This window comes from Thermobia domestica, chromosome 10, assembly GCF_964235325.1.
Source record: "Thermobia domestica chromosome 10, izTheDome1.hap1.1, whole genome shotgun sequence".
In the NCBI taxonomy this organism is placed as follows: domain Eukaryota; kingdom Metazoa; phylum Arthropoda; class Insecta; order Zygentoma; family Lepismatidae; genus Thermobia; species Thermobia domestica.
The window spans coordinates 111,038,073-111,110,161 of record NC_137463.1 but is presented as its reverse complement, the minus strand read 5'-3'; the positions used below and the strand labels follow the sequence as shown (position 1 = coordinate 111,110,161).

The 72,089-nt window shown below is 32.2% G+C and overlaps 1 protein-coding gene across 1 annotated transcript; it reads right to left on the bottom strand.

Annotated features, from left to right (window-relative positions):
* Window positions 1-15,485: 15,485 nt before the first annotated feature.
* Window positions 15,486-62,979, bottom strand: LOC145662656 (ankyrin repeat and SOCS box protein 16-like). Its single transcript, XM_081728450.1, has 5 exons — window positions 62,720-62,979; window positions 27,858-28,457; window positions 23,618-23,861; window positions 21,759-21,997; window positions 15,486-17,896 (listed from the first exon to the last, which is right to left on the bottom strand). Exons 2-5 carry the CDS (start codon window positions 28,440-28,442, stop codon window positions 17,582-17,584), a joined length of 1,383 nt encoding a protein of 460 aa, XP_081584576.1. The 5' UTR covers window positions 28,443-28,457; window positions 62,720-62,979; the 3' UTR covers window positions 15,486-17,581.
* Window positions 62,980-72,089: the final 9,110 nt, after the last annotated feature.

The window sequence follows — 72,089 nt, the reverse complement described above, 5'->3', positions numbered from 1 at the left end:
CACCAATTTTGATAAGAATGATTTTCCCACTTTATCGGTTCGATTTGAACCCAATATTTTGTGATGAATGTTCAGGTCGCCCCCTATATAATCTATATTTAATTTATTATTTAATAAATAATCCCAAAAATTATCACTTACGTGAGTCTTAGGAGGAATATATATATTTAGGAATTTTATATTATTTACTGTAACACCTAGAATTTGTGTTAGGGAAATTAGTAATATTTGGTAAGGAGAATGTGGTATATGAGTAATTATTTTTTATGCAAATAGCAATGCCTCCATAATTGTCTGATCTGTATTGGTTGATAACCGTGTAATGTTTAATTTGGAGATGGAGTTTGGGATTGCACCAAGTTTCCTGAAGTAAAAGTATGTCGGGTTGAAAAGTTTGAATTAAGTGATGTAAATGATGAATTTTGCCCCTTGCACTTTGACAATTCCACTGGATTATTGTAAATCTGCTAAATTTACTATATTCCATTTTAAGTCAATTGAAGAGATGAGTATATTGATGTTAATAGGTTTTCTAGATGTGTATCAAATTTATTTGCTAGGGGACCACCAAAGAAATTTGATAGACATTTTCTAATTGCTTCTTTATATTTCTTATTAATATTAGTATTGACTACATTATCAAAATTTCCTGTTTTTATTGTATTTCTAAAAGAAGTTGAAGTAATAGCCCTACTAGTTTCGAAATTCATTTTTTGATTGTCTTTAATATTAGGAATTTTTGGAAATGTATCCTGATTTGTGTTTGTCAAATACCTATTGTTTTTCCTCTTAATTGATCGATTTTCATCATTTATACTGAATGTTTTTGTGTCATTTTGATTCAAAACCTCTACTTGTGAACAACTGTTTTTAGTTTGTTGAATTCTAGAATCCTTACCATTGTGAAATTGATTCCGAGAAGAAAAGGAATTTAGTTTTGGTGAGTCAGTAACATTTCGTCTTTTCTTTTCTGGGGGTGACTCTATAATATTTATATTATTGCTTGAACCTGGAGTAGCAAAATTATCATATAACCTACTAGCATAAGTAAAATTTGTGCCTGGTGTCATAGATATAGGATAATCTTTTGTTTCCGTATTATTGGAAAGTTCTCCCTGGAAATATGTTTGTATTGCATTAGGCTTATCTTGGATTTTATTAACTAGCTTATTGGCTTCATTAAAAGAAATTTTATTAACTGCCATTAATTCTACGATCTTCCTCTGTCGTAGTTTTTGAGGACAATCCTTATTATCTGCCTTATGTTGTTGGCCACAATTAATACATTTACTAGGATTTGTACATGTTTCATGCTGATGAGCAGCACCACAATTTTTGTATAACGTTTTATTTAATCTGCAATTTCTTTTTATGTGCCCGTATTTGAAACAACCGTTTAGGCATTGCCTAATTGAAGGTATATATGTTTCGACTTTTCTACGTATGAAGTACAGTTTAATATCTACAGGTAATTGCTGTGAGTCAAATGTAATTATAACCGTTTTAGTAGGTTGTTGGTCACCATTTGAATCTTTTCTGTATATTCGTCTAGCCGAAGTTACTGTAACGTCACATTGAATATCAGTTAATAACTGATCCATTGTGATGTCAGTATCTATATCTCTTACTACCCCCGTAGTATATATCAAATTGTTTGGTATAAAAGTTTCCCACTTATATTGTAGTAGTATATTATGATCTAAGAAATTATTCGCTTCCATACCAGATCGAACTTTAATTTTAATTAAATTTCTACCTATACCCTCTATGGTTTCTATACCTGGGATCTCTGCTAAAAATAGCCTACGGCTAATGGACATTATATGGTTTTTTCCCAATTCTTCCGTTTGAGATTGTATGAATACGTAGTATGGAGCTAAATGTGAAGTCTTACATCTGTTCTTTTCTATTTGTGTAAAATTTGTATTTTTATTTTTGTAATGCATTTTATTTTTATTTGTAAAAGTAGATTTGTCTGAGGATATACTCTCCTCATGAGGTAATACCGGTGAATTTGTACTTATGGTTGTATTGACTACAACTACATTTCCAATTTCTAACATATTGGCCTCATTGGAATCCGCCATATTAGTTGACGAAGTTTGCGGATAGGATTCGTCTATTGAAGGCAAATCATTTTCCTCATCCATCTTTCCACTACTATGATAAAACTTATCTATCTACATGCAAACATATATATCAATTTCATGCAAATGACTTAAAAACTATGGCTTAAACCTAAGAGGCAATTATATTATTGTAAATGTAAAGCAAAACACAGATAGTTCGATTGGAGTATCACCTAACGAACTCAACACCTAAACCTATTTGTTTTAGTTTAATTCTAAAAATCATGCACTTGAGGTGCTTTTATTATCAGTTATAATATTGGTCCACCGTATGTCAAACTATGCACCACTGAATGGATTCACTGCACTTTAAATAACTGTTTCATCTTTATTTTTCTAATGAAGAACGTTGTTCTTTGTGACAGTATCAGATGTTATGTTCATCCTACCTAATCCTATTTGTTTTATTTTAGTACTAAAAAAACATGCACTTGAAGTGCTTTTATTATCAGTTATAATATTAATCCACTGTATGTAAAACTATGCGCCACTGATTGCATTCACTACACTTGAAACAAATGGATCATCATTTTCAAGCGATACACGATGTTCAACACAAATCACACACACATCCGCCATTTGCACTCTCCATTACGATTTCTCAATTTCACTGTTTGTTACCACCAAATTTAACTTTTTATTTTTTCACTTTCTTCTTCTTCTTCTCTTCTTCTTCTTCTTCTTCTTCTTCTTCTTCTTCTTCTTCTTCTTCTTCTTCTTATTATTATTATTATTATTATTATTATTATTATTATTATTATTATTATTATTATTATTATTATTATTATTATAATGTTACAAAACGCTCGAAGCGTAATATCCAAGCAAGACAGACAGAAACAAACCAAATGCATGAGTCAGGTCTACCTAACAAAAATCGTTCCAATTTAATGAAAGGAAAAATGAACACTGATAAGCTGAAGGTCAATAAGAAACCCTCTCGTGTGGCTGCTTTATTCGTTACACGGCTTGACCCAACTGTTTCTTGTAATGATGTTAGTGAGTTTGTGAAAGAAAGTGTAAATATTGAAGTTGGGAAGTGCGTAAAATTAAAAACCAAACATAATAGTTACTCTTCATTTTATGTAAGTGTACAAGAAAATGAGTTTGATACTGTATGTAATACAAATGTGTGGCCTGATGGTGTATTGTTTACTAGGTTTATGGGTCGTCTAAAAAGTGAAATAGTTGTAGAAGAAACTGAAAATGAATTGAGCGAAAAGGAAGAAAAGTCAGGTAAATAAAATTGTCTTTCTTTGTAGCTTAAACCAAATATGAGTACCTTGCACTTATTTTATCAAAATGTAAATGGTATTAATACAAAAGAACGGTCTTTCACGGACGAAGTAAATTGTGAAGATTACGATATCTATTGTATTACAGAAACATGGCTAAAGGAAACAAATGTACATTTCGTACAATTATCAAATAAGTACAATATCATTAGGAAAGATAGGAACCTGACACTAGAAAACAAATCTAAGGGAGGTGGGTGTATGATTTTAATAAACAATAAATACTCGTATACAATGATACAAGTTCCTGACGATAGGTTGGAAGTAATAATATTAAAAATTTTAATCCCTGACAATAAACCACTTTTACTATGTTTGCACTATTTTCCACCTACACTACCGTTAAAGAATTTTATAGACTACTGTGATTGGTTGTGTTCCTACTTATTGACAATAAAAAGTAATTTTATAATATTAGGTGATTTTAATGCTGGAGGAATTGACTGGAAAACAGGGACTGTAACTACTAGCAATTTTTATGCTAAGAAAAAAGCAGAAAAGGTAATAGAATTAAGCAACCTTCTCCAATTAAACCAGCTAAGTAAGTCCTATGATGCCGTAAATAAAGATAGAGTACTTGACTTGTTGCTGACGAATATAGAAAATAGTAAAATTAATTTTAATGTTGAACCATTAACTAAAATCGATCGTTTCCACCCACCATTTGTATATTCATGGAATACTATAAGAAACAATAGCCCAAAAAAGAATACAAAACAGACCAGTAATTATGACTTCAAAAAAGCTGATTTCTTGCAGGTTTATTACGGAATAAAGAAAATAAATGAAATTAATGATCCTACCAAGAATGTAGATAAAATGTCTGAAAATTTGTATGACAAAATATATGAAGTTTTCGATTCCCATGTACCAAAGAAACTGTATAATAATAATATGACATATAAGGACCCGTGGATGAATAGAGACCTTAAATCATTAATAAATAAGAAAACAAAATATTTTATAAAGGCCAAACAATCAAATAATAAAATATGGTATCAGAGGTACTCCGATTTAAGAAAGTTGGTCAAAAAGAAATATCTAGAGGCTAGAAAATTTTACTTTTTAACGTTGGAGAACAGTATTTGTAATGACAGTTTGTACTTCTGGAGAACATTCAAACAATCACATAACAAACAAATGCCAAAACAGATAAAATATAATAATACATCAGTGTCAGAAATTTTAGATATAGCAGAATGTTTTAAAGTTGTATTTCATAATTCTTTTAATTCTGATTCCAACCAGAATAAAAAATGTAAGGTTCTGAAACTGACAGAAAATGATAATTATGTACCCATTTGTACTCCATCTTTCACGCAAAAAGAAATAATTGAAACAATCAGTAAAATTAAGGGAAGTACTACACCTGGGCCTGATAACATTCCATATTATATCATTAAAGCCTGTAGTAATGAAATAGCGTCAAATTTAGCTATTATATGTAACACATCGTTAAAGACTGGAGTATTTCCTTCAAAATGGAAGCAAATATATGTTGTGCCAATATACAAGTCTGGTGATAGATATGATGTTAAAAATTATAGGCCTATTAGTTTGGTAAGTGCATTCTCTAAGATTTTTGAATTAATCGTACACCAACATTTATATTTTAATGTAAAGAATGTTTTAAGTGATACGCAACATGGTTTTTATAAAGGTAGATCGATTGCAACGAATCTCATTCATTTTACAGATTTTACGTACTTTGCACTAAAAAGTAATTTACAGGTTGATGTTATATATATTGATATGTCAAAGGCCTTTGACTCTATTGATCATAAATTACTTCTGAATAAATTATCAAACATTGGCCTATCACCGTCTTATATTAAATGGTTTGAAAGTTACTTATCAAATAGAACTTTTAAGGTAAAAATTGGCAAGGTAACATCTACTCAAGGTCATATAGGGAAGGGAATACCTCAAGGGTCTCCCCTGGGTCCGCTTCTTTTTTCTCTTTTCATCAATGACCTACCAGGAAAAGTAAGGTATTCAAAAATACTATTATACGCAGACGACATAAAGCTCTTGAGAATAGTTAATAATGAGTATGATAATTATCTCCTGCAGAAAGACTTAGATGCAGTAAACCATTGGTGCGAGAATAATTTATTAACTATTAACTCTGGAAAAACTAGATATATGACATTTACTAATAAAACTCAATACTTTGTCAGTAAATATAATATTCATGGAGTAAGAATAAACAAAGTAGAGCAAATTAAAGATCTTGGTATTACTTATGACAGACAATTGAAATTTAGTAATCACATAAATGATTTAGTACAATCAACGAGAAAAACCATAGGTTTTATCTTTAATCAATGGCCTGATTTTTTAAATGGTAGTTCTTATGTGTACTTATATAAGACACTTGTTAGATCCAAACTTGAATTTGGTTCAGTCGTTTGGAACAGCTTGTCTAATATACTTATTAACAAACTTGAAGCAGTACAGAAATGTTTTATACGACTACTATGTTATAAAATGAAAAAGGACTACTATTCACACGAGTATGAATATTGGTTAACTTTTTGGGGACTTCAATCTCTAGCAGAAAGAAGAAATTTTATGGATAAATACTTTATTCAAATGGTATTGGATAATAAATATAGTAGCGATTACTGCTTGGAAAATATAGGAATAAGAGTGCCGTGTTATAGTGTAAGAAGTCAGTCAACATTGGTAGCACTAAATTCAAAACGCGAAATATTGAGAAGAATGACAGTGTCTTATAACAGTTTAAAATGAACATTTATTGGGAGAAACAATAGAGCAATTATTTTATTTAATTATATTTTTTCCAAAGATTAATTTGTTTTAACTTCACGACAAGGGCCTTCATTTTATTATTATTATATATCTTTAGATTCTTTATTTATAACATTTTATTCAAATAACCAATATTTTATGTGGAAATGTGACAATAGGTAACCAGGATCTTTTACATAGAAGATACGAAATTTTAAGCAAAGTTGACTCATTATTTTAACGATAGTTAAATGAAACTTTAATTTCCATAGTTCTGTTAATAGTATTTTATGATATTGACTGTATCTATTTTAATCTTATTTTATAATCAGCTTTAATCTTGTAATGTGAATATATTAAACTTCTGACAAGGGTCTTAACCTACTAATATTCATTCTATATCACAAATTTTCTGGTCTGTTTTAAATGATTGTATAATAGTCCTAACATAGTGCTGTATTTTTGCCAATGAGCTGTTCACAGCACTGAAAATAAAGTTATTATTATTATTATTATTATTATTATTATTATTATTATTTGTCCATTCCTCATCTTAGCAGGTAATAAAATAAATATACGGACCCTTCAAGTATATCACTGTTTCTTTGTGTTTTTTCTTTATTCTAGGTTTACATGAAGTTTCTTACAGTACTATATGTGTCCAATATTACAGTCTTCTGTATCTTCTTTACGATTCTTTTTCTTCTATTTCAAGTGTTTTTTTCAACGTCTTCTGGATTAGTCCGGTATCCAATATTACTATTAGTATTATTTTTACATTTTTGATTTTCTTTTCTCTGATATTTTGAGCTAGTTGTTTGTATTTTTCAATCTATTCTTTATGTGCTTTCTGTAGGTTTATTGCAAGGATCTTATAAAATAGAGGGTTTGCCCATATGTATCTTAATTCTATTAAATCAATGAAGCCAAAAAACAACCGAGAATCGGCACGTCTGATTGGCTACTCTCGTTTATGCAATCGTCTGATTCGCTACTTTTGTTTCCCCCTGATTGTTGGCTCAAAACATTGCGATCCTATTGGGCGGAGTGGGCAGAGTAAGGGTGACGAAACTGTGACGTATGGCTTCAAGATTTTGTTGTAAGAGCAGACCCTCTATTTTATAAGATCCTTGGTTTATTGTGTTTGATATCGTAATGCCTATTAGGTACACCTCTTCTTTTTCGGTGCTTATTACTGTCATGTCCAGTCTGACATGATGGATTCCTTTGACGGTTAGTATTGTTCTGTTCCAGTAAAGTTTGTGTTTGTCTGTTTCTAGTATGGCTTCTTATTTATTTTTGTAATAGGATACTACTTCTGATATCATTTTCTGTTGCTCTGCTATTTCTTGAAGTTTGATTTTTGCCACTTTGTCGTGTTCTTCCTTCAATTCAATTTGTGCTATCATTGAGTGCCCACTTGTCATATTGGTATTGTTTCTGGATATATTTGACGTCTTCGGCACCTGTCATCTTGTGTTGTAACGTTCTCAGAATGTGCTTTTTATAGTCGTTTATACTCCTCTCATGATACCTTCTACCTCTAGATATAAGTCTTCTATTTTCATCTACTGACATGTCGTATCTATGTTTTTGGTTGACTTGTTTCAGGAATCGCCTATGTAGTTATTTTCCTTCATTGCTTGCTTATATATTCTATTATTATTATTATTATTATTATTATTATTATTATTATTATTATTATTATTATTATTATTATTATTATTATTATTATTATTATTATTATTATTATTGCAGTAAGAATACAACATATAATGCTAATAATAATTTGTGTTTTCGTGATTACTGTCTTAATTTGATAATACCGTAACTTCAAAACCATTCCTTTACACAGTATCAGAAAGATATTTGCGGTTTCTTGCAATAGTCTGATATTATCATCTTGCAAGTCAATATCATTTTTATAAATGAGTTACTGGTCAAGGCGTTCAGTGTTATTTCTCTATTGAAACTTTACTTTTTTAAAAGCGTATATTTTAAAACGAAGCAACAGCCGAAAGGTAATTAATTAAGATAAGTCATCCGTGCTGGAAACAGTTTTGATTTTTAAAGAATCAGGCAGCTTCCTCCTTATTCACAGCTTGCTACTTATTTTAAAGAGACATGGTTTTAGCTGCTTAGTTTCTTAGGGGATTCTGGATTTTTTTTTTTCTGTTGGGTTACATCTGTTGGAAAATAAAAGTGATGACAAAAATAATTATAATGTAAATTTGACATTTCGATTATTTTGTTATTGAGTTGCGTAGCGATAAGAACATGTATTTTAAGTCGAATGCATTTAAATGAGGTGTAAGGTTATTCTGGTAGTGATTCTGTTGTAACAGTTATAACGGTCTCAAAATCGTCACATATATTTTAACCAGATTTCGAGTTTTGTATTTATTTTATTTTAAGCCCATTTGAAACTTATTCAAGTTTTATTATTTCTGTTCTTTGTTCTAAGTAATTTATCTTTTGTGTCTGTTTATCCTTTATCCGCACCATGATTTTATTTTTGTAATTTCAAATACTAACCTAATCGGCTTGTCTATAATTTGTCTGCACCATGTGGACAATACTTGTATTTTCAAATACAAAGGAGTCAATCCATTCTAAGTGATCAAGCATGTGCCGCTCGACCATCTCCAAAAAACCTAATTTTTTCATGAATATTTATACTATATCAGGATACTTCAAAACCACAATTAATTATTTTTTAAACATCTCGTAGCGACGCAGCTTCTGACGCCATTTTGCGTTTTCTCGATTTCGGACGTTTACGTTGTTTTGAATATCTCAGCATGTATTTGTCCTAGCAAATTGAAACTTGCTGGGCGTGTCCAACTTGTGCAGAGCTAAAACTTTATCTTCTTAACATTTTTGCCTAAAACCACTTGATAGGGGTGAAATCAGAGCCTACAGTAGCAACATTTTTAGACATTGAAGAGGTCTGAATGGGAAGCAATGAAATGTTTGGGAAGAGGAAGCAACTGACATAGAGGTCTGAATTTTTGTGTGCATGTAGTCCGGGGTCATAAGTTTATACTAAAAAATTTGCAGACCTGTAGGTAACTGCTCCCAAAGGCCTGAAAAAATATCGTAAAGTTGGGGAATAATGCAATTTGGCATATTTCACTGTCCAATATCCCCAATGGGCCTGGATAAAAAAAAAAATATGAAATCTTAGGAATAGTTACTCCTTTAGCATACCATGACACACAGCAAAGCGCGTTTTGTGTTTTTGAGCAGAAAGGGATCAAAGTATTAAGAAATGACGTCATACTCTAGGAGGTGTTTTGTTCACAAATTCAACTGGAAATTCGTTGTTGTGAAAGAAAATAAAGTAGGATGAATGACTAGTCCAGTTAAGGCTCTCAAGTTCCTTTCTTTCCTCTAGTTGTGACTCAATGTCTTATCACCCACAGCAGCACTGGTGAAGAATGCCACCATCGGCAGAAGGAGAGAGAAGTCAAAATGCACACTTGTCAAAAGTCCGGAAGTACCCATTGTTGTTTGTTATATCAATGATATTCAAACATGATTATGCTTGTTTTAACAGTCAACTCATGCAGGAGACTGTTGTCCTTTCGTTTGATCTACATTAGTTTAAAGTGATCGTGACATGTTTTGTGTATTAATCTTTTATTCTGTGAAGCCCTGTAATCGCGGCATAATGGGAAAAACCACAGACCTTTCTCCGAGTAAAGTGGAAATTGACAAAACATTTCTGGTGGAGGGAAGATATACCCAACGACAAATTGCTAGTAGAGTTGGGGTAGGGTAAAAATCTGTGAATAAAATCTCCGTTGCGATGAGAAATAAGAAACAAATGTATCAGAAACTTGTGTTGGGAAGTGTGGGCGAAAACCAAAGCTATCGCTTAGAGGTATCCGAAAACTAAAAAAAATGGCTCTGTGAAACAAAAACGCAATTTCTAGATACTTAAGCATAAAAATGGCTGAGTATGGTGTAGACATTACGCCTGAAAATGTTCGAAGGATTCTTTGTGCTGAGGGAGTAAAATCACTCAGGCCAAGAAAGAAAGCAAAAATTACTCCAATCATGGCAAAGAAGCACTTCGAATGGGCACGAGGCCTAGAACATTGGACTGCTGATGATTGGAGAATAGATGTTTCAGTGATGAATCATGTATCTTCGTGTATAATTAATGTTCACAATATGTGCGACGTCGACCTGGGGAGGAATTCAAGTTGGAATGCCTCCAACAAACTGTGAAGCATCCTACTTCAATCATGGTCTGGGGTGTGATGTCTGTCTTTGGACTTGGGAAATTATATATAAAAGAAGGAACAATGAAGCATCACCAATACCTACAAGTTCTTCAAGAAGAACTGCTTCCCCAGACTGCAATCTGGTTTGATGACACATGCTTCATCTTTATGCGTGATGGAACCCTATGCCACCGTGGCAAAACTGTGACATAATTCTTCGAGAACAACGAAATTAGTGTTCTTCCGTGGCCGGGCAATAGTCCTGATATGAACCCGATTGAAAACTCTTGGAGCTTCATGAAGGAAAAGCTAAAGAAGAAGCATATTACAACCAAACATCAATTGATCGAGGGACATCAACAATTTGTAGTATCATGATGCTGAATTGAAGCCAAAATGTGTTAAATTCGTATATAGCATGCCACAAAGGATAAAAGACTTAATAAAGAATAACGGATTTCATACGAAATATTAATCTTTGTGTGAGAGATCATTTTTTTGTAAGTATTCCATTTCATTTTTTGTTTCCAATTTAGATACACGCACTGTATAGTATTTATATTTGCATATCACGTACGCGTTTGTCTTATTGATATTGAAAAGCATGTGCCATGCCACAAGAAATTAGAACAGAGTTACAGAACAGTAATTTGGACCAAGTTCAAACCCGTTTTCTGACGTAATATTGTAAGGACAGTAAAATATTCAGAAACCGAATGTTGAGTCTAATAATTTGAACACGTCTGTAAATAAATTTGTTTTGTACCTGAAATTTATTGCATGTGTTATATGCAGAGAACCATTCGACGTTCTATTCCTTCCTTGTATAGCAGTGTAACTGATTCTACTCTAACTTCCACATGCAATATTTCATAAACTCTGTACATATTTGATGTTGATTGTGTTGTTTGTGTTTGCATCTTTTCTTGCCACGTATAATTTTAATGCCGTGTAACTGAATCTAATTAAGCAAATGCATAAATAAGAATATATATTAAAATAAGGATAAATTCTAATTACGGGGGCCAGAATTTTTTCCTAAGAATTCATACATTTTGATAAACAGCCTAACTTTGGTTAGGCTAGTTTAAGTTTGGTTAGGTTAGGTTAGGTTACATTACGTTCTATTTACCTTCATGGTTTGTATTGGCAACTTGTAATTAGAATTAACCCTCAAATAATATAGTCTTCATGAAGTAAATATAATTGATGTTTAGAGAATATTTATTTGCTCGACACGAATCAATAGGATTTGTGTCTAATTGTACAGAAGAAAGATACATGTTATAAGAATGTATTTTCGGTATCAGTTATTATAATATATCATAGTACATTAAATTGAACACTATGATGCCTAGAAGACGACGTGAATACTGTTATCTGCATTCATACCTACCATTATAATAAAACATTACATGCAGGATCGTCATATACAGGTTTTTGTTCAGTAGTCTGGGTACTCAAATCTCTTTACAGCTGTAGTCGTTCTTCTGTAAGATCACTGCGACGAACAAGTTCCTGTAATCTTGTCCAGCTTTATTTTTTCTTCTATCAATTCTAGCAGCGACACTTGAGGTCACGACACAGTGCTAATTAAGTAGCAGCATGAGTTAAGTAACGTTTGAAGAAAATAAATACCGATTGAAAACCATTTCTGATTATGTTAATTAACCTGGTTAGAAATTTGACGTTTGAGTACTGCAGTGTTTGGATCTTTATAGTTTGCATAGGAAAGATTGCTAGGTACAATCAATCAACTTAGTTCGTGACCAAGTAACTAAGAAACGGGCTCCTAGTGCGCGTAGTATCAATTTCACTTTGTGAATGGCATACTTGGACCAGACACAAACCCAAGAAGTGGTTTGAATTCAATCTGATACCGTAGGTTCAGTCTCATATAGTCCCGATGCTAAGAAGACACATTAAACTTAAATCAACCAGACGAACTCTTTTCACAATCGGGGGGCGCGGTGGCTCAGTGGTAGAGCGTTCACCTCTGGTGCTTGGGGTCCCGGGTTCGATCCCAGCCCCCGCCAAGTGAACTTTGTGGTGGACAAACACCGTGCTCGTGGGTTTTCTCGGGGTTCTCCTGTTTCCTCCCACTTTCTTCATTCCACCATTTCACTCATTTCTCATCATCACCGTCTCCTTTAGCCTAACCGGCATAACCGTGGGACGTAAAACTCAAAGATTTCATTTCATTTTTCTTTTCACAATCATCTCTTCTACAAGCAGTGCGTACAAGGACAATATGTGTGTGTCACTGTCAAGAAAAGAAAAACTACAATAGGCACAATATCTTAGTGAATAAAGTAATTTGCTATAGGGATAGTACTAAATAAAATACAACAAAATAAAAATTGTAAATTATTATCGTTGGCAAGAAACGACATAAATTTTAGTTCCACAAAAGTACGTTTTTCTGATTTTCTCGAAATCGACGCATGCGAATTTATCCTCAAGCATATCTCAAACAGCTCGATGTGTTCTTTCGACTGATATATATCTTATCTTTGGACAATATTTTAGTTAAACAAGTATTACATTTGAAGAGTTAATTATACTTTTAGTCTATGTTGCATTCACTGTATTTTGTATTGTTGTCGTGATCATGTCATAATGAAGAGCTTAATGAAGGCATATTTAGATATCAGTTTCAGCTCAAAAGCAGCATAGTTCTCCTACAGCATATTTTTAATGGTACAAGGTAATTAGTTTTATCTTTTATCTCGAAAAATACGCATGAGTTTTCACACTAATTCCTATAATTTTATTCAGTTCAATAAGTTGCGTAGAGTGATACTTCTATAGTTCTCATCTTTCATTTTTTTTTTTTCATAAAGCGCTTACAGCAATGTAGGTAGGATTTAACTAAAACATAGGGTTCCTTACAACTATAGTAGGTGAATCACGCTCCAGTATCTATCTAATGTAGAACACCTGGTAATATTAATGTCCACATGGTGTGATGAACCAAAACCCGATTGCAGACAGTATCTGCGATAGTAACCCTAGTATTTAACTCGTATACATAGCGTAAAAGTATCCATAGTGAGCGTAACACAGCATTTCGGTTTTAGAAGAAGTCACTATACGCTTTCAAACATTTGCCTTATTGTATGATGAATCTACAGATGTTGTTCATGGAAAATTTGGAAGGTTGGCGCTCGAACCATTGAGGACGGTAACTTTCACTTCATTCTCCTGAGTCAAGTGCTTTCTGTAATGGACATACTATGTCTAAATTTACAATTGCGTATATTTTTCCATTGTTTCAATTACATACAATGTTAAGCGTCCAACAGAATAGTAAATCATCTCTTTTTGACTTGTATGCGATGGAAAGAAACTCTTCACAGATAAGATTCCGTTTTATTATTATAATTATTTCTTCATTTCTACTTTAATTTCCTAATCTGATGAAGCTATTAGCGAAAGAACTTACTATGTACTTTCTTCAGGTTCTGTAATAATGATTTTAATTGCAGTAGACTGCCGACTATTCGGCCTAAAGTGGCAGAAAGGCAGGCCAAATAAGGAAAAAAACGGATAAGGTCATAGTTCTATAACTTCCACTTCCTGACATACTGTAACGGACTTATTAAAAACAGTTAATTTAAAGGAGCAAAAGAAAGGACATTCTTTTCATATCATACTTATAAATAGACATTATGCGATTTAGATGAGCTACTGTAGTGGCATTTTGTATTGTCACCTATAATATATTGGTTAAGTGTTGCTGTCATCTGTAAGAGTCGACGTAATTTATTGCAACTACTGCCCATCAAAATTTTGTGTCCGAACGATTTGCTTATGGAAGTGATTATATAGTGTTTCAAAATTAGATTATGGAATAATAATGTGGATTTGTAAAATGAAGTTATTGGAGAATCAACCACTGACCGTATGTAGAATTAATTATCGGTATTATTATATTTGTAGATTTACTTCCGTTTGACATTCATTCTAAAATAGTTCCATTCGGCATGTGGTCGGTTACTGATTGCCCAATGAACTTCGTAATTTATTTAGTGTTATGTATATATCCGTATAGAAATTATTTTGAAATTTTTAGATTTAAATTTAAACTTTGAAAATTTGAATATTTTGGTCTTAATTTTGCCACTTTTATGCAATCATTAAAATGTCTAACTGCGGGGCATACAAAATTTCATTTCCCTTTCTGATTATTAGAACATATGAAATTTTAAGAAATATATTGCTATTCACTTTTAATTCTTCTTTTCATAAATTGTTCTATTTTTGAAAGGTATGTGTAAGTCCAAATCCAGTATTTTCCTTGCAATAAACGGCTGATTAATGCCTTATCTAATCTCTAGTGCTGGTAGCACCTAATGAGTCTCTTTACGTTACAACACCCATACCATTAAAAATACACTATTTATACCAAAACCCGCTGTTATTTTCCTTGGCAAAATCGAACTTTTATGAAGGCGTTAAATGACCAATTAATTTTTTAAAAAATATATTCCTAATTTTTTTAAAGAGATTTTCTTAACTAGGACTGATAGCCTCCTACCCAGATAACCGAGAGTCTACTGTATATATGAACAGCTCGGGGGAAGACAATGATATGTCACATTTTTTAACTTTCGAGTAGACTGGAAAAGAAATTTCAACATTCCCATGCGATGATATGCAATGACGTATACCAAACAAGTTTCCTTTGCCTTCTGGAGGTATATTTTCGAAATTAAACTACCTACATACTGTTCTCTGGTCAGATCTCAACCTATTTCACCTTTTAACTCAATTTCGCCGGAAGTGGCGCTTACCATTGTTCTCCCGCGAGAATCTCATATATGGTTAAGGAATTTGTGACTTTCGTAATGGGTTAACACCGCACGCAGTGGGCTTTTCCTTTGTTCGTATCCTTATTATTTTACTATTTATTTTGTCATTATTTACTTGCATTTCTCATCGCTTCCTTTAACTTCTATGGCGTACGTTTCGGATATAATTTTTAAGATATCATTATGAGTATTCATTATTCCAATAATAATTATCAGTTCAATGGTACAATAACAATAAATAATTAAAGAATTGTATTCGAGAAAAGATATTTATTTGAAATTAAATGCACAAAGTCTACACATTGAATTACTCCGTAAACTTGCACATTTTAGCTTACAAAGAAACAGATGCAAAATTTCACTGTTTATTTCTTTCTGTTGTTATCATCACAACGCCATAATGTTTATTCTCTACAAGAAGAAAATCCATTTCAGCAAAGACTTTTTTTATTAATACATATATATAACATGTTTTCTTAACATTTTTCAAACTACAAAAGTATCAAATTATAAAAAATCCACAAATAAATAAATACATTAATGTATGGACTTATAACGTATATGCTACTTTGAAAAATAGTAAAAATATAACACAGTCAATAAAAATCAATTATATTTAAAGAAAACTCGGATTCTTTCTCCAACACAAACAAATTTTTCCACAATAAATGTAACACAAATGCATAAACTCTTATCTCATGATGCATTCTTAAAAATAAAACTTTTACAATCGTCATTTGTGTGTGGTTTACAACATCAAGTTTAACAATCGCCTTATTGTAAATTCACATCTCTACTACGAAAATATTCACTTGTAAGACATTTTTGTTTCTTATTCTCGAAGACTCAACAATGCTACTTATACAATAACAACTAACAAACAAAAACTCTTGAGCTAAAATTCTTCGAGTACTGAAATATTGAATAGTAATTAAGAATTAAAACTGACTTGTATAATTTGTTATTCAAATCTATTCTACTGAAATGAAATATTACGTGGATCTCAACTGAATTGTTGAGTTCGAAAACCAGTCATCTCCTTTGAAACTAATTTGAGAGGAGAGACAAAGAAAACTAGATTAGTCAATATGCATCTGACATATAGGGTTGTTTCCATTTTTGGATCGTAAAATATGGCAGTTTCTACGGTCCAAAAATGAAAACAGCTCTATTAGTTTCAATGGAGATGACTGGTTTTCGAACTCAATGGTTCAGTTATAGAAATATTAAATGTTGTGCTCTTTAAAATGCTGAGATGGGTATTAAATATTAAATTAACTACAAAAATTTTTACATAGTGCATATTGATCGAAGTGATAATATAATAGTAATTTTGACAGGACACTGACTCTTCCATAAAATTCATTATCAATATTTGATCTTATTCTGTTTCTTGTTTCACCTTGTATCATTCACAGTACAGTAATTAAATAAACAATCTCAAATATCAGAAATGTACAAAGAAAAGAAAATGTGTGATTTATTGATGAAACAAAGTTGTTACTATATTCAAAGCAAAATCGTTACGACGTTGAAACTCTTCTGTGAGTTAAGAAAAAAGAAGTCGCAAACGAACTATTTTCGTAATTCATCTGCTATGAAAATATTCTGTACTTACCACACTTAATATTGTAAATAATATTTGCATTATTATAAATGTATTTCCATTACTCAATGACTAGCTTCATTCGAAGTAAATTATTAAATGATAAAATAAAATAAACATCATTAGCAATTTCTGCCATATTCTTTAAATCAGATCAAAATAGTAATACTTCGAAGGAATGAAACTTTACATGCTAGTTTCAATAAATAATAATAATAATCTAAAGAGAAAATAGCACAACCAACAACAAATAAATAATGTCATTATATCGTATTAGCCTTTCGGCCTATTACAAAGGTATAAAAATAGACTGCACAATATGTATAATCTAAACTCACTGATAAACAAAAACATTGATTATATATCGATAATAAAAAAAAATCAATCAATAATCTTTTAAATGTGTTTTCAACACATTTTTAAATACATATAATCATATTAGTGAATACTCTATAAAAATAGTTCTTCATTGGAGTTCATCGATTACAAAAAAATATTGTTTGTGAGCAAATTCACAATCGTTCGAATTACAGATCAACAAACAGAAATAATAAATATATATATCATCGATGTATAATCGAAAAATATATCATTAAAAACCAGTGAGTGAAATCAAATAAGGATATCTATATGTATACAATACACAAACACACAAGTATAATAAAGTGTGTACACTTATAAAAAAAGTGAAAAATAAGTCAGTACATTAAAGTACCTGAGAGCATGAAATCAACATTCTTGAACAACCTGTTCAACTGATTTCGTACAGCAGATACTTGTGAAGGATTATAGGCAAAGGAAGTTCTTGGACTCGGGCGGGTAATTTGTTTCCAAGATGGCGCCGTAGAAAAAGTCTTGCTTGGTGTCTTAAAGGAAGAGGCTGGCTTGCCAGCTGCAATAAGATTTGTTTCTGCTCTGGAGATAACAGAGATGATCTTCTAATCATGTACAGATCAAAACTTTCAGCTGCTTCCAGAAGCGCTATGAATAAATTGGGGTATTTTATGAGATTCTGCAACGAGTTTAGTATGCCATGTGGATCTCTAAATTGTGTTTTCATCACAACCTGAAAATAAGTACGAATACAATATAGTTATGTCGTGAAAGCTGTTATTACCGTTATAATACACATACGTACATTGTTTAGTTAAGAAAGAAAAATTGAAGACAAGTTTGAGCAACAGCCCTGAATAGAAAACTAGTTTTGCACATGCTTTTCAAAACTTTAAAAACTCCTTACCATCAAATGCTTTTTAACATTGCTAATAGTTTTACAAGTAATTAAATATATAGAATCATATGCTCGTACAAATAAGTTTTATTGATTTAATTTCATTTTTATTTTTAACATAATACCTTACTTTAAACATAACGATGGCATAAAAAAATCTTCTTCTAATCATATTTAATTTCACTTCAAGTTTTAATTCTTTGTATTTCGAACTCAATCCGCCATCAGCAAGTACACGTGCAAGTGGAATCTAGGTAATCATCTTTCTTTTATGTCATCACTCTTATCATCATTTTTCTCATCCTCAACAAACTCATCCAATTTGCAATCGTCTTTGTTCCAACTTCGAACTTTTATTCAGTTGTCCTGAATCAAGGTTTATCTGAGTTTCAACACAATACTGACCTTTATGTATTCCTGTGGTAATAACGATCAATAATATTTAAAACAACAATTTTGTTCAACAATTGTAAAAATTGTTGATCATCATCAATAATAATAATAATAATAATAATAATAATAATAATAATAATAATAATAATAATAATAATAATAATAATAAGATAAACCTTCACTCAGGACAATTGAATAGGAGATAAGAGCAACTTGGGAATATCGACTGTAAGAAGGAGTATACTAAAAAATAGTGAGTGATAACTGTAATAATTATCTCGGTTTCATGAGAATATCCAAGCTGTGACGGTAGGCTATTAGTCAAGAAGGCCTGTTACACTTTAGACAACTTTAGTAATATGGGGTTGTATTCAATTTTATTCTTTATAATTATGCAATGTTACCTCATATTTAACTTCTTTACAAGGTTACGAAGTATTATATACTATAGTTTGTAAAGGTAAGTAAGAGAATATGTAAATTTTCAGCGAAATTTTCTAAAAATGTACCCTAAACACATTTTATTCAGTTTCAATTTGTAACCTAAAGAGGAGGAAGAGGAGTATGATAGGCATTTTCCTTTTCTAGAAAAATATCTTCAATTATTGTTTCCAGAACACATTCGTATCTGGAGAATTTTGTTGAAAATAGTATACTATTTCTCTCTCTGAATATATTATACTTCAAAAATTTTACATTTTCTTCTATCCAACGCTGATATTTGTTTATAAATACTTCCTAACATCAAGCACTGTAGAATTAGTTATCTAGCTCAATGTATCTTCACAGTTGTATTAAATTCTAGTCTGGATATTTGTTAAAATATATAACCAACGTCTCTAAAACTGACGATCACGTTAAAATGATGATAATAGTGGAAAATGTTTCTTAGCCTACTATGTCTCAATAAATATGGCTTGATATGATAATAAATCTAAGGGTTTTCCACTTGTGAACTGACAAAATTTAATTAATTATCAAAGGAAGCGAAAAACTTACTACTTGGACCTTAAAAGTATGAGAGAACTTTTGTTAATTTGCTCAAAATGTGCTGTTAACCTCGGAATTGGATTAGATTTTTAAATGAAAATTAATTTATTCTTAAACACAGTTTGCTATATTCAAGTATTAATTATGCACTATTGAGGGAAGAGGTTTTTCAAAGTAGCCTAGTTAATTTTGGCACGATTTACTGTAATAGCTCGACTTGCCTTTACAACATAAAAACATATTGATCACATATAAATTAAATATAAATATAAATATATAATTATATAATATATAAATATATTATATAATATAAATATATAATGTAATCAATATATAACGAGAAAACAAAGTTTCTAAGGAAAAAAACAAATTTGGTAATTCACATCATAAAAGCCATAATTATTTAAAAAAAATAATATATTATATAAGTTTATAAAATACTGCATTTATCAGAAAGGTAAGCAGAAAATATCAAAATAATGACATCAGAAAATAAATGTGTTTAAACAGTTTATTTAACTGATTTCATATGGCAGGTTTTTCTGAAAGGTTAAAAACAAAGGAAGTTTTCTTGGCTGTTCCTAACTTGTTTTAAAGATGAAGCCACATTAAATATCTCATAGTATTTCAAAGAAACAAGATGGCCAGCTAACTTCAGTAGGATTTGTTTCTGTCCTGAAGAACTATAGTAGCTACAAATAAATAATCAAATTGTTCTACGAATTGCCTGCAACTATTCTTTCACTTCATGTATGCCAAACTTCTCCTTAAAAACAACTACGTCACAATTATGGATTTACAGATGTAAATTAACGGGCTTCCCAAACATCCTTAGAAACGTTCTCTATATTCACCTTTTATACAGCATTGTACGTATTTACAAATATTAAATTTTAAAATAAAATTTGTCTAATATTGTAGAGGGCATTTGAAGTATAATATAAAGATCTAAAGGAAAATGATATGGAATTTAATTTCTTCTCTGCATAAGAAAGGCAACGTTAGATCTAAAGGATTAGACCTAAATTTGAGTTGTGAGGCTGGCAATGCCAAAAACCTTTCATTTCGGAGATTTAATGATAAATAAAGGGAAATTATATATATATATATATATATATATTGCTTAACATATGATGTGCACGTGATTTTCTCACGAAAGAAATAATAGAAAATTATTTGTGGCTACCGTCAGTATATACGTTTCCAATACATATCCGGTTTTGCTTTTTCTAATTTTATCTTTGTCATTTGGCCAATGATCTACAATTAACAGGTTGACCAACAATACATACTAACGATGCTCAATACATGCTAACGATCTTCCAACAGCATCTATCGTTATAACAAAAGAATTGAACTTCTCTAACTGAATTTCTTCAAGAAAGTTTACTCAATTAATTGTCAGCTTGCAAGAAAGAACTTTCTCTGCAAATAAACATATATTTTTTCATTCAATTTGACTGAAAATTTGGTCTAAAAACTCGGACAGTAACTTTAGAATGGGAACAAGTCCATTTAATACAACCTTCAAGAAGTTAAAGAAAATGGTAAGTCTTCTGTAAGACATGCACGTCATAATAGATCACTTTATCGTATGATATACTTTCTCTAAGATTGCAACATCTGAATGAGTAATTAATCTGTTCTTCTTTAAAACTACAATAATCATCTTAATTGTTTATGGTCACAAGCAAGATAAAAAACTAGTTTATATGTAGAATCACTTAATAACCTAATAAGATGCATATTGAATATTACAAATAATGAAATCTTGTAAGTATCTGTAGTGTAATGTCGAAGGTTTTGTGAGTACAAGTTTGTCTCACAACTTGTCTTACATAACCTGTAAATGGACACTGGACATCAGAACAAATACAATAGGGAGGGATTTCCAATAATCTATTTTTACCGAGATTTAGCCCAGGTAAATTTCTAATCTTCTAATCTTCGCCCCTTTAGATTTATGGGCGAAGATTGGAAGAAGTTGATTCTTCATCTCCGACTTTGAACCAAAGGTATAACAGAAAGCAACACATTGTGATAATAGTGAAGTATATTAACTTCTCAAGTGGGTACTTTTAAAATGATTCATCGTTATGTTAGATGTCAACGAAATACAGAATAATATTATTTTTTCCCAGTTCCAGGAATGTTACCGATAGTGTGAGTCCACAAAGCAACTTAAAATTTCCTTAATGGACTTGTACTGAAGATGACAACAAGCTATAGTTGAAACGTATAAGGACAAGTTGAAGGTGCTTTGTTGAGTTCACTGTTTTTAATAGTCTACATGTGGTTATGAATTTCTGCTTACCCTTGCTCCATATCTTAGTAACAAGCTGACTACAGCAGCACACGGATCCTCGTTGGAAGCCAAGTACTCAGCGAGCACTGGACGCAGAGGAGGACCCTCGTCACTGTCAATCACAATGTTAGGATCAGCACCACACGACAGAAGCATATGCAGTAATTCCAACCGATTGGGAATGTTGTCTGCACACACCACATGTAAAGGAGTTCCTATGATCGGTGAACTAGAGTTCACGTTGGCTCCTGCAATGAAATTCATAAATTAATAAAATATATTGTCACCATGGTTTAATACCATATATTGTATATATATATATATAGAATCAATTGAAACTTGTAATTTGATCAATCTATTTTAAGCAATTGTTGAATAATGACTTGAATATATCAGTTGGTAAGTGATCTACAACTTTCTACCACTCACAATGAACAATTCTGTTAGTTACATATACCAAATAATATCACATAAATTAAATAGTATTTAGTATAGTAAATAGATAGTATACATCACTAATAGATATATTTTTGTATAATAGATAGAAATAGTATATAGTATTTAGTTTGATTTTTTAAGTATATGTGAGTGGTAGGATTGTTTGTTACTCAACATATCATGATTTAAGTTTCATTAAAAGTTAGCAATGGACTTTAAAAATATGTAAGTCAACCTATTGACTGACTTTTGTATTTGGAGCAAACGAGAAGGAGAACAAATGTGGCTCTCGAAATGAACTTGCTGGAACAAACACATTGGCACTGTAGTTAGTCATATCATTTACTTAAGAAAAATGTGTCAAAAGATTTCTGCATATAAACTACTTAGTTCTTTCAATTATTGATGTCGATTATCCATGGGCATCTTATTGCAATTCTAACTATTTATGGTTTTATTTAAATTTGTACTTACACCCTTTTGTGGATCACAAACTGTACGGTACTTATTAATTTTTAAAAAATAATGATTTATCTATTTTATCTATTGTATTATTGATTAATCTATTTTACTTCCAACTGATATAATATTCTTACAGACAGAAGAAGATTGTACGATTTTTAAGATTATTGTACAGTTAGCAACAAAAGTTCTTTCCATTTGGTAAAATTTATTTTGGAAATAACAGTAGTGTGGCTGTAACGTACATTACATTACTTTCTTTGTAATTTACTGAAGACCGTACTCAAATTTTCCTTCCATTCTGAAGTTATTTGCGAAACTAATTGCATCAAACTGAAATAACTTTTGGCGCTGACTGTACAAGTATAGGTTTTTAATTATCTAAGTAGTATAATTGCTATATTACTTCATGTTTAGATATTGATGAAAAACGTTTCATTTAATGAAGGTATTAATGTTGTAAAACATCAATGCAACAGTCCATTTATTCTACTTGTATTTTGTCAGTAACTTCATGTGTACAGTTTTCATTGATAGAGTAGTCATTTACGTCAATTTACATACAGCAGCGCTTCTGACTGGATGCTCTATGATGTCACAGTCTAGTGCTCATATTCTTAGTAAACTACATGAAGAGAGAAAAGAGAAAGACAGCAAACTTAGTGTTGATAGGAGACAATGGTGACAGGATTGTTCTGGCTTTTGTCGTATAATCCCGTTGCTACATCATATGTTGGCCAGTTGAAAATGAGTGATAAATATTTAATTTAAGGAGAATATAATTTATCGCGGGCTATTCAAAATACTATACAAATGCATCTTTTGTACATAAGTTATTGACAAGGACGTTTGAAATGGGAATTCACTCTTGCTAAGAAATGTAGCCATTGACTCCTGACTTATCAAGAAGAACTCACGAATACAAAATATTTACTCTCGTTTGAGTATACTATCTCAATTTTACTCACCTGCATCAATCAACAGTTTAACCAATTGCGGATCACCTTTGAGAATAGCAAGATCAAGAGGAGTTGGTTTCTGATAATCTGGTGAGAAGTTGACACGGGCTCCCTGTTTGATCAGAAGATTCACAGTCTCTATGTTTCCTGAGAGTACAGCATAATGAAGAACTGTTCTGTAATCATGGCGAGAGTCTGTCATAGCATTCACATCTGCTCCATAAGACAAGAGCAACAGCACTGAATCCATGCCCTGTAATAAAAAAAAGGAGTACATTCATTTCATTCATATACACTATTTTATTGAGACATTTACAAGGTAATACAATTTATGGTTACTTAAAAAATATATATATATCACAATATAATTTATGGAAATTTCTAGTAACCAAGATAATATTAGAAAGAAAGTTTTGTTTAATGAAAAATGATTTTTTTAGTTTAACTTCTCACGGTTATATCCTTTAGGCTAAGGGAGACGGGGGACCATGTGTACCAAATACACACGTGCTAGCCACTTGTGTAAAGGAAGGGGCAAAACTTTACTTCAATTTTGCCCAATATTGCTTTCTATTTTGTCCTCTTTTTTATCATTCTATTAGTATTTATATATTTTCAATTTTGCACATATTTTTCTTCAATTAGTGAGTATGAATACTTACGTTTTAACATGTTCCCAAGTCACATTCATAACATGTTGCAGTGCTGGTTTCATTTTAATAATTTAATTTTTCAATTATGGAACATAATTACTTACGTTTTAACATATTCCAATGCTGGTCTTATTTCAATAATATAATATGACAAGGAATTTCTGTTAAAATGTGTGATCAAGTACGAAGATGATATTTGAGCCAAACTAGCTTTTTCGCTAGTTAAAAAGTAATATATTAATAGATTGAATGGAAAGGTATTCAACAAACCTGGTAGTATGCAAATGTTTCAAGATATAATAAATATGGAACTACGTATAAATCTCTACTTATAGCTACTTCTTTGATAGTATTGTTACGTTAATTTATTTGGAAAGTACCATTAAGTAATACTAGAGCTGTTGCATAATCTTTGGATTTTGTGGTACTTTAAATATAAATGTAACGATATGTCTGAATGAAATACACATAGTCACTTCTACAAAGTATATAGTAATACTACTTATAGTATCGATTATTTGAACTTATTTTTTAAAAAAATTAAGAAGCTATTTGTCAATAATGCCATGTTCGCCAGTCTTCTTAACCAACATAATATCAAGGTAATACAGATATTTTATTGAGTCTTTATTTCTTCAGTGTTGCACGTAATAAATAGATATCTTCCTTGCTATTTACTTTCAAAATTATTGAATAAACAATAATAATAATAATAATAATAATAATAATAATAATAATAATAATAATAATAATAATAATAATACAAAGAATATATTTATAACAAAATTGAGAGTGGCAAATATCGAGCTGAATATTATATTGTATGATTGGTCCAAATAATATATCAAAAAGGCATACCTGTTTTTATTTAATGTTCAGTTTATATATCATCATTCAGCAATATCGCTGCACAATAAATACTTATACAGTTCCATGTTATTTTGAATGTAAAATACATGTTACAGTAAACTATAGATCACGATATAAACAAAATACTTATATAGTACTTTCAATGCAAACGAAAACAGAGTTATAGTAAGTACAAGTTATATTTTTAAAAAAAATATTAAAGAAATATTAACTTCCAGATTCTTCATATGGATGTTATGTTTGATAGTCCAATGTCTTATCCACCGTATTTATACTAAATGAGTTTATGTAGGAAACCTCACCCCACATCTTGCAATCTGAACATGAAGATTCTAAAGTCTAGAATATTAAGGACCATTGGACAGTTTTTGCATATATTGTCATTTAGATTTCATGATGAATCTTTTTTTATTTATTATTTTTATTTTGATAAAATTCAATTCCTGATCACAATGATTTTTCCTTGTTAGATTCCTAATATTCCTGCATAAATTAATAATATATAACGTTTATACAATTAAATATTCAGATGTTCAATGAAGCTTCTGAATAATAAACACAGTGGGACATCATTATTTATTCGTAAATGAGAGGTGTCCATTACAGAGAAGTTACACAAATGTAGATTACTCACAGACCACATCGAATTTGCATGCAGTATTCAGTAAATACATTATTATAGGTATAAATACGGGCTAATATAGAAATACTTCACTCAGCGTTCGAACTACTGGGGAAAATATTCCTCTGTAAAGAAACAAAAGTATCGCAGAGAAATGTGTTTATATGAGCGTGTACTGCGGAATATAATGCTTGTGTAATCATTTTTCCTTTAAGTACAAATCATACTTCTATAAAAATCCCTTACTTCGCTTACTGACTGCATTAAAAGTAAAAATAACCCAATAACAATATAACATTATTATTAAATACTACAAATGTAACAGAACTAACTAACCGCAACGGTTTATGAATTTCTTGGAGAAAAGCTTACAATATTTGTCTGCCGTGCAATATTGCGGACACTAGGTTTTAATCGAAGTTTGCTTATAACTGCTAGATCATATGAAATAATCAATTAAGATTTATTTTCAAATTGCAGAAAGTATTTTCTGTTTCAAACACGTAAGAATTGAGAATAGTTTCTCTCCGCTACGAAGAGATTTCTTAGATAAAGGACATAAAAGAAGATTGTCTGTGTTCATATCTGAGAGTGTCCGTAAAAGGAATGGTTATGTCACGTAATAATACATATATTTTTTTCCGGGACAGTAAAAGTCCACTCGTATTATGTATCCGCTATTGGGAAATATCCATTAAGGGAGGTTTTACTGTATTACTTCAAATGGAAGACATTCTATAAATATTCAGTTAAATTTATGAATTTTATGTGAAAAGTCAATTTGTGTTCAAATAATAAAACAGCTTGATACTGTAGAATGGGATCATTAAGAGATGTCTGGAAAATTTAAAACGGATTCTTAAGATATATTTGAAGCTTCTGGTGTTGTATCAGACGACATGTGAAAATTGTTAAGACAGGAATTTGTAAATGCACACAAAAGATATTTAAGTTTCAGTATGAGAATCCTCTGTGAATTACCTTGACATCGAAGGAACTCTCTCTGAATTAGTTCATAAATAGAAAGATTCAGCTTTACTCTCTCAATCATTTGTACGAGTTTTGCAGTTCAAGCGGTTCAAGTACATCTCATTTTAGTATTTTCTGTGGAACTCTCGGATTCGTCTGAAGACTTATATATATGTTTTTTTCTTAACATTTCCTACTCTACAAATTTTCCATATTAACCAGTTGTTCGTGTAAAGCAAAATTTTGAGAAATTGTACTTTAATCTCAACTGTTATTTTTAACCTGACACCGTTAAACTAATCCTCATTTTGATTATTTGTTATTGGCTTACTTAAACTCTATGCTTTTAACTAGAATACCTTTATCGACAATTAACTTTGCTTTTTTCTTCTTTTATTTCTCTCAGATTTTATGGTAAGTCCGTCTTGTGTTAGTTACATCAAGTGGATCAAACGGAGAAAGACAGCCACGAGTTTGACTCCTGGCTAGGTCCAAGATATCGTAAATACAGAATCACAAATATTTTTATCAAGAGATCACACTGGTGATACTGTGCTTTGCGAAAGCAAACGAAAGATTTTCCTTTTTCGGCTAATGGAACGTTTTCATTTACTTACTCATTATTATAGGTGGCTAGTGAAGGAAGTCACGTCGGTAAAAATTAAAGTTTTATTATTTGATACTAAGGGAATAAACTTTATCTGATGTATTAATTGTTGCATACAACAATTAGTACATTCAATAACCTTTACTCCCTTAGTTTCAAGTGAAAATTATAATTTTTACCCGTGTGACTTTCCTTACAAGCTGTCTCTGCCCGTTATCAATGTCAATCCCAACTTTTATTAATGGTTTTAAAGTTTTAAAGTAAACATAAGCCTTGTTTCATGAAAGTTTTCTTTTTATTTTCTTTTCTTTTATATTTATCGAGATTTACGCTGAAAGATGATCTTGAAGTTGGAATGAATTTACCTCCTGCCCTTGAATTACGTCAACCAAAAGCTAAACGACCTATTAGGAAACCTGAATGAAAAATTATAAAGAATGCTTCATTAAAAGCTTCCAAAACACGAGCCAATTATTTTCTCCCACTTGTTATTTAAGAATAAGTTTGAAAGTAAAATTTTGAAGTTACCTGTGGAAGGCGGGCAGCTTTCATCAATGGCGTAAGTCCTGCTCTGTCCCTTGTATCAGGATGTGCTCCGTACATCAACAACAACTGCATAAATTCCAAGTTCAATGGAGACACTAGATTGATTTCTGAGCCAAAGAAATAGCGAGTGTTTGGATCTGCTCCGTGTTCCAGTAGAGTCCTTGCCACGTCGTAGTGGTTGTTCTTGATGGCCAGTCTCAGAGGTTCATCGCAGAGTTGGGTCCTTGGAAACAACTCATCATTTTCTTCCCTAAAGTTCACAGAAGCCTTGTGACTGAGCAACAACTCCACCAATTCTGCGTAGCCATGTTCAGCAGACAAATGAAGAGCGGAATATCCACAGTCGTCGCGTGCGTTCACATCACTGCCACGAATAAGTAACAGACGAACAGCTTCTGCATAACGTTGCCACACCGCATAATGCAATGGTCGCAAACCTTGAGTGACCGGCTCGTTGACCTTTGCACCGCAGGCTAATAAAATCCTTATTTCATCAAGCGGCACCATTCTAATGATACTATCCGCAAGTTCCCGCTGAAGCGGATTGGTGATGCATTCAGTAGGCATTGTGGGTGGTCCTACCTGTAAAATAAATATATGACTGCTATCAAAACCGTTTATGGTGATACAAGAAAAGGTAAAAATGTATCAACACTTTACATTAAATTATTAAAATAATATTTTATCTACCATATAATATTCCCTACTACCAGTATCAAGCTATTAAGAATCGGAGTGTATTTACATGTACAATTAACGTAAAAATGAAAATATTCACGGAAAAATGAGATTTGTTTTTAGCATAATGTAACTACAATGTTGCATACACAGGTTTATATGATACGAAAGTTATACAATGGAGATAAATAACATAAATTTACATATGTAGACATAACGTTATTTTTCCGTTTTCTCTGGATAATTTAACAAGTGGATAAAACACGAAATGAACAAACTAACAATAAGAAAACGACAGCTCTGTAATGGATTGAGGCGGGAAAAATGCAAAATATGGCTCTGCATACGTAATACAATGGAGTTGATTACATCTCCTCAATTATACAAAGAAATGATATAGGAAATTGCTTTTACATTGGTATATGGATATTTGTTAGCACATCAATACATTTGTTTACCGACTTTTACTATACCATTGAAACAAGTTATTGTTCATGTGCTTTCTCCATCATTCAAGTAGCAAACAAACATAAGAACGAAAAATGTAACATTATTTAAACCTTAGCAGGCGATATTACACCAAATTAAGGAAAAGATAACACACGTCGAAAAACATATTCTTTCAGATTTATAAACCTTCGAAAGTTAAGAAATAAAATGATATTTTTGAAGCGATTCAAGAAATCGTACACTGACAAGTATAGGTTCCCTTTAGATAACCATGCTTTTAAACAACTCGATATCCACACAAGAAATTTTAGAAGAGTAAGTTAAGTAAAGTAATCCGCTTGATTTATTTCCGAATCCAGTCTTATCTTAAAAATATAAAAAGAAATAAAAAAGTTAAGCAAGCACCGTAGGATTGTGAAATGTAGATATCTAGCTACAATTTATTAACTTTAAAACTACTTATGCAAAACCCCATACTTGTCAAGCTAGGGTGTTTAAAAAAAAAGTACTTCTGGCTATGCTTAATAGCTTTGGAAGAAGGCGTTTGCAATCACTGTTACTTTTTTTAATCATATTTGACAGTTGCAGGATTACCATATGGCAGACTGGGAGTATATATATATATATATATATATATATAATCCATTAAATTTTTTCTCTGAACTAGAGGGAGGAGGGATCAGATCATAAAATTGTAATGTAATAACTCAACTTTTGTAAATATATGTTGGGTACAATGTTAATTCTTTTCCACAATATTAATGGTTCATAGAAAACTAGTGATTTCATTGTCAGGCTAGAGCAACATTTTTGGCACAAAAATATTTTCATCTACACTTAGGTTTTATGTAGTAAGGAAAAATTTGTCGGTATCGCAATCTTAGTTTTAACATGCTATCCCAGAAAGTTCTAAAAGAAAACAAAGAAAAATTGCGATTCTTGGAATAGCTCCAGGATTCAAAATTTAATTTTCATTACTAGTTGACTTTTAGGATCATATCATGCAGATCTGTCATATATTTTTATTTCTCTTCACATAAGATATTTTACATATTGCCACAATGTTACCTTTATAGGTTTCTTTGTATTAAAAGATGGTTTTATGTATCCTATATGTTACATCTTCCAACAAAGAGTTGTATTTCATCATCTTCTTTATGTGAAACATTTCCTAATGAACCTGTTCTTTGCAAGAGAATTTATTAGTAGCTGTGATGTCAGTAAACACCCCACTCAAAGTCTCTTCTTCAGCTTCTGACTATAAATACTACAAGGGCAGTGGGACGACATTGACGCTGTCCAAGGACACCAGAAAGCTTGTGTTCTGGTTCCGCGTCTTCATCACAAGACAAAGAAAAACGTTGGCCAAAGAAATTTGCTAGCGCATCCTGACTACGATGAATGGGTTAATTTATTCTGCAAATATTATTGCACAGACTTCTATTCATCACAAGCTAAGTTGCTGCGTAGATACTATGGATTTAATCTTGTTACCACATGTCTGAATCTGTTTTAAAATAAGGATGAAGTATTTACCGTTTTCTGATTTAACAATACAGGAAAAGTTTACTAATAAAGACATAATAATTATAAAAGATACTAATAAATAATACAAGATAAACAAAAAAGGGGAAATTATTTTCTCTTAATGGTATTAGCATTCGAATAAGGTTCTCTAAATGAAAACAACAATAAAACCATTGTGTCGTAGCCTCTATATGCAAAGCAGTTTCCGGGAAACACCAGAACATAGAGAAGCAAAACTCTTTTTTGTTTTTGGTTTTGTTTTAATGCATATCCAGCTCATTTTAGAGAAGTGAGTGTTGGGTAAGACTGAAGAACACATTCTAAGTAAAATGCCAAGGATTTAGAGTATATACAAGAGTGAAAAAGTACCTGACTGGACCAAGACTCGAACCCGGGATCTCCGGCATACCGTGCCGATGCGTTAACCACTACGCCACCCAGTCCACTTTCCAGAACAGTCAAACACCCTCTCACTCCTGTAGTCGGTGCTTTCCACTCAAACCACGTGGCCTGTACCACAGCCTAGCTGCTATTCTTGGACAATCCAGTGTCCATATTAAAGTTTAAATTGGTTGTTTCCTTCTTTCGTTAATATATGACTTAGAGTACAATTCATAATGTAGACGGGAAGATGTCATTAAGAGAAATAATAACATAAGAGTATGCAGATCAATAACAACAAAGAAATTAGTTGGAAAGATAGGAGAAGATAAGTAATATGTAAAACAAACAAAAGTGAATCTAACACACTACTTAAGAAGTACTAAACCATACATAATTTCTTACCAATGGCACTAATCATAGCAACGCATATACGAGTGTATTAGAATATTTGTATGCACCGTTCGCCAACTAGAAACTAATTTATTTATATCATTTTTTAACATTCGTCTTAAGATATTTTCATATTACAGTACCAAATATAGGTTTTCTTGTATTCTAAAAATGAAGAAAAGTTTAGATATTTTTTCTCTGTTTTGTAGTTTCTCTGTTTATTGTTTGTAATCAATTCAAATTCAGACAGTATAAACAAACGACAATAAAATGTATGTGAATTAGCTTTGAAGAAAAAAACAATCACTTCGATAAATCTTTTAGTTTTATGTCACAGATTGTACTGCAGGGCTATAGGTAATGAAGATATGAGAGTACTACTAAAAGTGCAATAAAGGACTGACTATAAACAAATAAAGTAGAAGCAAATGACTGCATGCGGAGTAGAAAGACACATACGTCATTGCTTTAGCAGCCAATATGCATGTCCCGAGGCGAAATGAGAAATATAAGTCTAGATTTTAGTGATCATCTATTTATCACTCTTGGTTTCACAAACTTTTTTTCTTAGGAAGGTAAACAGACTCTATTCATTTTCATTCTTAGGGAACGAAGAAGAAATTTCTCACGATAAGGAGAAACAATTAACGTAGAAATAAATAAATGTAAAACAGTTTTCTATAATATTATTGCTTACAATACAAGAAGACGCCCACAAGGAAACTAATTTATTTTAATTTAATGCATCGAACTTAGAAAAATGTGAAATGGTTGCTCAATAGTGCCTTTGATGTTTTACCTTTTGTGTACTTTTGAATAAAACGATGTTACTCAAAATCAATATGCATAAACACTCCACAACACAATAAAATACACCAAATTAACATTTGACAAACTTTTAATATTATAACATTGCTGTTTACTTTAGAAACTATACCTAAATCACACGCAGTTCTCTTTAAAAAGTTATATAAACGAACACATTCTTTGCTGACATACTTACTCTCTTTCTGGGTAACTGAAATGATTCATTGCGAGGACAAATTTATCTATTAGATTCTTGTAATTTTATTTTTTTAAGTAGATTTTCAAAGCAATTTATAAAATTTAGCAATTTATAAAATTTACGTATATGTCATTTCTTTCTTTTCTCAACTAGTTTGAAATCAACACAAATTCTCTGTGATATGTTTTCTTAAACACCAAATATATATATATATATATGATGATGTTGACACTAGTCTGTGTTCAATGTTTTCTTGTGTAGAAGTTTGGTATATAATGGTCACGTATCCTAATTTGAATCAATACATTACAAAGAGAATTTTAGGTACATTCGCATTTGTACTTCATTTTCTAGCCTAATGATGAATTTAAGACTTGTATGCTTCATTGGCAATTCAGATTGACAAGCTTGGGAGAAGATGAAGCTAAAATTACACCTAAATCATTTACTGAATATACATACGTTAACATTCTGAGTTCATGGTGTAGTTTGCAATTGGATATTTTCTTCCTTTCTAGTGAATGCTATAATCTTAAATTTTTAACGATATAATCAAGTTGACTGAGCCTGATATAGTTATCCAGTTAGCAACTGTAGTCTATGTTATCTGCTTAACAGTTTATCATGATTTTTACTAGGCTATTATTGATATACGCTGATAACAATTACAAGGATTGTACATGATTACTAAGTGTACATCATTAATAAATAAATTTTTATCGACAGGGGAAACGTTCGAAAGTATTCGGATGTACATTGATGGTTACTTTAGAGGAAAATCTAATGGTTGACAATGTTTATTGTTATTATTTTTTTAATTACCTTTTCAAGCTGGCATTATAATAGTGACTTTCCATTTTCTGAGAGGTGAGACCTAGTAGTTGCCAAGTTAATAATTTCACATGATTCTTTGATTACGTAAGATAGAATTTGGTCGTCTCTAGGGCACACCACAGTTTTAATTTGCTTATAGTATATTCAGTTTATTTAAAGAATTTCATCAAGAAAAAAAGTCAACTACTTCTTATCTAAATATATTCGTTAAGTGCGTAAATAATAAACAACTGACTCGCAGTTAACTGAAACTAATTTCCTGATACAGCAGGAAATTCGTTTCTATACCTTTTGATTGTTTTCTGGAAACTAAAGGAATATTCGTAAATATTATTAAGAATTTTTAATGTAAAATCTTAAACATTACCTTTGTTAAATTATAATATTTCATAAAGTTAATAAAACTATACAGAATTTTGTGAATACAGTTGTTCATGATGCAACTTCCAACATTTGTGCAAGAGAATGAGATATTGTACTGTACACACCGATATACGTGTAAAAATTTAGAAGAAATCAATAATATTAAAATTATCACTTTCTCTACCCCTTAGGCGTAGAATTTTTAAATGACAAATGAATACGGTATTCATATTTTGTGTATGTAAAATCTCCATAGCGCTCTCCGCTGCTTTAGTGGTGCGGGTGAATGCTATCCTGGGTTGGATTCCCCGTGGAAGATCATTAATATACTCGTATAAACGCATTGATTTGTTTGGATTCCACCCTTAATTATAGATCCATGTCTCACATAGTCTCGGTGTTGAAAAGGGACGCTACAGTTCAATAAATAAACAAACAAAAACCCAGATATCAAATTTCACGTTTTACTAGTACGAAATATTTTAGAAGAAAATGCAATGATAATTAAATACACCTTTCCCCATCTCTTTAAAGTTGAAATTCTCTAAATTTGAGTAAAGGGATGATATTGATATTCTGTGGACTAAATACGCTGAATATAACGTTTGTACCTTTTTGTTCAGGAGTTGAGAGTTTCTCCTGCGCTCATCATATTGAATTTGCTTTGGATTTCTTATGGTTAAATTTCTGGTTAATACATGTTGACGTGAATGAGATATTCGTATCCTGTGTACCAAGAAATTCCTATTCAAGTAGGTTTTGTGGTGATATACACTGTGTGTGTGGATTTTCTCGGAGTTCTCCCATTTTTCTCCCACTTTCGTTATCCACCATTATTATCCATCTCATCATCGCTATCTCCTTTAGCCTCAGCGCATAAATCGTAGAAAGTTTAACTCCAAAATCAAAATCCCTATATTCCAAATTTCTTTTCTTTATAACCAAATATTAAACAGAAAACTTTTCTTTCTTTTACTGTGTCCACCAAATTGAATTTACTCTCTAGCTTTTCGGGCTTGAATTTATATTTCTGTAAGTGAATATCGTGTTCATTTTCCAACGTATCGAAAAAAATCATACAAAGCTTTGCGTCTATACAATCAGTGGTTCAATTAAAGCCTCATCTTCCTTAGGGTTAACAACATTAGATTCGTGCTAAAATTGATTAAATGCTCCTATTCTGTAACATTTAGTTCATAAAAAAAAATTTAAAATTATTAATGTATAGAGTCTAAGTTAGAATTGATCAATTGTTATATTGCAACGATTTTAAAACTCTGGTCTAGGGACCGCTGGGAGTTCTTGAGAATATAGTTGGCGGATCCGCAAGTCAAATTAAATTTTGTTCATTATAAGAAATACGAGTATAATCATCATATTGTGTAATATAATTACTTCTATATGTTATAGCATTTTTGTTATTCACAAAGCTGGTTTTGGCAATCTTTGTAGTGTAAGCATTAAATTTGAGACTGTAGCAATTTGTATAATGCAAAATGAATACATGAAACTGTTTTCTTCCTTTCTATTAAAGAAATCCCACAAAATGAACATTATATCAAAGTGGCACCCGAAATCACAAAGTTCAAGAGGCGGTGTTATAGCGTCATTTGCAATAATCGTGCATGCAAAGTTTAAGAACATACCTAAGGCCAGTAGCCCTCCCCGCTGGTCTAGTTGGCTAGCGCGTGCGCTTTTGGTGTAGCCTAAATAGTTCAATGTTCGATTCCCAGAAAGGAAACATTTAATGCGTTACGGTGGTTCGGATTCCAGTTTAAACTTTAGGTCCACGTCTCATATATTCTCGGTGCTGACAAGGATACTAAACTTGAAAAACAAAGAAAGAATATCGGTAGAATGGGTAAAACAACTAATATAAAATGTGATCCAATAGACAAACAGAAAGAGCAAGCTCGATAAGATTGTGTAAAAAGATTCCTATTACGGAATTATGTAGTAATCTTGATAAAACATAAACATTTTGAATATAATAAATAAAGGAAGAATGTTTATAACTCAGTTAATGCATTTTTCAAAATTCATTCTGTTTAAAGGGAATACAGCTTTGAAATTATTGCGCTATTAGAGTTAAGTGTCCCTTTCAACACGAACGTTATATGAGACGCAGACCTACAGTTTAACGAGGAGTCACATGAGCTTCTGCCGTGAATCGAAACCGGGAGAAGCGTACGCTAATCATATAGCTACGAGAGGGCCCTACAGCTTTGAAAGTAGCTTCTATTGTGTTACCATTTTGGACAGCAGATTCTCTTTCATCTTTCTATGTCGTAAAAACAGAACCTGCCATTTTTTCGAGCAAATTAAATCAGGATTGCTATAGTATGAAGGTAAACTAGTCGTTGCGTCCAAACCTTCCGCCCATTATACACTATACGATAAAGTTGTGCTTAATTAAAAACTCTAATTGATTACATTCTTTTAAACTTCTTTTAGTTTGCCCATAAACTAACTTGCAATTACACAAATATTAAAGCTCAAATCTAAATATGTCCCTGTCTTAATAACAAACATTCATGTTCAATATTATCAGTATCTATTTTCAAATAATTAAGTTGAACAATACAATTTAGATTGCAATTAAATATTGTGACAGTATATTATTTATAAATACACAATTATATGGTTATGACCATTGTTCTATGTTGAAATAATTAAGTGGAAGCAATCTAGTTCTAAAGTTGCAATTAAATTGTTACAATCATTATTATAAAGCGAAAACAGACTGTGAATAACGCTGTTATGCAAACCTCAAAACGTTTAAGAGTTACGGGTTGCACATGTATCTAGACCGAACAAGCGACGCATCAATCTCTCAGTCACGCTGATTCTCAATATTTCGCACTTAGGCTAATAATTGTCGCTAGTTGTGCTGCCTCCTACCTGATGCCGAGATATGTCGCTAGCGTGCAGATAATTTGGTACTTTTCATACAAGACGGAAGCTCACTGTTAGTAGGTTTCATTATTTCCCTCAATTGACCCAAATTCCCTCAACTAACTCAAAATTTTCCCTTTTCTTATATTTTCTCTAGTTTGTTGAGTATCCAATTCCTTCGACAGAAGTTATGTGATAAGATTAATTTACCTATATTAACGGAAGTGATGACCACATTTGTTTTATTCATTTGCTTTCAGCTTCTATTGTTTCTTTTTACTTTTTCCTTCACTTCTGGTTTTACAAAGAAAAAAATAAAAAATAAAAAAATAAACTCAGCGAAGAATGGGTGCAAGTTATGCACTTTGAACACACACACACACACATAAAGTATGGCTATTGTATTGATTTTATCTCTGAAGAACAATGAAAAATTTAAGTTTATGGCCAGTCAATCAGCACGAAAATTTCCCTGGATTTTCACGTTTTGTCGAAAAATTCCCTTTTTCCCTTTTTGCTAAAATTATCTACGAAATTTCCCTCAAACTACAAACACTGTGAAGGCTTCACGGGTATAACTAGTAGATTTAAATTTGCGAAGTGCCTGTAGACTAGCGAAATCTATTGGCGGCGGACAGCGCAGCTAACGACATCTATTAGCATGACGCACTGACACGTTTAATATTTTTCTTCACTTTTCCTAAAGCGATTTTCTCAAGAACTTCTCAATTCAAGTCTGTGACCTACAACAATGTTGTCGTAAGCATGTTTCTTCTCATGCTTTCTAAGAATAATGTATCCAACCTAATTAAGTACATCCAAAAATACTTTCTTTTTGCAAAAAAAGCAAATTGAATGTGAAAGAACATAGCACAGAAGATAATACTATTCCTTTAACAGAATCGACAGTGTATGTCATTTGATGTCTGTTTCGATAAATAACATTGACTTTAGAAAATAAAGTTGTCGCTCCGGGATAACTCTAAAAATAAGAGGTAAAGAGACAACACAAAGAACTGTGACTGTTTGTCTCTGAACCTATGACAGGTGAGACAGTTTCCCTTCTCTCCGCTTCTCCCCTTGTGTGTGTGTGCTTTGTTGGCTGCCATATACGAGTTAACCCAAGTCAGTGACCACTCTTAAGAGGAAAAGAAATACATACGCACATAGACAGAGAATTTGCCGAACTCTTTTTCCCCAGGTTACACTTTCACATCATTTCTTGGCTTCGTTTGCTGACTGCGCAGGTGAACTTATAGATATTTTTAAAAGCTTTTCAGTTCTTGCAACTGGACGTTTCCTTGTCTCTTGCGACAACGACACGTGGTACTTAGAAACACCAGTGGGTTTTCCGGTGGCGGAAATAATTTTCTCTCAGACGAAACAAGAGCTCAGGTACTCATTTTTAGAAGTGATGACAGCATGTTACAAATGACATTTATTTCTTTTATTTCTATCTAAAAGAGTCATTCACTCTAATGACATTTTACGTATCTTATACTAAATTACAAGAGAGAATTTTTTATGAATTTGTGGGTTTGTTGGAGAAAATCTATTCAATGTATTTAGATAATTCTTCCACCACTGGAAAGTTACAAGTGGTTACAGATTTTTCTACTTTCACTTTTGACTTCAAGGAAGTAACCAACAATGTTCAATATGGAGATCAAGGTGTACGATAAACCTTATTACACAGGGCATTTAAATATTAATAACTACTGTTTATAAACCATAAAGATTCCGAGGGATTACAAATAAATAATTTATTTACTTGAGTTCAATATACGAGAAGACGCAAGAGAAGAGCGTTTTTTTTTGTGTCCTTCTATGTGAAAGTGGGCCTGATAGAGATAGGACCCTTTCATTTATTCTCTTGCACGAATTTTGGTAACTGGTGCAAGGGGAAAGAACGCAAAATATTCTTGACGAAAGACGTGAGAGTAATCGATAATTTATTATATGGAGTGATTGATTCATTAGAGTTCAACGTTCCTTTCCAGCTCTGATGATATTTTATAAATTTATTTTCTAAAGAAAACGTATTTATTCATACACATTTTTGAGGCAGTGTGGAAGAATGATCCTTTAGAAATAAAAGACACATGTATCATATCGTTGAAATTGTATGTTGTAAAAGTATCGACTGATCTGATAATACCTTAGTATAAAGAGAATTTCAAACCAACAAAATAATACGTCTTGTTTTAAGTTAAGATTTTAATTTTAAACAAAAACATCGTATAAAGGCACATGTTAACTTTTGAAAGTGTGCTTGTAACATGAAACTTGGACCTTCGTAAGTGTGATGAATTTCTGGAGCATCTTTTGTGTGGCTGGTCTCAGAGACCGGGTTTTTTCCTTTCGTTCTCCTATGAATTCTTTCTCGTTATTAAAGCTAAATATGGTTGTATTATATTACCATCACCTTTATCAATATAGAACTTTGATCATTTCAATTATTGAAGGTAAAAACACTTTATGAGCCTTAAATGAAATATACACCGAAAACATCAAATTTTCGATAATAGTAGAGATACGAGGGCTAGTCAAGAAAGACTTGGACTGATTTTTTTTCTAGGCAATTTATTATTACTCAGCAACAGGCATGATCCTTTTCAAAGTAGTCCCCGCCCATTTGAATGCACTTTTTCATTCGAGTCTTCCAGTCCTCAAACACGTGTCGCAGGCCATTCTTTGAGAGGTCCTTCAAAACCGCCTCCGATGCTTTCAGAACCTCGGAATTATCGGAGAAGCGGTGTCCACGCAATCTGGATTTTAGGGCAGGGAAAAGAAAAAAGTCGCACGGTGCGGTAGGCGTCTCCACCATCCTCAAACCTTTGCAACAGCTCCCTGCAAGTCTCCACTCGAACGGCCTTCTGCTCTGGTGTCAGGAGTCGCGGAATCCATCGCGCACACACTCGGCTCGTGTGGAGGTGGTCATGCAAAATTTTGAAGGCACTGCCATGAGATATGCGTAGTGCGGCTGCCAGATCGTCGATACTGATGCGGCGATCTTCTCTAACAATGACTGCTGCCGTGTTAATGTTCACCTCAGTAACAGCTGACGCTGATACACCTGGTCCACCAGCTTTCGTGATTGTCATTCGGCCCTCTTTAAACTCTTTGAACCACCAGAACACGGTACTTCGTGGCAGAGCGTCATCTTTGTAGGCTGCTCTCAACATTCCTAGAGTTTCTGTTGCACTTTTCCCCAGGCGATAGCAGAACCGTATAGCTGCAAATTGTTCATCTCGTAATGACTCCATTTCTTCTACAGGCGACTTCTAGAGGCGGCGCAGAACATCACCTGCAATAAAAAGTCGTGGTTACCAAACATGCAATGATTCCTTAACAACATTTTATATATATGCACAGCAAGACCCACCCTACTTGTATGCCAAACTATGAAGCTCCAGCGTTAACAGAACTGCCGGGAAAAAATCAGTCCAAGTCTTTCTTGACTTGCCCTCGTACAAAATAATTACGATTAAACTAATATATTTTTTTATTATTTTCTCATGTTCCTCTTATGATTTACATTCTTATGAACATTATATAGAAATATTTTTAATTTTCGTTCCACAGAACCTGTGAGTATTTCAACTAGAAATATGACCAAATAGACGTAATATGACCGAGCAGAGACCGTATACTGACTTTCAGTCGCAACGATAATGAGGAACTCACTGACACACACATTGCATTGAAGCACGTTGCGGGAGAGAAAGGTACTAAGAGGTTTAACTCCCAGCCCCTGTTGAGAAAAAAAATGAACACCAGCCGGAATCTGAGACTGTGCCACACTTACGAAGGGTTAAGTATACTGCTATCGGAAATCGAACTTATGTCTCCTGTACTAAACAGAAATTATCTTCTAACTTTTGTTTTAAACATAACTAAAGGATATGGAACCACTGTACTTTCTTCTTTGAAGTTAAACCTTTTTCCATTCTTTAAATCAGTAAATTAAACTCTGTGGAGTCAAATGAGTCACGATATGACCTATAGTTATTACAAATGTATGAATTTATGAAATATGAGCAACACCTTGGCATCATCCCTGCTAATTCCAGGCCAGCTGTAATGCCTGTTCTTCTCATGGGAAGAATAATATTTATGCAGAATGAACTACATAAAAGAAGCAGCATCGAGCAATGACTTCGACGTTGGTCCTGCCTAAAGTTGCCGTTCTTGCACGGGAAATAGATTTATGGAAAGTACTTAAACCCCTTACCCCATAGGATACGCACGTAAATGAAAATCTTGCCCCTGTTATGTAGGCAACCAACATTGTTTTAAGTTACAAAACGTTGCCTAATCTGTTAGAGGCTGCTGTTAGATTTATAAAAAAATATAACACTTTTCCACCCCACCCTTAAGGGTGCTACCCTCACAGAATTATTACTATACTGTAAGTCATAGGTGCACTAAGCTTGGTTGAAATTGTTCTATATAAACAAAATAATTAGATTTGCTTCTAAAAATAGAAATCTTTCTATTTGTGTCTATTTGAACGTTCTTTCATTCGAGAGTAGAAAAAAGTAAAACTGACAAACTCTAAATATATTAACCCTATCTTGGTTATGAGTAGTTGAAACTTTCTTCGAATTTATTTAATGTAGATGTATCTTCACACGCAAATTGGCGGACGGACGAATAAATATTGAAAGCGAATTTCTTTCGATTAGATCATGAAACGTCGTTCGAAATTTCAATTTCGATTATTTTCACGACTGCAAGGCTTTCGACAGTTTTGTAGCAGGTTTAAACAACGTCTAATCCGTATTTACGATCATGAGATATCATGGCTCTTCCAGCTGGCCTAGTGACTGTACACGTGATCCCGGATTCGATCCCTAGTGCAACGCATTATGGTGGTTCGGATTCTACTGTAAACTGTAGATCCACGTCTCATATAGCTTCAGTGCTGAAAAGGACGCTAAACAACAACAATAAGATAGCGTCTATTAACCGTTTTTTTTAAAGAGAGAGTGCTGTAAACCAGGAAAAAATATTAGTTCAGAACAAAAATTGAGAAAATAGGCAAAGGTTCGGAAGGGCAATTGATCAGTAAAGGTATGTATTCGGAAAATGCATTAATTCGGAAAAGACAATAGAATACATTGTTGAATATCTGAATTGTAGTTTAAAATTGCTAAGCAAATTTTAAGTTCTGAATGAATAATCGTGGCCCGATAATCGATTAAATTCGAATTAAATATGTATTTTTTTTCTTAAATGGAGGAAATAGCCTCCTGCAGTAAGATTGTATATAAGAAACATTTTAAACGCTCACAATTTCATAAACCATCTAGGAATGGAGTAAATTGTTTAAAACCCTTTAGTTTGTTGCAAACGATGAGATATTTTCCAATTACAGTCACCAGCAAGGACTGGAATAAACTGAGATCATTGGACAAGTTGAACTAACAATAAAAATACCATTTTTAAAAATGAAATTTTTCTTTGGAACATGTGCTTCAGAATTAATGCTTGCAATTTTAACGTTCCGAACTGCAAGCTTCCCAGATAACATTGATGTAATGTTGGTTGCCTGACTAGTAGGGGTTAAATTATTATGGGAACTTGCACTGCTTGTGTATTACGTGTTAACGCAAGGGAAAGCACAATTTTATTGCATCTTAATAAATAATATCATCATTCTTATATTGATCTTGATGCAGTTAGAATGCATTTTATTATAGGAATATTAATTGTCGAGTTCAATGTATTTTATTGAAGTAACATGATCTTTTGGTTCTTTCCCAATCGTAATTCTCAAACACTTTTTTTTTTTGTTTTTGTTTTTCCAGCTTCAATTTTTCAGTTTTCCTCATTTCATTCCGGACTACAGGGAAAAGAAAGTGGTAATCCTACTTCATTGTTACTCTACTCTGATTAACTATATGTAATACTAGGTTTGCTTTCGAGCAGAACAGTCAACAACAGAGAAATAACATACAGACTCGGAGCAAAGCACACTGTTTCAATTAAAATATCGATGTGTAACAGTATCGCCAACTAACTAAACCTTTGGCTTCATCGACACATTATCATGAAGCCAAAGGTTTAGTTAGTTGGCGATACTGTTACACATCGATATTTTGATTACAACAATGTGTTTTCCTCAGGAATTGTGTGTTTATTTCTATTTTGAATTACAAAGCAAAGCTAAGATGAAGCATCTAGTCAACAACACAAGATTTTGAACGCTTCAATTTTCGAAAACGGGTAATCTTTGATAATTCTTCCTTTCATTGCACAATTCAGTTGCTTTCTTAAGATTAGAATTTCTTATCATTAAGTCTTTTTTTCTTGAAGAAATAAATTGATCCTTTTCTCTCTCTTTTTTTTTTTAAAAAAGGTACTCTAACACAACTTGCTTCAAAAATATATAGCATCAATAATACAGCCACAAATAAAAATACTCTCACAATAATAGAGAACTCATATATTAAACAATGGAACGCATTTTCTTTGCTCTATACAAAATTAAACTTATTGCTTCAGTATACAATTTCCCACCATAACGATGATCATCGCTTAGATATACTATTCACATTGGCAAGTCTCTTGTCGCTAGGACTTCCTATGTAGCGTCATTTCTCGCTAATATCCTCGTTCTGATGAATATATTGTCCTCTTAAATGTCTCCTCAAAATACAATAACGTTCATCCCCTCTCTCTTTCTCTTTCTAAACATCTTCAATCATTTCCCTCGCAATACAATTTCCTTTTAAATAATATCCAAACTAGTTTCTTTTCTTTCTTTAATTTATTTACAACACGGTTTCCTTACTTAAACAAAGAGAACTGCTTTTGCCTTTCTAACTCATTTCGCTAAGTTTATGAACTATCGTCATTATTAATCGATTTTGTAAAATATGTATGTTTCTGCTTTTTGAAGTTCAATGTTTCACAAAATATTAAATGAAGATTGTTTCCTCAATTTTCTGTACAGAAATGCTCAAATTATTCATGTTTTCCTGAATGCGTTTCTCAATATTCATATTCTGTTGTATTTTTCTTTGAATTTCTTCACTAACATTATTATCTATTTAGATATCGAAAACTAATAATCTATTACATCTATTTCTATCAATTCTGTGATAAGTAGCTGATACAGATCATTTCAATTAAGTCTCATTCCTTTCATATTTTTCTGGAAGCTTTATATTCAACTTTCACAATACTCACTTTAACATCTATAACTCGTATAACTTCTTACACTTTCTTCGTATTTCTTTTGTAGAAACAATCACTATTTCAACGAGAATTGGATTCAATTAAATTTACATCAACGAGTTGTATATAACATTGTTAGCGATTTTTTTAAAAAAAAATATGTCTATAGGTAAATATAACGTCTATAGGCTTTCTTCTTATTGGCATCTAATCATTGTTTTTTTCTTTCTCAATCAATGCTTTGATTGGTCGTGTTGGTACCGTTCAGGAGCAATTGACATGTTGAGCGTCTAGGCAAAAAGCCAAAGGTACGCGGTCCCATTCAACCCTTGCTAATATTGGCAACTTCTGCAGGTGACGTAGTGTCATTGACCGATCTGACACGCGTGGATAGAAAAGAAAACTTATTAGTTCCAAACACCTGCTCTCGTGATTCCTAGAATGACCACTAAGTGTCAAAAAACACCAATGATATTTGCCACTGAACTAACATTGAAGTTAAATGTGGAAAATACTCGTATAAACAATCTCTCACCTTCAATTTATCAGGCTTCCAAACTATACTATGTGTCAATATAGAAAAGCTTATAGGACGGCTATGTCAATCTTTCTGTAAAGTATTAAAGCAAAAACGCTTAGAGATAAGGATATTAAAAAAATAATATGAATTTAACGTTCCAACAATATCTTGTATCTCTTCCATTGACACTCTATTCAAACAGAAAGTGAAAGAAATCTGCCATTTCAACTTGCAATAATGATTCCCGTAGAGCAAAAGTATAAGAAAAAGCGAGAAGCCATTTTGGACATGAATTCAATGTCACAAGACCAGATTCTATCCTCAACTTTGTCTCTCTATTGAAACTGGAAGTGATTCATGTTCATAGATCAACAATTAACACAATGCTAGATTTTTTTAAAAAAGCACGAAGAATGTGTAATAAAATTATTATTATTAAGATAATATCAACAGTTATTGAAACCTAGAAAATAACATGCAAGATCGATAGAGAAAATAGAACAGTTTTGATACATAAAGATCTGAAGCGTAAACAGGAAATAAAAGCAGGGATAGGAATACTGAAACAAACATTCAGACGGAAGAAAATCACATTTCACGGACATTTCGAATAAAACGTTAAGAAAAAGATCTATAAAATACCGTCTGAAAAATAGATTTTAAGAAAATGAAGGCATGTTTGCTATGGAAAAGTGATTAAAAGTAATCATAAACATTCAAATGTGTCGTGGAGTAAATTATGTACTTGAAACAGAAATCATTGAGGAAGTATTCAAAAAGTTGAGACAAAAATAACAATAAGAAAATTTTAAGAGCTGCAATAAAAGCGTCAAAATATACTAGATAATATAGCGGAGGAAATAATAGAAGAAAGCAAAAGAAATCAGAATTAGTGAATCATATTCAAACAAAGTTTCTTGGATCAAAGCAAGGAAGTTATTAGAGAACAGAAGGGACAGTGATCAAGATTATATCCAGAACAAATCGAATGAACGTGATTTTAAAAGATCACTTATCAGAGACAATTGAAAACCACTTGGAAGACCATTTTATTCAGTTAAAGCTTCAGAATTCAAGGAAGAGGATAGTTACCCTATCCTTTCTTGATACGGCTTTAGTACTGACGATGATCTGTCTCACATCAAATTTCAAGTTCCGACAAATATGTTTACACCATTATTATATTACAATACGTAACTCAACATTTTTGCTTTTGTATGAGCATGAAGTCAAAGAATGTTATGTATGTTTGTGCAATTGCTTTAATTTTTAATCATTTTTATAAACAAAATTAATATGTACAAAAAAGAGGTCATGACGCGATATAACAACTAAATTTACCTTTTAACAAATTATCATATAGTGACAACAGGAAATGTTTTAACAAGTGGCACCTAGATATACGTATTTGACCTAGTAAATCCTGGCAGTTGTAGTAATGTTAACATCAATTCTAGATTTATGTACATAATAATAACTATAATAAGCTGGAAGTAAGCTTTCTGATTAAGTAGCGAGCCGTCACCAGGCAATGGACCAAATATTTCAGTCGATTGACGTCAACGTACTAAATTAATAAGAGGAGAGGAGCAGGCAGGTGGCCACAAGTTGTTAGAGGAAATGGAGCGTTGAGCCGAGAACTGACAGCGTTCCTCTTCTAACAAGTCAAATTTTGCTTGCTACGTGAGCGTCAAGAAAACTTTCATCCTCATTTTCCTCATAAAAATCATCATCATGAGCTTCCGAAATATTTTCACCATGGTAGATTTGTTTGTAGGTTAATGTGGATGAAGCTTAAATATGTTTTGAGAGCAATCTACTAACAAGACTTTTGAGTATATTAGATAAATTAATTTAAAAATTAATATGGGAGTGGAGATTGTTTTTTTTTTAAATTAAAATATTATTTGTTGTTTGTTTGTAGGGATTAATATCGATATATTTATTTATCTAACTGTTAGCGTTGTTTCTATACATACGTGTAGACAAAGCGACAAAGTAAAATGAAGATAGTTTGTTCTCTACAGGTATAATGTAAATAAATTTACAGGATTAGAGGTTGAGTAATTTGTAATTAACATGAATTTTGTTAAAGAAATGTGTTTTGGTTTTGTGTGTATTTCTATCCAATCTCCATACACATACTTCTCAATTCTAGTGTTTTCACGTAGTATCTACTACTTTCTTTAAATTTGTATTCATGGAATTTTCTTATGATACGTGAAACTTTGATTTGCTTTAAGATTTTCAATTATGATAATTGAAGTCACTTTAAATACAATCGATTTTGTAATTTTAGATGAAGTAAATCTCTAGACAATCCTGCTTAGATTGGTTGATCTTAGCAAAGATTCAAACCTAATCAACTTACTCGTTGTCATATTTATAGATAGCAATGATAAAGCTGACATAATATCTATTACGTACCAAAATATTGACATTATAAATTTCTCTTATTTGTGGTATCCGAAACTACAGTGCTAATACCTTGTTATTCTCCACAACGCAGTACAGTAACAGTAGTATTTGAGTGCTTTTACTTGAGTACACGGAATTTTCATTAAATGATGCTCTGAAAGCAATGTGTAATTACCGATAAGTAGGATTTGGAAAAACTTAAAGTTTAAAGTGAAATCTGTAATATATTAGCGTTGTTTTGTTATTTTCATCGCCGAACCCATAGTGAAGAATGTAATAGTCGTTGCCACGGAAGTAGTAAATTTTCCTTAACACCACAAACAATTAAACAAAACAAACAGTACCAGAGTAGAAACAAAATGCGCTGGAAAATTGCCGTGACACATTACCATGTAAGAATTTGAAACCATATGTAAGTGTCATAGTAATTTCTGAATTATTTACATCTCACGTGCTGCATTTTGCATCACAGCTAATGTGAAAATTCCTTCAGAGCCTGATGAGACATCCAGAGATTTCTCTATTGATCATACAGGCGTTTTGCCAATACGCAATAAAAATTTCCGAATTCTTGGCGCCACAATCAAACTGGACGTGCAGGAAAAGAGGGTTGACAGCGCCAAGCGGGTTACTGCAATAAAATACAAGCAACAACAGTGTTTTTTCTAACTTTATATTCAGCACACTGCGCTCCTGTCACAACGAACCTGTTAACCCCGTCCGAAAAGAAGTCAATGCGTAGAAACTTAGGAAGTACCTACATAGAGAGATTAAAGCTCAAAAAAGCCAGTTCAACAATCTTAACCTACATTACTAAAAATATCCGTCAATATGTATGTAGCGTTCATTAGACATAGACATAAACGTACACGGACATGTAGATATACGTATTTCTACCCAAACATACGCATGCAGCAATTCAAATAAACACTTCAGAAACAAAACCAGAGCATTTCACATCACCAACACTATTTACTCAACGTAAATAGCATGCAAAGTAAATAAGGACACAGAAATAGTTTCCAACACATGGTTGTTTTTCTCGTAACTGAACATGTCTACAGTACGTACGCTTCTTACAAGTTTAATGAAAATTCTAAATATTCTGTAATAAGATTTTTTGAATTTTAGGTCAATGTACTGAGCAAGCTATTGATTACAATTTATTTTGATAATAGACAGTTAGTGATACTTCTAAAAGGTCACAGATTGCAGACCTACTAACGATCATTTGAAAATTTTTCAGAATTTCTTTAGCACCTTAGGGCCTTATTTAAAATGATCCTCTATCATATCATTTATGATTAATTTAAATATAATACCACAGTTATAACCTTTAGGCTAAAAGGAGACGGGTTATTAATGAAAGTGAATGATTTTGAAAGAATTGATGGGTTAAGAATGTGGAAAGAAACGAGAGAACTTCGACAAATACCACGAGAATGTCCATCACAATTTGGCATGGTCTGGGGTCGAACCAGGGATCCCTCGCATCAGAAGTGAGCACCCTAACACTAAGCCACAGCACCCACTGATCCTTTATTAGTAGAATGGACTTTGCCTTGTGCCAATTCACATATTGACGTCTCCAGATTTTAATTATTTCAATTAGAGGATGTGATTGAGGATTCTACGCGCTGCTAGAATGGAATTAGGTTTGTGTGAAGGCCCTAGAAGATTGGGGGTTCAATAACTTCTTTCTCATCCTTACCCCTATCCATGCCACATTTTAAGCTTATCAACTTTTTATCAACAAATAATTATCCTCAGTCTATAAACTTCTCGAATCTACTTCAGGAAAGTAACTCTGCTCCCCAATTTGTTGTTTGCTTTATACGGTATGTGATTACTTTTGACGTTTTTTTCAAGAGGCAAATGCTTCATTTGAACACAAATTTAAACTAAAATACAAAAACGATTATTGACTGTATCATCAAACCTCTGACCGAATGAGACTAAATTCGATAAGGTTGTCAACAAGAGTTATTAACACATGGAGGACTTGCTGTTAATTGCAGAAATTAAAATTTTCGGACTTTTGCTTACCCTTGGTCAAACACTCTATGCAGTAACATTGTTTCTATTGTTTAAAATCAACCCTATGTTTTACAAGAAAAATATTAAAATTGTACTTATGTAGAGTTGTTTACTTGAGATTGACGAGTCAAAGTTAATGAAATCCTATATTAAGCAAAGAATTTATAAACTGAAATAAACTAGAAGGCTAGGAAATCACTATTTTCCAGTAGTAGAAGGATTTTGGCAATACCCTTATTACCAACTTGGGAAATGGTGAATGCTCAGATGACAATTTGAAAGAAATGTATTGGTATTGGCAGCAAGCAATATGTTGACGTAATTTTGATTTGTACTTTAATTTTGAGATAACATATTGATTGGTTAGTATTTCTAAGCCTACATGCAAAGATTAATGTATATGTAAAATCCGCATGAAAAAAAATATAAAGTAAGTTATGTATTGGTTAGGAACAAAATTTTAAAAGCTATTAACTAGATAATGTGGCATTGTAATCGAAAGTTGAATATTTCAATATTTTACACTGATTCTTCAAATGCTAGAACATAATTGTTTTGCACCTGTAACTGGAACAAATGAACCTGTTCTTCTATGATGGAAAAGAGTCCAAATTCTAAACATAATTAGGAAGACATCTGAACTAATGAAGCTTTTAACCAGATCAATATGAGCTAAATTGCTTCTGAGAAACTGACATTGACTGGTAAGTTATCTTTCATTAATTTCAAGCAATAAGTCTACTATGAAGTTAATAAGAGAAATATGGACAGAGTGTTTGGTTTCAGGTTATTATTCAAAAAGCCTTCATATAGTGGAATACATAAGTTACATCTAGGATAAATTTGCAGTATAAAATAGCATTCATTTGATGCAATATTTAAAAGAAATCATGATAGTTATGACGAAACAGTTACTGAAACGAAATACTTAGTGCGAGAAGACAAAACATTACAAAAAGAAACAATAAATATAAAAAGAAATAATTGTGCTAAATCAAAATAAAAACATGCAGATGTATTAGTAACACTAACACTAAGGAAATTCATTTGAAACATACATAAATGTTAATTTACTAATTAGAAATATTAATAATTACTAACCCTCATGTTTTGTTGATTATTCAATGCGAGGCTGTGTGATATATTTATTCCCTCTGTTATCAGACGATGTTACCAGCTTTTTTGTTTAGTATTTAGTCTGTCATGCGATAAAAGCTATTAGCTGATCAGAAACTGCAAAATCACATGGAATGAGTAAAACAAATACATTTAATTATATTGCATTTATGATTTTTTGCCAGAAACCTTTAATACGGAAACAATGAAATTAGTAATACTCGTACAATATTTTTTCTTTCAAAGTTGTTTTACTTTCTAATTGGTATGGCCAGCTGCTTAACTTATTAGGATTCTGGTGCAGTATTATACAGGGTGTACCCTAAAGGAGTTTATAACTTCCAAAACTCATATTGATTTATTTATTCATTTATCTTACAGACATGGTTTTGGTGTCTTTTTGTAGCAAAAGATACCAAGTTTTGACTCACGTAGTACACTAATTCAGAAAGAAGCCACCGCAAGCGCTAGCGGCAGTTGCAGCAAAGTTGGCTGACTTTACTGATCCCGAGCGTGTTAGCTATGTGTTTTGGTTTGAAGAATCCAAGTCTGCGACAACTGGGCAACGTAATTTCCGTACAAAGTATGGTAAAGATCCTTCCAATAGACCTACTATTTATCAATGATATGTGTTTTATTGAAACTGGATGTTCGATAAGACACAACAAATCTTCAGGTTGTCCCCGTATACCTGAGGACATTGTAGAGCAAGTGAGACAAAGCTTTATGAACAGTCCTACAAAATAAACCCGGTGTGCTTCTCGACAGCTCAGCGTCCTATACATGACAGTTTTGTGTATTGAGAAAACGGTTGCATCTCAAACCACACAAGTTACAAATGGTGCAAGACTTAAAAGACACTGATAGAATTGCTCCTAAGGAATTTTGTGTGGAAATGCTACATCGATTGGATGAAGATTTCATTGGAAAGATTATTGATTGAACCTCTTTAGGTATAAGATAAAAACCTTGATGTATTTTGCTACAAAATAACAGAAAAACTACGTCTGTAAGCTAAATAAATAAATCAATATGAGTTTTCAAAGTTGTTAAATCTTTTTTGATAGACCTTGTACAAATAGAATCTATCTTAACTACTATTAATAACATTTTCTATAATTCTTCTTATCTTTAAATTACTTTTTCTAATATAAAATGTATTTTCTAAAACAATATATGGAAATTGTGTTATTTAGAACAATACAGTTTTGGAAGGTTTATTAATGGAATAACCAATAGGAATTAGTAGATACAGTAATTTCATTCAATATAGAAAATTGAAAAGACTTACAGCTGGATCAGTAATAAACTGCTAATATGCTAGTAATCTCTGTTTATAGGTACTTTTGTTCTTTTTTACTAACAAAGTAAAACTTGTAGTACATTGAGTCTGATTAAACACAAAAATTGCAGCAGTAAAGTATATTTCTATTACTACTATAACGTGACAAGTAGAAGTAGGATTATGGCGAGAATCTCTTCATCTTGAATTTAAAAAGATCCTCTTGTTTTTAGTCCTTCATCCTTTGATCATATTCCTCAAAATATACTTTTTTTAAAAGATGTCTTCTCTATTTTTAATGACTAATATTGGCAATATACTTCTTAGTAAATGTAGTTCTTTTGCTCGTTAAAAGCATTTGTGTAATAATAGTAAATAATAGGTTGTATTAGTATACCGACAGAAGGCTAAGGAAAAAAGAAATCACGAATTTCCAGCTAAATCGAGTAGGGTAAAATAAGAACAATATTCAAGACAATTGAAAAAAAAGTTCTGTGTAGTGTGTTAAGCTCTAAATTGAAAATTTAAACTTTTTATACTGGCAAACTACTGCCAATGTGTCTTCGTCTCGATTTATTAAGATGAGGTAGAAATAGATTTGCTTCTTTTCAGTTTTGAAAATAACAAACCAATTACCAAGACTATCCAACTTTAGTCACCTAAAAGTACCGAATGTATCAAATGCTCCAAAATTTAGAACTTACTTAAGAATACTTCACAATTTTCATGAATCTAACTGTTAACGAATTATTATTATTATTATTATTATTATTATTATTATTATTATTATTATTATTATTATTATTATTATCATTATTATTATTATTATTATTACGGAACACGAAACTATCTGCCATGGTAATAATATATTCGTATAACAGTTATTAAGCTATCAAAAGCGTTGTTTTCCATTGAAACTTTCAATTTTGTGTCTCCTAGTAACGGTTAAAAGCAAAGTCCAATACAATATGCAAACTATGGTTACGATGTCTCAATGGTAGAGTGCTCACCTCTAATACATGGGATCCTAGTTCGATCTCTGGCCACGCAGGTTTTTCTAGATGGGTTTGTCATTCTTCCCACTTTCTTATTCCACCAATGTTTTAAAAAGATTACACATTTTCATTAATAATTCGTCCTCTTTAACCTCAAGGGCATAACAATGGAACATTAAATTAAAAATTTTATTTCAGATGGAAACTTGGGAGAAAATACACGTAAGCTGTTTATAAACAAAGACGTATTTTGTGTTGGATCAAAAGATTCAATATATTTCAGTCAAAAATTTTCTTGTAAGCCTTATATATGGAAAACTATATATAGTGTAGCCAAACTCGAACCATCACTGAACTCAGTATGATGTTGTTATTCCGTAAAAGAAATACGAAAACACGATTCAGAGGCCGTTCAAAAATTTTGTGGCTCCTGGTCCAAAAAATCATCAAAAGATCCAATATATTTCAGTACAAATTTTCTTGTACGCCTTATATCTGGAGGACTACATATAGTGTAGTCAACCCAAACTATCACTTAACTAAATATGATGTGGTTAAAAAAGTAAGAAAACTCGATTTAGGGGCCGTTCAAAAATTTTGTAGACCCTGATCAAGAAACTAATTATTGGCCAAGATCGCAATCTTTTGATGCATTTGTGATCATTCCTAAAATTATTCGTCAAGATCGCAGTATTTTGATCCATTTTCTTCGATCATTCCTAAAAATTCTTGTTATGCATTACAGAATGCTCATGATTGTTCGGGATAATGACCGGAACAACGATATGGATAAGCCTAAAAACAATGTTTAATTGGAGTTACGTTTACAAAAAGTACACGTTCACTTTATAATTACCATACATAATAAAACGACAAAGATTCTTTTGTATATTCAAAGGCTGAATAATAATATTCTTTAGCTCTATAAATTGTAACTGAACTTTCTCCTTCCCACCACAAAATTTCACATTCAATTAATTTTAAGTGTTTTAACCATACTAAGGTTTTAGTATGTAGGCTATATATATTTTTTGAATAAGCCAAGATTGTGCACAAATAAACCTCAAAACGGAGAAGAGAATCTAGAGTATGGATAATCAATAGTTCGTTGTACTTTATATTATTTATTAGTAATTTATTCACTAATAATCTTTGCAACGTTACTAATTTGTTTACTTTAAAACTGTTTAGAAACAAAAAATTGTAATATAGTTAAAAATACTTTGGCATGCCGATAACAATTTAACTTTTTACACATATGTGTAGAATGTTGGAAAATAAATACTACGAAATCGATCACCTCACAACCACTTCAAGAAACCATATGCCTTCAATGGCGACATATAAAATTAAGTGTAATACTTAGGTTACGAGTACTATCTTGACTGAAAACTGTCTGTTAGTAGAGAGCGTTTACCAATTATAACCAGCAACAGCTTTCATAAACTTCATGCATTTCGTTCGAGAACGAAGTAAATTCAACTATCGTTTCTGGAAGCTTTATGGATTGAAAATACTCAAACGTTTTTGAATTCTTAGTAAAAGGACAAAGTTAAGGTATTTTAGGTCATTACTGATTTGCGAGCGTGTCTTTGAAACACTGTTTATTGCCAAATTATCTTTCAGAATCACAAAAATAGAGATTTTTATGTCCTCAAGATGGTCAACATAATCAATTTCTGTTTTTCATACTGTTTTGTAAGTGCTAAATTTTGTGTTTCTTAAAATCACAACTATTATTTTTCCGTATTTTAAAAATTGCAAAATCTATTGCGACCCCATCTTAACCATTTGCGTTCTCCGCAGTTTGTTATTAATTAGGTTTAATTATGTAGTAATTCATATTTAATATAATCATAGCCTATGCATTTTCTATATAAAATTAATTTCATATTATATGTAGTACTAACCTTGTGTATTTGATGAAATCTGTGGACTTGAGGTGCGTTAATGAAATATCTTACTATATTTCCGCACTTGCGTGTACGATATTGCGTAGCAATTTTTCGAACCACTTAGCTCTAATGTAGAGCTAAGAGCAACACACACATACACATACACTTATCTAGTACACTGTCACTCTTCCAATCTCATAGGAAACAGCGGCCAGTATGTCTCAAGATCGAAAAGCTCAGCTCATATTAATAGCACAGGAGACATGGGAAAACAGCACTTCGATCAAGGGCCACGTCCTGTTCTATCTATGTATAGCCTATACCCAAGCGAAAACGCATGTCTAGAGTCATGCAATTTCAGGCTTTGAAACAAAGAGTAATTGCATGTTAAAATGTCAGTGCGGCAAGCAAGAGGAACTAAATATTTGTAGTTTTTAGCCAATATGTTGCTATTACTTTGATATTAATTTATCTAGTCCTAGTCAATAGTGAAATAGATCCCATATACAAATAATAAGGAAAGACGAACGAGCAAAAGTACAATGAAATTGTTCTAAAGGTTGTTTTAAATTTAATGTCCCTAAAGAGGAATATATAATTGTAGAAAGAACACGTGAACGAAAGATTTGTTACAAGTCTTCAGAAATCGTTTACTTTCCATGTATGAAATTATGTATCCATTTCTTACATATTACCATCAAGAGTATAAAAAATTAGAGATATAGCAATGGCTAAAAATCAATTTTGTTATACTACCATAATTTACGTTTGAGATGGAAGAAGACGCTTCAGTCTTATTTTATTCAAAACTTTAAATTTGTAATACAATGTTTTTATCTATTCGAGTGATCAACAGTAGTTCAAAATGCATGACAATAAAATTAATTTAAATGAATAGATATTTTGTGTGATTGGTGCTCCAAATACCAAATTCTTTTTTATTAACCTACATGACAAATCAATTGGTTATCGAGTTTACTACTGTATTGAGTGTGTGAACGTTTTAATATGACAAGAAACTTAGTTTAGAATTTCAATGGATTACTTTCCGTTTGAAAATTCCAAAATTAAATTTGTATGCAGTCACTTTTTTGGTAAGAAATTTGTATTGGTTCTGTGAAATTCAGGAAGGTTATCCGTCAATAGTATTCGAACTGAAAACAATACGATAAATATTTGCAATTTTTTCCCAGAAGAAAAAAATCACGAGGAAAAAGCAAATCTAGAAAATGCATTTGGTACAACAAACTTATAGAGAAAATATCAATTCGTACAAGAACTTAACAGAGACTGAACACTTCAACCAACTTTGTTTCTTAGTCCATTAATTTATACGGGGAATAATTTTTGTTTTCTTTGAAATGAACTTGAATTTTATAGGTTTGATTTTACAAATTTCTTTTCTAAATCTATTTATATGTTCCTTTCTTGGTTTTTTTTTAGAGTTTAACGTCCCACAATTATGCACCGAGACTAAGGGAGAAGGTGATGATGAGATGGATGAAGTGATTGAATGAGAGAAGTATGAGGAAACAGGAAAACCCCGAGAAAACCCATACGCACGGGGTTTGTCCTCATAAAGATCATTTGGCGAGAGATGAGATCGAGCCAGGAACCCCATACACTACAAGTAAAGTTCTAGCTCTGAGCCACCGAAACTCCCTTCCTTTGTGAAAATTAAATTTCGGTCTTGGATAGTATTACTAGTAATGAAATGAAGTGTGAACGTGAAATAAAAGCAAAGATAGGAATGGCAAAAGAAGCCTTTAGGAGAAAGAAGAAAAGACTATTTTTCGGGACCTTGAATAAAGAGTTCAGAAAAGTTCTCATAAAATGTTTCGTGTATGGGTCAGAAGCATGGACATTATACAAATATGATGAAATACGACTTTAGGCTTTCGAAATGTGGGTGTGGAGGAGAATGGAAAGAATTAGTGGAAAACGAATGAGAGGATGTTAGAAATGGTGGGGAGGAAAGAACAATTTTAGATGTAATTGAAAAGAAGAAGAGAGATTGGTTGGGACTTTGGGTAGAAGGAACTGGGACGTGCTAGAGGGCATGGTGGCAGGAAAGAGGAAAAGGGCGAAGGAGACTACAATTAATAGACGATATCAAAACAGAGAAATCATATGTGAAGACGAAGAGGTTAGCTGAAGACCATGGAGCATGGAACCTTCTCAGCTGCAGCAAGTGACTCGCCAACAATGGCAGAATACCTATGATGATATAATTTTTATATTTAATAATTTGACTTAAGTAAATTCAAGTAATATCAAATCTGCAAATTGATTTTCTAATATCTAGCGACATTTAATTAGACTCGATGAAATCAGTAAAATAATTAAAATTCCACTTAATTTCAAGTAAAAGAAAAAGAAATAAGAAATAAATTCCTGTATAAATCAATCGGTTAAAAATCTAAAATCACGTAAGTATTCATCACCGTTAAGGAAATAATAAATAAAAGCGCAACCATTAAACGTATTTGTGCAGAAACATGTGATTTAAAAATGTTTCAATGAACTCGTACGGTAGTGTTTCAGTACAAAATTTGCATTTGTTTACGACATTCATTGTATTTGAAGCTGTTGACTACAAAGAGGTCAAGACACAAAATACATAAGGAAATTATTATTCAGGTTCGATTTATATAAGGTTATATATAAACGTTTGATGACTAGTTTTCATATTACAACGGTATTCCACTGTCAAAACCACATGAGAAATCTTGTATTGGCTCTCTGCCTTTTGTTCGGGTTTTCTGCGAGTCAGCTGCTCGATTGCGTTGGACCTATTTCCGCCTGGCATTATGTGCTCTTACCATTGCAGATATATTCGAACATATGTGAGTGTTTGTATATATGTTGAGCCCAGCACGTGATTGAACGCAACGCCAAAAAAAAAAAAAAAAACTCCTGCTTCGTCCTCTTCTTTTTAATTTTAACCTCTGATGGCGAGTGGCCAAGTTTACGTCCGGTCGTCAAAACATTGCAAAGCGAAAAGACGAAGTATATTCGAAATTTGTGTTTACGTTTTTATATTCAACGGTTTTTCCAGCAGTTGTTTGTTACTTGTTCCGCTTAGGTCATTGTAATTTTTGTTTTCAACCGAATTGCATTCCATTGCAATATAAAAAAAAACAATAAGCCGAAACCTATGTACGGTAAGTCAAGAAACGTCATAACTAATGGCTAATTACAATAAGCAATTAATGCTACACAGAACATAAATACATTCCTTGCAGTTCCAGGCAACTTTAGTATTAGATTAATTTCTAGGAAGTACTGTCTACATGCCAACAGTTGGCAGAACATCTTCATCACTGCTTTTTATCTTATTTACGTTGAATCATACTCATACTAAATACAAGTCAACTATTTTTTATCTAGTCTGGCATTATGAAACTTTTCAATTTAATTTCAATTAATATGGATAATCAGTAATTATTGAACGGAAATTATAGAGAACCGCCAAAAATGTCATAAAGAAACCCGAGGTCTTCCATTATGTTCGTTGTTTCTTCTAGAGTAGAATTACGGATAGCCACGTGCTAAGGTTCAACGCACTCGGCTGAAAGTGTTTCATCAGATATTTCAGAGATGAGAAGGTTTCAACATAGTTTGCGACGCAGTTTTATATAATGTTGTGTACAATGGACATTCAAATTAATGCCTAGTGGTAACTACCTTACAGTCCATATATGAAAGTGGTGAAATCGTATTAACCATACGTGAGCCAAGAAATAGGTGTTTCACTCGCGAGTTTTGGAATTTGTTGGAGAATGGTGAAATCCATGGAATTTACTTCAATCAATGGGTTATTGCCAGCATTTACGAAACTTTTAAGTGAGAGTTTCGTCATTTTTGAACTAAAATGCTTCACTTATGAGACTAATACAGAAAAGTTTGATGCTATGTCCCCCTAGAACAACATATATATACAAACTTGTATTAGTGCATAGACTCACCAGCCCTAGACCTTTTCAAAGTTATCCATAAATATTTTTTAAATCGTAAGCTAGGTTATCAGTTTCTCATACCTCGAAAGTAATAGTTTAACTCCATTTCATGAAAGCTGTTATGGCTCCTCTAAATAAAACTTGCCAACATAGAGACTTAGGTAATTCACTTCGTCGTACTCGGAAACGCTAATTCCATGAAAATAATTAAGCTTCTTTTGAGATAAAATTTACAACCAGGCAAATGACCTACAGTTGATTGAATTAGCATAGTTAATTAATTGCCTAGTGAGTTCCTGTATTTTATCCAAACATTTGAGGTAAAACATAATTCTAATTTAGACATTCTCAATGATATTCTTGCTACTTGACATCTACTAATCAATGATTCAAGGTTTTGACTGTAAAACTTGCTTAAAATATTTCAAAATCACTTCCCAGAAATTTCTAATGTTTTTCTAATGTTTTAATTAACTTTAAACAATTAAACACACTGGCACAATGCCTTTAAGCTTTACTATTAAAATTTGTACAGATAAATAATCAAAATTGTAATAGATTAATAATTAACACATAATCCGTGACTTGATGTCAAAAATCACCACAAAGTCTGCGCATTTCAGAGGAAGCGATAATAAGGTTTGCATATCTATAAATATTCGTTATAGTATGGATTTTGATCACCGATAAGAACAATTTGGCAACCTTGTGCCCAACTGTATTCTTTCGAGACCTGCAAAACCACATCGTAAAGATAAAACGTAATATAATAGGCACTGAGTCCAAATCACGTGAATGTGGTTGTTTCCTGCCAGAGATTGCAGACGCAGATTCTGCACGACGATGACATATTATAGATTAAGTTAGTTTTTGTAAATAAATTGCAATTTGTGATTAAATAATACATTGTTCCGTACATAAACGTGTTATATTTGTAACAACACAATGGATTGAACACAATATAAAGCAATGAGTTTTAGTACGGCATTCAGTCAAGAACAGCATTCGTAAATTAGAGTGAAATTGAGATCTTGGCAACGAAGTACTTTTGGCATTTTGAACGCTGAAACAGGTGGCTTAAGTGCTTAAAATTAGGATGCAGCATCAAACAATTGTTCTAGTCTTAAAATACAATTTATTAACTTAATTACTTTCTATTTGTACAGTTGTACAGGCTAAAATTATTTTAGAAGCAAATTCATATGTTGCAAGTCCACATTAAAGAGTGTTAGCACATACAATATATAGCATAGGCACGTATGCTCCAATAAAATTTGGTGAAGACCAATGAAATATTACCAATTTCCCAATATATTATTTTATTATATTGTCATTAACTTGTATTTTCACTCATTTGAATTTTGTAATCTGTAATAATTCTTCCGTTTCATTGAAATAAAATGTTAACTGATTTTTAGTACATTTAAAATCAATAAAATGAGCACGTGTGAATATTATAATTACAGGGTGGGTGGTCTTCAATATTCTTGTACACACTCATATGAAAATTTCTGGTTACCATTATGTATATAGTATATACATCTCTACAAAATAGATGATTTTATTTATATTAGATTACGCAGCTAATTGATTTACTGACAATCAGTATAGTAGAAAAATAATGAATAAAAATCTAGAATGTTTTTCCTTTGCTGAGCTAGATCGTGTTTGTTCCACATTAAGCAGCAGATGTATGTTTCATATAGCTTCAAAACAGAAAACTATTAATATTGTTTAAAGTTGAAGTGTTGTATGAATATTAATTTATAACTATTAACTATAAGTACTTACACTACTAACAAATATCTGTACTTGACGAATTTTTGATGAAAAGAGATAATACTAATTTTCTCTATTTTCTTATTAGATTAGATACGAAAATATCATTTTAAGGATTATCTGAATACTATAAAATTTAGATAATATTCTCTTAGTAATGAGCAAGAAACTACGCATAATTCCTTGTAACTGTAATAAGCTACTCAATATTCTTATATTTCTTATTAGAGTGATATACAAAAAATAAATACTGATTACAAAAATCAGTTTCATGTTATTAGTAGCTCTTTTTTTTTCAGTAATTTTGATTTTGCTACGTCAGTACTCATTATGTGGCACATGAATTTCCCTATTATAAGTTTGGAAGTAAGACAATTTACAGTGAGGATGATTTGGTAATTGTTAGTACGAATAGTTCGGTAATTCTTCCTTTCTTACTACTGATGTATGTATAAAATCAAAATTACCCACAAATTTGAAAATTAATTTGAAATTAATGTCGTGTGTTATGTAAATGCATGAAATAAAAATCTGTAAAATCCCTAAAGACGTGAGATATCATCGGAATAGATAGGCAATAAAATATTTATATATTTCACATGTAGCATTAAGCTATCACTATGGATAAATATAATTTGTATTTGAGCTCATGAATTTATGCAAATGCTGTAATCACTGATTACAACGAACTTAGAGAATAAATATATGTTCCATATTACTACCGGTTTCAAAACCATTATATTTTTAATAGCTTCAAAGCTATTATCTTTGTTTTAATGTAATAATAATGGAATGGAACATTATTGGGATAGATAGTCAATGCAAGATAAAAATGTATTTCATATGTAGCATTAAGCTATCACTATGGAAAACTGTAATGTGTATTTGTGCTCATGAATCTATGCAATCGTTGTAATGTTGTAATCACTGCATGCTAATGAACTTAGAGAACAAATATATCGTCTACATTACCATACACTTCAAAGCTATTATGTTTTTGATTCATATATGTAATCTTTGGTTGTTTCAATCAATGCATATTGTTTTCAAGTCAGTACGTGTTCAAAAATTTACTTAAAAGAGTATAGCAAACAATAAAAATCTAATTTACGTAATTAACATGTGCAGTATAAATAGATAGTTAACAAGCTTTTCGACAATGATGCCTTTACACTGTAAGCAGAAACCTGATTTTTACTTGTATTTGTAAGTGCGGACTACATACAGCTTTACACATTATCTTCATGAAAGCTTTGACACGGCGGGGAACGGTAGTTGGTACAAGGTATTCCTTGTTTGATAGAAGTTATGTGGTGTTGGCGGATGATATTGCGTTTTTGGGTTTCTTCGATGTTCTGTTTTCAACTGTCCCTTTTAGCCTACAGAACATCAGAAAGGGACCAATGGCGGCTATTGAAGGAAAGCACATCGATAAAAAAAACTATCGCTACAGGCTGAGAAAAGAGATACAAGAAGCAGGGAATTAGATCAGTATTCTTGTTTTAGATTGGAACAACAAAATTATAATCGTTAACCATGTAATTTTCGTTAGAGCCGCCACTCCAAAGAACATTACACTTAAGGTTTCACTCATAATAGTACGATTCTTAATTAATTAATTGATTCTATTGACCTCAGTTATTGTTTCCACATTTTAATGTAATGCTCAAAATCTGTAATTTTGTCTTTGTTACCAGTCTGTTAGACGTCCTCCTCCTTATCTCGTATTTTAAAGTAATATAAGATGAAATTTCTATAAGCACTGTTTATGAAACATGTGCTTTCACACGGTTTATCTTTGAAAATCAGAATTCCGATATATTCACATCACTATTGCGTGAATAGCCGAATGTAGGAAAGTGTAACGAATTCTCTGGCAGGAACTCCAGCACGATTTTTCCCAAGGAGGGGGGGGGCAAAAGAACAATTCCAGGGGGACTAAAGACCGATTCTAGGGGAGGGCAAAAGAATGACACAAGCCCAATCGAGAATACACACACACTTTGATGCACGCGCACACAAAACACATAATATAAAACAACAGCTATTTAAAATAATTGGTCTACAGTTTCGTATATCTTTGGCTGGTTTCGAAGCAGATATTGTATAATAAGGGTAGTTCTATATTATATTCAAACAAAATAAAGTTGGATGCAGCTTTAGAATTAAACAATAATATCCCATACCATGTTTTATTAGAGATGAATGAAGTAACTACTTGTAAACGCCAAGAAAGCAAGACCTAATTGTAAATGAACAAGTAACAGTATCATGTGTACACCATATGAAGGAGTTTGGTTTGTGTAGCGTAACATTTTCTCAATTAATATTAAAACCGGAAATGGTAGTAGTATTCTATTACTTCCGGTGTTAATAAAGAGATAAAAGTTAAGATGGAATATATTTTTGAGAGACTTAATTGATTGTAGAAAACACCTTCTCACTATCTCTTACCGTTTTTATTCTAGATTAAAATCGGAAGTAGTTAATTTCTGCCACTTCCGGTTTGACTAGAGGGTTAAGAGAGAGAGACCCTTTCTTAGAACGCTAAATCGATTCCCCCCCCCCAAATCGCTTCTCACTATCAATTTTCGTTTTCTGCTCTACGTAGATCAATATTGAAAGCAGAAGTTGTAGTAGAGAGTTGAAGTATAGAGATGACATGTATTTTTGGGACGCTTAATCGCTATCTACTACCGTTTTTTGTAGTGTAGTGCTCAACGTTAAAACCGGAAATGGTTGATTTCTTCCGCTTCGAATATCAGTTCCATGAATGAACTCGATTCCTAAATTTTGACCCTCTATACACTCTGACCAAAATTGGAGCAGATTCATCAAATAGATCTTGAAATTATTTCTCTCCCGGAAGATTGGACGGACGCATGAACAGGGTAGTATAAAGGAGTTTCAAGGAACCAAACACTTTACAAATGGCGAGGTAAATACGAGTAATGGCGTGTTGTAGCTAAATTCTATTTATAACGTAATTTAATTAACTTGGATTAATTTAATTTCCTACATTTCATAACACAAGAAAACTGTATATCGTAGCCAACGAAGGACAGTAAGTTAAGTCACTAGTAAGTTCTGATTTAAACTTTCATTAGTATTATTATTGACAAAGCACTCACCGAATGTTAACAACTCCCAGAGAAAAATCACACAGCCAACGAAGAGAAAATAAAGAGATCAGCTGATTTCCGAGTCACAATCCTTTATGCCACTATCTGCTTTCACTCACGAGCTTTTGCTTGTAGTTTCTAAGACGCGCAGAAAGTTACACTGTCTATTTATATGATCAAAATAAACGCCAGCGTGCGTGCATGGTGTCGACGTAGTTTCCGTCACTAGGACTCGTGCTATTGATTTGGCAACTCTGCACTTGCGAATAAACAGAAACGCGCGAACATGAAGCAATTTTCTGACTTGGCAACGACGCCTACTCAGAATGTAAATTTAAACTTAAGAACTCTTTTCTTTTTAAGACCGTATATGTAAGATCCTTTCAAAATTAGAGGAGAAAAATCATGAAGTACAACAACAAAACAATAAGGCATGCTCAACTCCAGTGTACACAATTAAAAATCTACCTTTCCATGAAGACAATGTTATTTATATATCTTTTTAAATTAAGAAGAAATGCTATTTGCTTTTCGTTATGATTGAGATACGTAGAACACTTTGATATTTCTTTCTTTCTTTCTTTCTTTTTCACGAGAATTTAAGCGGCCTGCGCAGCTAGCTGGCTAAGGAAACACAACGCATGAAATGTTGGCACGATATTATGTATTCGAACTGCTGGTTCTGTGTTGATAAAAACATCACAATGAAATGTAAATGCGTTGTTCGCAACAAAGGTTAACTGTTGTGTCTTCCTCAAACGTGGGTATAAGGACATGTTTAACATTAATAATAACATCACTGTCGACCACATACACTAGCTACTGAGATACGGATGTCCCATAATCAGAAAATAAACTATACATAGTTACATGTAATAGATCAGTAATTTAGTTATTGTTATTGAACTTATTCAAGAGAGTTATTTTAGGTTATGCTTGAGAGACAGGCAAGATGTGTCTATCGATATAAATCATATCGTTTTTCATTAGGCCTAATATCTTATTGTATTAGTGCTTCTCTCAAACTTAGGCGGATAACTGCTCTTCCCCCTAAATTGTCACTAAAATTATTATAATTAAATACTATGGCTTCAGTACTTATATGCCTAATGAAGGGAAATTTAATAATAATTCTGTTATCAGTGATACACCACTGCCGCTGATTTAGACTTCCATTTGATACATTCATTCTCTAATTTCCCCTTTTTGACATGGAAATTACTGTCTTTAATGACGTACACCAATTTGCACATTATTTTCCATCCTCATTTACCTTCCACAATAACTTCTATGCATCCTAAATAAAACATGATCTTCTCAAATAAAGTCCTGTCTAAGTCATTTGTAAATATCTAGGAATATACAAAAATTGAAGATCGAATGTTCTGGTTCAGTAAGATTTAGCCTAGAATGGTTAAATAAGATTGAGTCTATAATATGTGCTTCCTGGGTTGAACTAATGAGCGACGTAGTTTCATATACCATTTGGTGGTGGCCACTCTCCCCATTTTCTTAAAAAAAAGAAAGAAAAGAAGAAGAAGAAGAAGAAGAAGAAGAAGAAGAAGAAGAGGAATTTCATAATGTTTCAGCCTTCTTCAGTCTATATTTTGCCATCTTTCTTACTTGTGTATATGATTAGGTAAAATTGAAATGATTGTTTTATTCTTGTATGTGGTTATGGGTGATGGATAACTTTAAAATTTCAATACTAATAGGAAAAAGTTAATTAATAATAATGTTGATTATAAAAGTTACTACAGTTGGTGAATTTTCAAAGAAATACATTTTTCGTACTTCATTCTAATATATATAGTATATCAAGGAAAAGCTTTAAAATATAGATATAATTACATTGCACAGGGTTTTCCGAAATGATTTTCAGAGTAAGTAAAAAACTAACTTTGCAATAATAAAATAGAACTTTTTATTTGGTTGGTTGATTTAATTTTTATCGTTCCTTTTCACCACCCAGGTTATACGAGACAAGAGCCTTCAGTTTAACGTGGGATAGGAATTACATGAACTCCCACCAGGGATCAAATCCGGGCTTCCAGCGCCAATAATAACCATATAGTCATCGATAATTCTACAACTTTTGATTTGTTATTTCAGTGGTTCACAACCTATTTTGGCTGACGATATATTTTATATTTCTACTGAATGCCTACGATATCGCGATCACTTGTTTGATTTTTATATAGGCCTAAATGATAAATAAATTAACGTAAGCCTATAAATTATTATAAACAAGTGAGTCTATGTAGTACTGAACATTGCTGCTGGATGCTTTGACTGATACTCTCTGCTTCAAAGTTGATTTTAATGAATTATTAAATGTTCCATGATTTTTAAATTCTAAAATTTCTAAAATGAGACGGCGTGACACACGACTGTGTCGCGATTCACCGGTTTGGAACCACTATGTTGTTACACTCACTGAGGTTTTTTCAGTTTGTTTACAAATGTTCAATATGCTCTCTCCCTCTCACTCTGGATATACTGTATTTATCAGATACTAAAATTTCTTCCTTGGTAATGTATGTTCCTAGTAATGATCCAGATGTGTTTATTACATGAGTATCTTCATCATTCAACGCGGACTACGGCATAGTAAAAAGCGGTTTTATGTAACGCAAAAAAAAGAAAAAAAACAGAGAAATTAGGACAGCGAGGTGACCATTTTAGAAGATTACTGCATCTGATCTGATCAAGAAGCAGGCCCGTATCCACGGGGGTCTAGGGGGGTCGGGCCCTCCTAAATTTTTACTGACCACCTGAAATTTTCACGATAGGCTTACAAATGAACTATAATATAGTGATGAACTATAATATGGTTGGATCGGGCACCCCTAACTTCTACAGCCCCCTATACATTTTTGGGCTGGCTATCGGCCTGTCAAGTAGTGTCGCATCTTCATCCGAAAATGAATTTAAGTTCAGTTCAGTTGCATGATGAATTGTCAACAAATGTATACTAGTTACTTTCGCAATAGAATCTTGAGGTCATAGGCTTTCCTTTTCAGGAAGATGAAATACATTCAGTTTTAGTGAGCTTTGTTTAATTTTCAAGCTTTTAATTTTAGTGAGCTTTGTTGTAGAAATACCTAGCGTTTTAGAGCTCAGGTATAAAACCATAAGTAAGAAAATGATACTTCTATTATTTTATTTCTAATATTAGTCGACTTATGAATCATAATGATATAATTCATAGTTATATTTATTATTATTATTAGGTCCTATTATTATTATTATTATTATTATTATTATTATTATTATTATTATTATTATAATTATTATTATTATTTGTAGTAGTAGTAGTAACAACAGCAGCACCATCAGTAATAATAGTAAAGGTCTAACTACGAGTACGTACGAGTATATCAAGAATTAAATTTTCAAGCTTTAAATGTCATATTTAGATCGGGACCGGATTTTAAGGGCAAAAATGTAGGAAAAGGGAATAAAAGGTGCTGGAAAATCATTCAAAAAGGCGCAAAAAAGGTTATAATAGGATATCTTATAGTGCTATATTATACAGTTACATGGACATTCTTTATTCATTACACCAGTGAATATTGTTAAAATTTCGGCTTTAAACATTTGACATATATAGCAAAATTGTTTTATTTAATCTCAAACTTGTACAACATTCAACATTCTTGTAGTGAAACTGTGGTTAAAACTAGCTCGGTATTTTTTTAAAAAAAAAGAATTTAGCAATATTGTGGCTGGAGAAACAATTACTTACTACTGTGTTTTCAGAAACTGGTTATACTTGATTAGGCACAACATTTCTATGTTTTCGAATATTAGTTTCTGTCGCTTGGAGCTCAGGAGATCCTTGTATGCGGAGAAACTTCTCTCGACATCGATGGAAACCAGTGGTGCATGCATACCTTGTAAGCACACGAAAAGGAAGCTAAATTGACGTTGCAAAGGTTTCTATGTCCGGATTGTTCCGCAAATTTAGTTCAAATTCGTCCCTAGCAAATCCATGAAAATTGCGTCTAAATTTATGAAATATGTGTAAACCAGATTAAAAATGAAACATGTTCTGTTCAATTTAAAAAAAAAAAATAAAAAAGGAGGAATAAAGGTGCTGAAGGCTAAAAGAAGTAAAAATAAGGGGAAATTTTATTAATCTAGCAAAAAAGGTGCAACATTCACGAAAAAGGTGCAATAAAGTGCGTTCATTTCAGTTGGTTTTATACCCGGAAATACATATTTTGAACTTTGGTTGTTATAACAACTACATTTTTGAAAAGGTGCTAAACCTTAAAATCCGCTTTCTAGTCATATTATATGAACATTTTGCTCGGAAACAATACACTGTATTTAGTGTTCTCCAATCCTCGACTTTTCTCGCTCTCGAGAAATTTTTCCTCGTCTCGTCTCATCTTGATTCTCGTAAAACTTTTCTCGTCTCACTTAGAAAATTTTCTCATCTCCTTTTGTAAATTTGCGTACAAAATTTAAGCCCTAATTTTCTTAATAACTTCATCTAAATGTTTTCATAAACCTTCGTCGTCTCGAGTGGTCCACGAAAAGTGTGATCTAATAAAAAATTAAACCATATTTACTTATTGAAGTGTATTATGTATTGACTTGTGTATGTTTAAAGGTTTATGTTAAAAATGCTTCATTCATATGTTCTAACTTGGAAAAAAGTAGTCGGTGGAAATGGATGAATGCCAGAAGTCTTTCACATGTGCACAGAAAACAAGACGTTGCGTGGCTACAGTCGCGTTGCGCCAGATGGGTCTGCTCCCTTAAACACATGAATTTGAACGACAGGGATGAGACAACATATGTCTGCCAGAGAGCTGTTAAGCCGCATTCTGACGGTCTTACTCACAATAACAGCCCAGAGACTTCACACGGGAAAGACTCGTCGGCAAACTGGAGAAGGAGGAACTGTGACGAGTGTGGTCCAGGAGTTTGATATTGCCCAGAGCATTGTTTCACGTGCACGGCACAGGCAATGCTGTACGAAGCAAAGGTGGAGGTCGACCACGGTCAACTACAGCAATGGACGACAACCACATTGTGCAACAGGAAAGAAGAGAGTGACGTCAAACAGCAAGTGCAATTGCAAACACATTTAATACTGCAAGCCCCCAATCTCACTCTTTAAAGTGGTACACACGCGGGTGGTCTCTTTGCCCAAGAGCCATTACTTTGTCGGACATCTTGAGGTGGTGCCAAGGACATCAGGAATGGATAAACGAGAAGTGGGCGGGGAAATGTTCTTTTCTTCCATGAGAACAGATTTAGTCTGGCTAGTAATTCAATATGTACACTCATCTGGCGAGAGGTGAGAACACACAATGAGCCCTAGAATATTGTCGAGCATGACCGTTTTGATGTTTCAGATGTGACGCATAATGTTGCATGGGCTTACCGACCTCCCAATTTTTGAATGTTGTACACTCATCGTCGAATTCTATCGTGCCATTGTACTCCTTGTTCACGTGCTTCTTTTAAGAGATAGAGTCGGACCCGATCTCATTTTAATGGATGATACTGTGCGACCACTTCGAACAGTGGAGGTGGCGAACCTCTTGGAACGACACTAAATGGACTGCCCTGCACGTTCCCCCGACTTCAATCCCAATGAACACATGTGGGGTGATGTAGTGGGACGTCCAGATTCACAAAGAACCACCCTACAGTTGTCAACGACGCTAATTGAGAAATTGACCTCAATACCACAACATTACCAACTTTGTGAGTAGCATTGCAGCCGTGCTGATCACACACCATTCTAAGGACCATTTAATTTCTTCTGTAATTACAAGGATGTATCACGAGAATCGTAGTCACTTCAGGTTAAGTTATCGTTCCTGTATAAGATGTCACTTTTGTTCTTTTAATCAATTAGTACTTCGTGTTGTTTCCTGTAGCATGTTGTAAAACTAGTACTTTCTATATATGGTTCAAGTTTCACCGATCTATGCCGCTTGGGAGTGACACACCATACTGAAGTCCTGAAGTTTTGCACACCATCTATTACAATAACATGCTACTAAAACTGCGATGATTACGTTAATTATTTTAATAAGTCATTATTTTATTCTACAATAACATTTTAAATTTTCATATGTACAGTCTATTTGTAAACTACCTGACCACCCATCTCTATTATTATTTTAAACCATAGATAGAACTGAATTAACTAGACATAAATATTCTTTGACTAAATGGAATAATTCTTTCAAGACAAAGTTTTAAAATACTCTAAGCATGCTTGCAAGAATATAATTATTTAAAGAATGGTGCTTAATCCGTTTTCTTTAAAAATAAAATTTATATAAATCATTTTATACAAATAAATAATTATAGTTTAGTCATTTAAATAAAGGGACGAAAATTTGTATTATTTCTTTTCAGGTTTGTTTTTCAAGTTACGACCATTCGTGGTTTCGTTATATTACTTTCAGTGCAATTAAAAAAAATGGAATTGGTATTTTTTTTAAAAAATAATGGAAAATTTTGGTATATCTATTTATCGACTTGGTGATCCAATGCATGTTTGTAAATTAATAATATAATACATGAAGTATAGCTTACCTAATCCATTATCAGATAATAAACTGCTGAAAAGGCACTTTAACTTCAACAGATTTCACTGTATATAAAGGTGAATGTTTGTTTGTTCATTGTCTTTACCAATCCACACCGATGGCTTGGTATACTTTTAGATAACTGTAGGCAACTGTAGGTAACTGTAGGCTATTTAGAATTTTAAAATGCATATCAAAAGAGGAGTTCAAAATGTCGCTGGTGAGACAAACGAAAGGGCTGTATTGTGTTTCAAATTGCATTCCGTTCAGAACAGACTCTTCTGCTAGTAACCAATAAATGGGAACATTTTTTTCAGTTTATAAACAGTGAACCTGAAAAACAAATCTTCATATGTCCCTTTCCAAATAACTTGTTCTAGTTTCATCAAATCATTCGAAGTTTCCAGGATTATAGCAGTAACATTACTGGAGGAAAATATTTATCTTCATTTAAGTACATCAGATATTATGTCTATGTATAAGCTATGTAAGATGAAGTTTTTGTACAGAAGAATTCAGAGGACTCACATGTATAGCCTATCATTACTGATCTAGATTTGAAAATAACACAAATATTAAATATGAGGTTTAAAGCCTGAAATAACTGTTGAAAGAGATTAAATGTGTAGTACAGAATAAATAGCATAAAATAACACAAACACGCAAAACAAACAAAATTCAATCATCATTACTGTACTTCTTTACCTTATCACTCAACAAGTGTCGTACATTGAGAAAAATCCGTTATTCGAACAGCGATATATTGTACAGTCAGTAACAATATTAAGTATAGGTTGGAGATATAAGAAATGATAGCTCCAACATATACTTAATATTGTTTCTGATTTACAAATATACGGAATCCATATGTTTACTACGGAAATCTGTACGGAGCACATGTTATCCACATGTTACCATATGTTACATATGTACTGAGTTTTCCCCGCTTAGATGTTACATTATGCCACTGCAGAATGCTTACATCTAACAGTCTTCCGTATATTACATACTTATGCGTATGTTACATACGTCAGCTATATGTTATATACGTCCATCTGTATGTAAGATCCTTATTTTCTATATACAGTTCCTTCTTCATATAGAAAGTACGTATAGATGAATGCTTATACAGAAAGTTTTATAAAATATACGTTTTCAGTTATACGTTTGTTGCAGCATGTTACCTATAGTCATACCTTAAGTCCAAAAACTACAGGATTTACGCATGTAATCTACGTTTTACCTACGCCACATGTTTTTTTTTCTGTCTAGTAAGCGACCTACTCCCACCGGATGTTACAAAAATAAATAACTTTCCCGGTGTTAGAACTACTTACCAACATGCAACAATTGGAGATGTAGGTGGTAAAATATGAAATTACCGTAATTCATGTAAAACATTTTTGTTAATTTGGCTGCCAATGTGGAAATCACTGGTTATTAGTAGTATGTTCAAAATGATTATATTCGTTTCTTCACGTAAATAACGTAGAATCAACAAGAACTATACGAGAAGAACTGGTTAAACTATAATCTCCTTCTATGTCTAACTATACACCTGATATTTTAATATACCTAAATAAATATAATGTCTATTTTTATGATATTTCAAAATAGATAAGCTTACACTCCTACGAACAGAACATTTGGCCCTATATCTTATGTTAAAAGAAGATTCGAAAGACAAGTATACACGCCACATTGTTACATTTTGGTCTATAAAATGATCATTTTCATTTAATTCCGACTTCGGTATTATTAATTTAAATAATATCAAAGACATCTTCAGTTAATTGTTACCATGTGAAATATGAAAATAAGAAATACATCAATAAGTGGACAAAAACAATTCTGCTTGGTTACTATGTTCTTAACAAAACTGAAACTACATCTATTATTTGATATAAATTTAATTGTGAACAGCACAATATAACATTTTCTTGTTTTATATGAAACGATCTTACAGCACATTTTGAGATTTTCATGGAGATTACTACAATTAAACAGAAGCCAAAAAATATTATCGGTTACGATATTTGTAATAGGCCTATTATCTCTTGGAAGTACGCTATACACCTATATTGGGAAGTTGTGTAATACTCCTTTGTCAACTAAATTCATAAGGTAAACACCCCAGTCATGGACACTATTAAGAGCACTTTTGACAAAATATGTTGTAGATGGAAGAGAATTGTAGTAATCTTGTTGTTTCGTAGTGGTAGGCATAGTTTACACTTGCGTCTATTAAATCGTAGTCATTACTGCTATAGAAAACGAGTAGAAAGTACTATTTGAGTTGTTCTTGTAACCCTATTTTTGTAACCAGTAATGAACATTTAAAAAAGTGGATGCCCCAGTTATGGACAGCACCCAGTGATGAACATACAAGAGAAATCAGCAAATTTTTACTTTAACCTATTGAGGTGTAATTTAATATGTAACCGGCATTTGTGCGTAGGATTTTTATTTATTTTACACTTGAAAAACGTTAATCAAAACTAGTACTTGTGTGAAAACGAATGAAAAGAGCCCAATGTTCATTAGAAATTGCATATGTTTGGGAACAACTGGTGAAAATAAATATCACTTTCATTATTAAAAAAAAAAATAAATAAATAAATAAATAAAGCATACGGCTATTCTGAAAGGTACAGGTACCATTTTCCGATACAAACGTAAAAGAAAATTTCTTTAAGGATTGTATTTTTTTTATGCCTCTATTTGAAGTTCTGCTTTGTACGTTCCATTTTTTGTTCTGCGCGTCGCTTTTCTTCTCTCTTCAACTCCATCACACGTTTTCTCTGTAACTTCTCCTG

Bases quoted from the DNA above. Each gene is read 5' to 3' on its own strand.
- LOC145662656 (XM_081728450.1), bottom strand. From the start codon at position 28,442: ATGCCTACTGAATGCATCACCAATCCGCTTCAGCGGGAACTTGCGGAT. The intron at 23,862-27,857 runs GTAACTTCAAAA...TTTTTATTACAG, and splicing joins AAGCTGCCCGCCTTCCACAG to GGCATGGATTCAGTGCTGTT. The intron at 21,998-23,617 runs GTGAGTAAAATT...ATTTCATTGCAG, and splicing joins TAAACTGTTGATTGATGCAG to GAGCCAACGTGAACTCTAGT.